Here is a 72,089-nt window from a genome sequence, read left to right as displayed (position 1 = left end):
AGGACATAACCCAAGAACGTACACTATGTGCATGGAAAGATCTGAGCTAACTCTGTGTCTGTGATTCCACAACACAAAGAAAAGTGGACAAGAAAACATTACTTGGTTGCATTGGTCAATAAGAACACCAATGTAGGTGGCAATAAAGGGGATGTTCTGGCCTACTCTCTGCATTCATTATATATATATATATATATATATATATATATATATGCATTTATATATGCATTTATATATGCATCATTCATAATATATATTCAAGATATATATTTTTATATGTATATATGTATTCTTTCATAATATATATATTCAATATATATACATTTGTATGTATGTATATATTATCCAAGTTAGCAATGAGTTTTGGGGGCCTTTCTTTTTTCAGTCGGTGGTCTGTGTTGATCTCAAACATCCCAGAATTACCAAATCCTCATGCAACTTTACACTCTGTAGCTATGGCCCACAAGTCCAGAATCAACAGAAAAGATTTATTCAGCATTGTGTCCTAGGATGACAGGCATTTTGTTTTCTTTTGTTGAACTACTTGAAGCGAGCTGAGAGTTAAACGCTGCATTTGCCCACTCAAAGGACATTTCCAGAGCGCCCGTGGCGTGGTCGCTGCTGTGATTATGTATGCTGCGGGGAGCAGCCTCCATCCCCAAGGAGATGGTAACCAAGTACCAGGTACTAGTGGGGTAATGGCTTCCTTAGACTTCTGCCAGGTTCTGTGGGAGTCGCCACGGGGATACCTCGCTCAACCTGAGGAAAACAGGGCCTGCCAGAGGAGCTAATGCTAGAGATGCCCCTTGAAAGAACATAGAAATTAGCTGCTTGCACAAGAGGTAAGCAGTTTTTCAACAGCACCTGCAAAAGCAGGAGCTGAGAAAGGTCTGGCGGGGCTGAAGTTCGTGGCCCATGTAGAGAAGGGGCTGTAACAGCTCTGGTCATTGTGTAGAGACAGGGACAGGTGTCTAGAACTTCCCTCACCCCTTTACCCTACTGCCATTGCCTTGTTTCAGGCTGTCATTGCCTCTCTCTGGAGATATTATAATTCCCTTCTAATGTCTCTCCCTCCTGCCAACCTTCCTTTCCACCTTCCAGTTCATCCCCCATACTACAAGAGAGTTAGCTTTCCAAAACACAAAGTGCAGCACATCAACAACTGACATTCCAGCTTCTTGCCTTTCTAAAAGAATCTCCCGCCTCCTCCTTCCTCATGATTCAAAATTCAGTAACAGGTAAGTACTCAGCATACTCTCCCACACCGTGCCCCACCTCCCCACTTCTGACCTTTGTGCATGCCTAGTATCTCCTCGGCCGAGAATGCCTTTCCGTGTAGTAACCTCCAGCTCACCTTTCAAGGTCCTCTTCAGTAAAGGCTTTCGCAACTTGCTCAGGACATTGTTCCTCTATTTTCCCATAGTCCTTTGGCATATATCTCTACCACACCAATTTGCACACTGTATTGAATCTTTTTCTATATAAGTTCCCTACCCGTGGGAGTAACCATATCTCAGTTTTCTTTGATTTACCATTACCCTTCAGAATTAGCCAATACCTGGGGCGCCTGGGTGGCTCAGTTGGTTAAGCAACTGCCTTCGGCTCAGGTCATGATCCCAGAGTTCCGGGATCAGGTCCCGGGATCGAGCGAGTCCTGCATCAGGTTCCCAGCTCCATGGGGAGTCTTCTCCTCCCTCTGATCTTCTCTCTCATGCTCTCTCTCACTGTCTCTCTCTCAAATAAATAAATAAAATCTTTAAAAAAAAAAAATCTGCCAATACTTGGAAAGCAAAAGGTCCTTAATGTTTGTTGAGTGAATATATGAGCCACTATTTCCTCATTAAAATTTAAAACATTAGTTTGACTTTTTGCTTAGATCTATCATCACCATATGTCTGAATGTGGAAAACACGTCTCATCTCTCCCCTTTGACTTACACCTGTGGCAGGCACTGCCCCACCTGTCACCTACCCATTTATTCCAAACTGCTAACTCGAAAAACAACAGACAAGCTTCCAGTGCTTTAAGGGCTTGCGAACCGAGGGAAATGCCCTCATAAAGAGTCACAAACACCGTTGTTGGAAAGAACCTGTATGTATTTTAAACATCAGATGAGATTAGAGTGTGAAAATGAAGGAGACTAATTTGACACATCATACAATGTTACCACAAATGCAAAAAGTGCCTCAAGACTGAGGCCTAAAAGTAAGTTCTTCCTCCCCTGGAATGAATTAACATGTGGAAAACAAAAACAAAAACAACCTGGAGGAGCCTTTACACTGTTATTCCCCAGAAGGAAGGGAAGGGGCCCTGTTCACTTTGTGGGGAATCAGCAAGAAGAGCTCAGACTGCAGCCTAGCTGGTCATTCCTGTTCCTTCCTGTGAACTGGCTTATAATCCTATCATTCAAAGAAGCACATTTACATGTGATTCCTGTCACAAAAGTTAATTCTAAAGTTCAGATCTTAATCTGCAGAATGTAGAAAAACCCACTGAAATGCTGAAGGGCCAAAAAAATGATGGTTTTTGTAAAAGGCAGAATCAATATTGTGGAAAAAAATATATATATATGTGTGTGTATATATATATATATATATATATATATATACACATAAGAAGTGAAAATTAATGTACTATTTGAAGGTAATCAGCCTTTCTACAATTATTTCGTGGTCATGGATTTTGTGTTGATACTGGCTAATTAGCCAAATATGAATTATATATGTATATTTTAAGTAAGCGTGTATGCATACTAAAGGCTTTCTTTCCCCTTTATTTCATTGTGAAGCAAATGATTTGATGTGGCTCTGCATAAAGCTCTAATACACATCAAAAAGCAATCAACAAACTCTTTGAGTACATCAAGCAGGATAATTTAGATGGTTTTTAATCATGATTATGAAAATATAATTAGGTGGTTTCATGTTTGTTGCTGAGTATATGTAGGGGAAAGTGATTCTCCAAATAGAAAATCTGGGCAATATTACACAGAAACCACAAGAGAACAGTAGGCACGAGGCACAAACGCACGCGCACGCAGGCACACACACAGAAAAACCACAGCTTTCTTTTTTCAACATCAGCAGCTCTTACGTTTAAAAAGAGTTTCACTTCTTTCGAGGTGCCAAAAGCCATCTTATTCAATAAACTGATTACATAGTGGTAGATTTGAAAAACGCCTTCCTTTAATGTCGTCACAAACTTCAGCCATTGCCTACAATTTAAAACAAATCCTCCCTTCCCCGGCCTCTACACAAAACGAGGCAGGAGGCCCATCAGTGCTCAAGCAACCCGTGTGTCATCAGTGACAGGTGGGAGTAGGTACAGTCACGGATCTGCACAGCTACAGAATTGGGCTCTCACGGCCTTTTCTGGTACACATGAAATAAACCTGATATTTATCCGGCTCCAACTGCCCAGTTCAGAAGTTGAAAGGATCTGTATGTCCTCATGCAGGAGGAGGCCTCACACATAAGCAAACCCCTGTCTCCTGCCAACCTATCCAGGCATCCCCATCTGGACAGGAGAGATGACAAGGGATTCTGCGCCCCTTTCCCAGATGGACTCCCTTCCCCAAGTTCCCCAGTTGGACTATCCCAAGCCGCATTTCATTTTCCCCCTCCCGTGCAGCCAGAGTTAATTACTGGCTCCATTAAAAAAAAAAAAAAAATCCTTCTCAGACCATTTCAAAAATCACGTACAAGGGCCTGGGGTTGCACTTGGAAGTAATTTGGTCACCAGCAAGCTGGCCCCTTTTGTTGAGAAATTCAAAGAGTCACATCACCACGACTTTAACGAAGCCACAATTAGAGTGGCTTTCTTCCAGCACCACGTGTAATCTGTTTCACCACGAAAAGGCGAAGTTGCTGTCTGTGCACACAATTTTAGCATTTCTGGTTTTTATGCCATCTTACTTACAAGAAACTCCCAGCTGTTATAATTTGTCTCATCCATCGCTCTCTTGTAGAACCAGCCTTTGTTCCTTTTTTTCAGTGCCAGGGACTTGCTGCGTTTCACCTGATGTGATTTGTCCAGGCATTAATAATGCATCTTCAAGATGCAAGATGCATGAATTCCTTTAGTAACAGATCTGCTGGCAGAGGGCTGTATTGTATTATACAGATTCGCTGCATAAAGGGAAGGCAAAGGGACAAAAGGAAGGTCATCAGCCTCAGGAGTGAGAAATAGTGGTTACTTCGGAACATCTTTCCAACCAGCTCATGGTAAGGGCATGCTGAGGACAATGAATATTAGACCAACAATTCTTTAAAAAAAAAAAAAAAAAAAACCTATTGGCGAATCTTCATTTTGTCCCCATAAAGGACACTGAGTAGCACACACACAGATGACAGCTCAGGAAGTGCAGGGTATCTGGCTGCTCTCATCTCTGACTTGGTATACATCAAGGGAGATTTCCTATTCAAAGGTCCTTACTCTCCCTTTGGACCTTAACTACTTTCTCAGTGGCCTGCATACAATTGTCATTACTGTTACTCATATGAATCTTTTATTATCTTGCATTTGTGAAGAGCTTGTATTTTCAAGCTGCTTGATAATCATTAATAAGTTATTTCTCACAATTATCCTGAAAAGTAGGACAGGATTCTTTTCTCAACTTTACAGTTAAGGGAAAAGTAGTGTAGGTGGGTTCCAGGCGAGGAGTTCCCGGGGTGGGGGGAGGGGTATGCTTTCCAGAGTTGAAATAAGGACACATTGAGAGATCCCACCCTGTCTCCTAAACAAAATAGCTACCTCTGGAATGGTAATGTGACCAACTGAAGGCAGAATTTAAGGGCCCAATGAGGACTAATGAGGTGCCTAGTGGACACAGCCATAAACTCTGCAGGAAAATAACCCTTCTCCAGATGATCAGATTTCAAACTCAAGACTAACAATACCACCTGGCTCGGCCGTCTCAGATTTTCTTAAGAAACGATGACTTTACGTAATGCTGAAATCAAAAAGTTCAGCCACGGCAACAGTAGCTCATGCAGACGGTCGTTTAACTTCCGGTGTCTATGAGGACTTCGGACAGGATTGTCAATATCCAACCAAACCGCCCTCCGTACAGTCACTGCAGTGAGTTCACCTGCCTCCTACACCCGTGCTTACCACTGCCAGCAACTACGCCCCCCCCCCAAAAAAATTTCATTTAATCAATAACATTTGCTTTCAGGGCAGCTCTCCTTTACTGCTGTTCCATCTCTGTCTGGGTTACCATAGCAACTATTCTCAGAGCAGTGTGATACCCAGTTTATACATTTCAGCCCCGTCACGTGACTGACTACCTGCTTCTACTTTAATCATTGCTGGAGGGAACGCTCAAAAAGTGGTCGCTTCCTGCTTCTTGTTGCAGGCCACCCAACTGCCGTCATGTTTTACATTTCCTCCCGCAACCTAGAAAACACGTGTTAATTGCGCTGCCTTCTGAAGCGAGAAAGGGGGACGGCTATGGTGGTGGGTGACGGAACCCAAACTGCTAGACTGAGCAGAGCTTTCCAGGCCCTCACAGCCAAATCTTCTTTCTCCCTCCAGAGATGCTCTCAGATGGAGCGGGCCCCCGTTTTAAGATCTTAATTGCAGAATAAAAGATGTTTCTGACCTCATCCCAGCCTGAGATCCATCATCCAGCAGCCCCGTGACCTCCGAACACGCATCCCCATTCACGGAGCCATTTCATGGGCCCCCTGCAAGGCAGCGCCTGGAACTTGGGACTCTCAGGAGCCTCCCTTGTTGCAGCTTTGAGGGGTCCGTTTAAATCACATTATAAACCTAATGAAACACAGCTAATGAAGCACAGATGTCCTATCAGATCTGGAGCTCTGACTCCCTATAAAGGCCCAGTAAAAATAAATGAAAGGAGCCTTGTATCCATGGAAATGGGCAGCTCACATGTTAATCTTTCCCCCTCACCCATTTATGAGTTCATTACCATCTCTAATTCCAGGGCTTCTCAAAGCATTTGTGGCTTCTGGGTCAGTCATTTCCTGTAAACTCACATCCCTGGCTTGGCCTCTTTGTTCGGAGACCTGGGAAAGTGAGGCGGTGCATATTGCTTATCACTTACACAAGCTCTGCTTACTTTCTTCTGTTCTGAGATGCTAAGATGAAGCTCGAGTTCCGTGTCCTCCCGGGACCTAGAAGCTAACATTTCACGGACCAGACTTCCATGTCAATTGAGGATAACACTAGGGACCCAGAGCAAGGATGATCTAAGACCAGAAATTTCTTCCACCATGGCATGGCTGATGCCCAATATTCGTTCCTCTTTTAGATTAAGTCAGGAATGTTCCCTCCTCTGAAGGAGACACTTTCAGCCATCATTAGAGTAGCTACTATGTTTTAGTAAGGTCATGAGGGAAAGTGGCAAAGTGGGGGAAATGTTTTGGGGAAATAAGGTTCACGAGCCCGGAGTTCAAGGCATTCCCCGGGATCACAGGTGTAGGCAGGACACTTGGCTGAGAGGAGAAGCACCATGCGGGTATCAGCTGCCCAGTGGCCGGGAGGTCCATGAGAAGAGACATTTTACTGAGAGAAGAAAAGGGCATGCAGAGCATCTTCAGAAACAAAAGTTGTTTCCCTCACAGATTCAGCTTGATGAGAATAACTAAGAGGCACACAGAACAAGGAATAATATCCTCTATCCACTGTAAGCCTTATTTCTTCTTTTAGCTTTTGGTTACTGGGTAGCATCCATTCTCTTTCCTAGGGATTATCTTAAAGAAAAAAAAACAGTTCATGTTGGAGCCAAGGTGGCTCTCTCGGGGACATCCTTTGGGGACAACTCTCTACATGCTCCATTTTTTTTTAGATTATAATTTTGAGTTCTTAAATTCTCAAAGGTCTTCTGAAGGAAAGAGTACATGTTCTTAAATTAAAAGTAGAAAGCTGAGAGTCAACAATACTTGGCATTAAAGTGTCTTCTTAGAAAGACAGATCTTTCATCTGTATCAATTGATCACTTGATCTGCCCCAGAAACGGGGGGTGAGAGATGTTATTAGATGGAGAAACTGAGGCTCAGCCAAATGAGAGGTCTTCCTGGGGCCATGCATTAGTATGAGCAATAGAACTGAAGATCCTTGACAATAAATTTCAGACCACAAGTAAGAAAGCATTACAAGCCCTAGACATTGTTTTCAGAACAATCAATTTCGTCCATCCTAATGGCTGAAAAATGAACACTTCCTAAAAATGGTTCAAGAAATTAAAGCTTAGGCTTGTGATTATTACAGTGATTTGTCAGTGGTGGTGCATGATTTTTGGAAGAGCACCAGCTGTATTAGCAAGAGGATAAGCGCACAGTTCATTTTTCATTTGCCTAATGTAGAGATCCTTGCTTCGCCAAAGAAAGGGCTAAAAAGAAGTGATAAAACATCGGTGATGCAGCAACATAAGCGACTTCAGAGAACATGATTTAAACCTTCCACTGCCCACGATCATGAGAGATTTTCACCACTGATTTATGTAAGATCTGTCTGAACTGTCAGAAACAGAAACAACCCCAAGCACGGGGAATAAAGGAGGAAAAGTTATGTGGGCAGCCAAGACCACTTACCTACTCCCCGCCATCTGACTCGGGAGCTCTAAGGGGTGAAACGTGCCACAGAAACTAAGCACAGTGCCCCGTACGTTGACAGGGAAGGTGTCAAAAGAGCGATGTGCCAATAATGACAAAATGTGAGCGTGTCTCATGGACCAACAACCTGTTGCCTCAGGACTTCTTTCTCCCAGTTAGACCGAGTGGCCAGATGGTGCCATGTTTCCTTTCTCCTCAACCATCTTCTCTTCTTCTTCGGCCTTTTATTCAACCCACCACTCCACTCTGCTCCCTCACGCCCCAACCCCATCACACATTTCAGAGGACATGAGCTCAAGTTCACAGAACATCTGAAAAATGTAAGATGCTTCAATTAGGTCCATTTTCCCTCAACAATTTCAAAAGAGGCCAAAAGAGTCAGAATTCTTTTTTAGGCTACTTGAAGTCATTGTTGACATGGTCAGTGGAGATATTTCCACTACCTGACAGAGATGCTTTGAATTGAAGGGGCTGAGGCTTTTTGGTTTTGGAGGTCAAAGTATGTACTCCAGCTGTGTCGAGGACGGCCCCAGCCAGAGGGCAGGTGTGTGACAAGGAGCAAATGGGCTACGAGCAGAAACCTGCAGCCCTAGGTTACTCCCCTTTCCCTCTCAACTCTCTTTCCAAAATTAACAACTGCAAAGCCTTATCTTTTGGGGAAAAGTCTATAAAGAAAGTAATACATGGCATTTGGGGGTTAAAGTTATACTGGGGGTTGGGGGTTAAAGGAATACATCTTAAGTTAATAGCTCTGCATCTTAACGTAAATACAGGAATGCGCTTCCATTCTATAGAGAAAGTGTGTTTCAAAACACTTTGACCTCTCTTTGTTCATGTGTGTCTTCATGACCTTATAGGGGTTAGAAAGCATTTCACAGATGAGCTCCCAGAGCTGAGCGGAGCCTGACAGCCCCACAGAAGCTGAGGGCAGATGTGGACTAGAATCCATTGCTTAATCCCTGTTCTCAACTCTGTGCTGCCCCTTATTTTCTGAAATTGTATACTCACGGGCGCCTGGGTGGGCCAGTTGATTAAGCGGCTGCCTTTGGCTCATGTCATGATCCTGAAGTCCCACGATCGAGTCTGCATCTGGCTCCCAGCTCAGCGGGCAGTCTGCTTCTCCCTCTAACTCTCCCTGATTCTCTTCCAAATAAGTAAATAAAATCTTTTTTAAATAAATAAAATAAAATAAATAAAATTGCATACTCAAATAATAAATCAGGTTTATACTTTGACTGGATGTCCGTACTTCTGAGAAACCACAGCTAATATATAATCAAGTGACTAAAATAACAAATCCTACATTCCATATCTTGAAAATATAGTACTTTATTCCTGAGTTAGAACTAAAACTACTTCTTGCTTTATTCAAAAGTTATAAATAATTTTACAATCGTATAATTTTAATAATTATGAATAATTTAACTCAGCTTACTGTATCACCACTAAAGTTCTAGACTGGAAGCTCTGATACTTAGTCCTGATTTTAGCACCGGGTGATCTCCAGGTATCAATTTTCTCCTTTGTAAAATAAGGATATTAAACCAATTTATTTATAAAGTACCTTTCTTAAAGTCTAGGTTTTATGAGCCTGAAATCTATCTTTTAGGATACTAGCTATGTTCAGAAATGCTACATGAATACTGATTCTGCCTCATTTTCTCCACTAAGAAAATAAGTAGTTGTTTCTCCCCTCCCCCATCTAAATGCTCCCATCTAAAACCTCAGAGAAGACAATATAGGAGGGACGTTAAGGTTTAAGCAGAAAATTGTGGGCGTGGCAATATCTACTGTGGTGACCCAGAGACTCCAGAGGGAGACCAGCCCCATAGAGCAGGAGTGGGGAGGAGCGCCCCTCACTCGGAGCTTCTCTGTGTCCTTCCCCAGCGGGGTCCCCTCCTGCCAGCAGCCGGGTGACTGCTGGCCTCTAGGCAAGGACGCTACTCCCTACTCCTTAGCGGGACAAAGGATTGTAAACAGAAAGAGGATCCTCTCAACTCTGCTCTGGGAGGAACAGCTTTCCGGACGCAGAGCCTAGAAGGAAATTATGCCCCAGCATCTGCCATTTTACAGAAACAAGGAGGGAAACCATGAGTTTGGCTTCAACGATTACAGGAGCTCCTCGACCTCAAGAAGTGCCAACCACTGGTGTAGTGGTGATGGCAGTGGTCCCGGTGTGCTTGTCTATGGCAATATCAATACACACCAACCAATGTTCATATAACTAGTCAATTAAGTGTTTTGCCAAGCAAAACTACTAAAATACATTTGGCAAAACCATTACTTCCACCCTTATGTTTGCCTTGAGAAATCCACTCCAAACTAACAACTTGAGACCATTCTTCAGGAAAATATATTTAAATGTGCGACCTTGTTCAGTTCTTTCGTGTATCGACTTATTCAACAAATAGAGGGATCACTATCGATACGCCAGGCACTGTGTTAAGACTGAAAGAAGGAGGGGCGCCTGGGGGGCTCAGTCAGTTAAGCATCTGCCTTCCATTTGGGTCATGATCCCAGAGTCCTGGGATAGAGCCCTGCATCCGGCACCCTGCTCAGCGTGAAGCGTGCTTCTCCCTCTCCCACTCTCCCTGCTTGTGTTCCCCCTCTTTTGCTGTCTCTCTCTCTCTCTGTCAAATAAAAAAATAAAATCTAAAAAAAAAAAGAAGGAAAACCAAAAAGACAGTGTCAGCCTCCAGAGGCCCTATGGTCCAAGAGAACAACTAACAACAACATCGGTCCATGTACCATGACGACAAAGACCCTACAAAGTACAGCAACAACCTCAGAGAAGACAATATTGTGAGAGACACATTTGAGAGAGGAAAAAACTAGCACCATTTAGAAAATGAACTCACTTAACCTGACTCCTAGCACATGGTTTCTAGGAAGAAGGAAATTACGGATTATGAGAAAAAGGACCACCAAAAATATTATGGACAGGAAAAAATTGGGGCATCCTTGTGTGACATTTTTAGAAGGGCAGGTGCACATAAGATACACTGTCATGTGGTACTGAGATCCGGGGGGGGGGGGGGAACTTGAGTTACCGTCCTTCTGATTTCACTTAAAAGGAAAATCCTTATCTTTCTATAAGGCACTTACCTGCGTGGTGAGAGCTGAAAATTGGCAGAACACTGAAAGCGTTCTGCGGTGTGTCCTATCACCTTTGAGTAGTCTGCTTCTGTGATAGACAGGTAGAGGGTGTGGACCAAATGGACTCTAGAAAGGAAAAAATGCTGATAACTCCAGGGCTGATTCCGTGGCTAACTCACACATCCGGTCTTAAGTACCAAGCTGACCCCACCACACCCAGACATCCACGCCTGATAATAACATTTGCTGGAAAGGTACTGATATTTCAGTGGGGTACTGTCATTGCTCAGACCAGCACAGGGTTGCCAGCACTGTCCTGGGAATGCTTTCCTACTAAGACTTTATCTATCCTTCCCCCATAGTCTTGATACATGAAGTTGTCCATCATCACCGTCCTCACCCAGGGCCTACCCTCCACTTTCCCTTCTTCCTGCCAAATATGTCCTTTCTTCCACCCAAAGGGCCAGTTGGCCAGCCTCCATTTTTAATGAGGTCTGGGAACATGCACCCTCTACCGCTTTCATCTTGTTTTGCTTTTATCTTTTTTTTTCAGATTTATTTATTTATTTATTTGAAAGAGAGAGAGGCAGAGGGGAGGGAGAGAGAACCCCAAGTGGACTCTGCACAGAGCATGGAGCCCACCGTGAGATCACGACCTGACCCAAAGCCAAGAGTCAGCCACTTAACCAACTGCACTGAGGCACCCTGCTTTCATTTCAGATGCAGTTAGATGCTAAGACAGTTTAAATATTGGTGAAGTGAAGTAATTCTGGGTTTTAACACACATATGTAGAAAATAAAAATAAAACCTTGGTCACGGAGTCCATGCAAGGATCAATTGTAGAAAGGAGTAAGAAAGGATGCCCTTCCTTTCCGGAGTCTTCTAAGGAGGGTATGCTTGCCAATTAAACATTTTCACACATCAGCAACCTTGGAAACTTCTCACGGCTGTAATCTCTTCATTTTACTTCTTAGTCCTTAACTTGGTGCTCATCTGCTGAGTGGGAACCCTTGTTACTACACATTGTTTTGTGTGGTTTTCCAAGGAAATCACTAAAAGCCTCTCTGAGATGAAAGTAGGCAGAAGAAAAGTTACTTGAATGGGCTCTCTAGTGTAGAAGTCTGCACAGCAAAAAAAGTTAAGACTGCTGGAGCCCATTCCCACTACTCACGGAATGATGGAGAGATCACAGGAGGACATGCAGAAACTCCTATCCAGGAATGAACTGGGGTGACCACATGGAACAAAGACAGAAGACCAAAGGGCTCTCTCAGGACACAGGAAAGCAAAGCTTCCAGCAATTTGGTATAATTTCAAGATTCTGGGAGGCAACAGCAGAAAACAGGCTTCTTGGGATGCGTGTGTGTATGTGTGTGTATGCATGTGTGTACATGCCTTGGCACACGTGTGATAATCAAAATTACAACTCATGTGGAGCAAATGTATTACACTTGAAAGCAGTAAAAAACTAACAATGGTTACTGCTACAAATTAAGGGGTTCGTGTTTATGGACAAATCACACAGATTTTTTTTTTCTTAGACACCCTGCCTATCAAAGATAGAAATTCTCTGAGTAATATGTTTGTAATAGTCGAAAGGACACTTCTGTTTGAAGGTCCCTTCATCACCTCAAGAGTGACTAATCCAACACTGAACGCACTGCTGTCTGCTTGCAAGTATTTTCTCCTCCCAGCCCTTCCTGCCGCAGATAGGGATACCTTCTTTTCCTCATCCCTCGGGCATGAGAATTTAAGATCATTCTTTACTCATTCCTCACCTCTGATGAGTCATCCCCCTCAAATCCTTTTTGGACATAGGTGAAGTATAAATCATACATAAGTAAAGATAACATTTAATGGGCCACCAAATAAAGTGTCAATAATTATGTCAATCCTTTCCTCTCTATTCGCTCCAAGTCACCCTCCCGGTCGAGGAATTTATCCCAGAAATATTTATCTGAAGCATTTCCTCAGGGGCCTCCTCCACCCACTGCCTATCACCTCAGACCAATCTTCCTGTGTTTCTCTAGCTGGTGAGCACAAACACAGCCACTTTGTCATCCCATGACCAAATCATGTTTCTGAGTCTCTTTTACGTTTGACTGGGGTTCAAAGGCAAGAAGCAGGGTCTTCACAAAGTACCACTCTTCCTACTTCTTTCTGATGTCTCAGGACCCTTAGATACATCCACATATGGGTCGCTCACTCCTGGGCCTACACAGTGTCTTCCTCTTGAATGGGAAGGTGGAGAAGACATCCTCCTCTGAGGGCCCTCCAATGTTGGGTGCCATCACGCTCAGTCTCAAGCACCGGTCTAGCTCCCTCTAACTGTCTTTCTTCCAAGGGGAGAGGTGGTCAAGCAGGTCTGAGAACGGACCATCTGTCCTCTGCAGCTCAAAGACAAAGCAGAATACAAAACCAAACAAAGCCATGCTCATTCACAGTGGGACAAGAATATCTCAGGCCCATGTTGTCCGTGTTCATGTAGCGAGTCCAAAGACTTTCTCTCAAGCCTAAGAGAGTAAGATGGGGTGGGGGTGGGGGGGTAAAGAAAGAAAATCAACAGTGTCCGGAAGCATAGCTCTGACTACCCTCAAAAACTTGCATTCCCAAATTAAATATTACTTTCACACTTATTTCTTCTCACAACAAATACTTTTCAAACACCTACTATGTGCCAGGCACTGACCAAAACAAAGAGGGGCACTGACCCCCAGGAGCTTAAGTTCTGGTTCTGGTGTTCTGGTGTGGCAAGTAGATAATAAAAAGTCAACAAAAGTTAGCAAAGGCACGTCAGGCAGTGACAAGTCTACACAGGAATAAAACGGGGTCCCAGGCTAGAGGGCCCAGGGGCCTCTTCAGATAAAGCAGCTCCGAGTAAGTGACATCTGAGCTGTGTTGGCAGAATGGGGAAGAGCTGGCCAAGGCTTTGCCTTCGAGTCAATGGTGGGCTGACAAGTTTTCCCAAATAAAAATGGAAGGACGTGTGTTTCACGTTTATATTGGTTTGCTAGGCCTGCCATATAAAGGACCACAGGCTGGGTGGCTTAAACAACAGAAATTTATCATCTTGCAGTTCTGAGGCCAGGAGTCTGAAATCAGGGTGTCAGAAGTGTCGAGGCTCCCTCCAAGGTTCTAAGTAAGGAGCCGTTCCTGGCCTTTTTCCCAGCTTCTGATAATCTCTTGGCCTGTGGCAATATAACTCCAATCCTCACATGACATTCTCCCTGTCTGTGTGTATCTTCGAATTTCCCCTTTTATAAGGACACTAGTCCTATCGGATTAGGAGCCCACTTGGTTCCCACATACCCTCATCTTAACTAATCACATGTGTGAAGGACTTTATTTCCAAATAAGGTCATATTTTGAGGTGCTGGTCATTGGAACTTCAACATCTGAATTTGGGGTATCACAGTTCGTCCTGTAACAGTGTTTCTGTGACGAAAGGGTCCATTCGGGTGGGTGTGGGGGACAAGATTTGCCCATAATGATCTGACCAATTCTTTGGGATCAGGGCTGTCACCCCATCACCTAGCCCAGCGCTTACTATCTGAATGAATACTTGTTGATGGTTGATTAATGGTACATTTTAGGCTAAAATTTAAACATGTATGTGTTGTTGTGTGGAGGTAGTCTGGGATTTGTTTGTGTGCCAGCAGATAGGAAAGGCTTAAATTGTTTCAGGGTCTGATATGATTAGTAACCGTTCCCAGAGACCATGTAGGAAAAAAATAGCCGGCATCTGACGTGGAGCCAGCCCCTTTGTCTCCAGGCCTGGCTCCCAGAGGCAGCGGAGCTGAGGAGCTCGGGCACGGCTGGCTGGCAGAGGTCATATTTGTGGAAGATCCTAGAAAAGATCACGGTGTAAGGACAGCGGCGAGGATGCATCCAGCCACGCCTCGAGGTAGCTCAGCCTCCTTGCCCGGCCTGGGGACACACAGCTGCCCTGTGCAACCTCAGAGGGGCGAATTCCCCCACATCAGAGAAGCAGCCCTGGGCTGCTGAGCAGAACCTGGCCAGCAAGGAAGCCGCTGGTCCTGGCAAACAAAAAACAACGCCCCAGGCAAAAACAAAGCAAGAGGGAGCTTGGAAAAGCTACATTCTGAGGAGCCACTGCCTCCCTCCACCAATTTTTCAGTCCAATATCAAATTCTAAGCCTATGCAGGGAAGACACCATGGCCAATTCCTTGAGCCTAAATTCTCTGTGATTTGACATTCCTAGAAAGCTTTTCCTCTCCTTTCCGACGATGTCCTCCCATTGCATATCCTACCCTGTGGCCAGCGAATCTGTTTTTCAGGATTCTTCAGAAGAGCAACACAGACAACCACAAGATTCTGTGTAATTTATGAGGATTTGTGTTACACAGACTTGCACTTTTAAGTGCCATTTGTTGTTTTTCCTATCTTTTTATCTCGGGAAATGAATTGCTTATGACAAGCTACCCTTCATTGTTGAAAATGACATTTTATGTAAACACAAAAATACAAAAATCTCTTGTGAAACATAGGTTTAACTCATTTTTTCATTTCCCACTGCCCAGGAACTCGTGGACCTGAAATCAGTTGTGCCTAATGAGCCTTCTGAACAGAACAGTAACTCTACAGACACAAACAGAACAAGGTCCGATGAAACTGTCAAGGAAAAAATCTAGTCAGAGTTAGGCCAGAGGGGCTAAACCAGAGATTTTGTCACTCTTACACTGACAATAATAATAGCTAGAATTGACACTGAGTTTTTTGCATGTGATAGGCTATGTGCTAAGTGTTTTTCACCTGCCTTATCTCAAATCCCTAAAAAATATTCGCTTCAAAACATTATGTAACTTGCCCATGCTCATGGTTAGCATCGGCAAGACTCTAGTTTGTCTTATCTCCAAATGCTATGCTTAGTCCAACATACTACAAAAATAAAAATAGGAAAAAAAACCCACAATTAGAACATTAGTCAAAGATTAAACACTATAGGAAAAATACCTCGAGCCTATTCCTTTAAAAAGTTAATTTATAAAAGGAACTTCTACAAAAGCCAGGAAGCAATGTTCCAGAAGGGAAACTGAGGCATAGGATTTGTAGCCACGGCTTCTTAGAACTCTCTTAGAAACACAAGTGCATCAAAAATACCGTGTTGCAATATTTTTGAAGGTAAGTTCTAGAAGCACTGGAGACTTATAATGATAAAAATTACATGATAACCTTTTATGCAACAGGCTTATTGAACACACCATTACGTTAGTGATGCCATTCTAAAAACAACTAGTCGTGCTGGGCTAAATTTTCCAAGAATGCAATTTAAGCCCACAGTAAGGTATATTATAAAATGAATGGAATACTGTGGTTCAAACACGGCCCTCAGAATGGTCCATCTGTGGACCTTATCTCACCGATTCTCATTAAACAGTGATTTCATTTCTCTACATCATCACACGCTCCACTCCTGGGCAGTCGTTCAGCTGCCTGGCTAGTCTCACAACACATGCAAATATGAATTAAAGGCGGCCGCACCACGAGACAGAGGAGAGTTTGCTGATACTCTTCCCAGTGTGAAGCATGGGGCCCCAGCCATCACAGATGGGAAAAAGAAATTGGTGGTCCCAGCAGGCCTTCTGCTTATTACCCTGAGGCCTCATTTGGAGCATGGCAGTCAGACATAGGCGCACATATACACGCGTGCACACGCGCACCTACACACATACAGTTGTAAACCACTCCACCTGCCCCCCTCCCTGTTCCAGGCACTGTAAGGTTAAAGATGTGTTTGGACTCTCTGAAAATAAAAATCCCAAAGCCTTTATGGCTACCTTGTCGCTGCCTCTCATTGCTCCCAGTAAGACACGTCAAAGAAGGTATGTTTTCCTCATTAGACTTCGGGCAAATTGGAGTGTGAAATGTAACCATTTGCCCAGAGCCGGGAGGAGAATCAGAGACAGAAAACAGAAGCAGACATTCTCTGTCCTCTGACCTCCTCCACTTTGCACCTTTCCTACAGCCTGACGCAGATTCTACAACATAGTCTGGTGATTTGTGAAGTCCTCTCTTCTCCTCTATGGGACAATCCGCTCCTTAGGCTGCAGGGTGACTTCCGGTTCGGTTTTGTGTTCTCCCCACAACATGGTTCCCTCCAGGGTCACTCCACGTGTGTGTCTGGGACTGGGATAAGAGGGTCGACAAGATACAAATAGAGATGTTGAATGGATCTGGGCAGCTCCGGCAAGAGAGGCTGTCAAGGAGAGGCTGTCAAAGAGAGGCTGACAAAGCCTCAACATGAGTGACTTTGCTTTATGGGGCACCAAGTCCTTCACATCTGTTTATTGCCAGTCATCAGGAAATGGAGAGCGGGGAGCATATGCTAGAATGAGAGAAAATACACTTGGTAGCGGCTGCTAAAGAAGCTAGTGAGAGCTGAAGTAATGGGTGAGGCAGGAGCCTGACATGAGAAGCACTGGTCTCCACCGGCCTCCTGGGAGCTGTGAGGTGGCTCCTGGAAGTACTCATTCTTTCAGTTCCTGGGAGCCCTGGGGCCCTAAACTCATGTCCGCCCACAGGAAACTTCATGGGGGTCCCATGTTCCACTGGCTGAGATTAGTCTGACCCTGGTCCAGGTAGAGGTCAGAACCAGTTGTGAACTGCCCCAGGAGGGGTCCAAGTCAGCAGGTGTTTATTATTCTGTGCTTAACAGCCTGGCCTGTGAGTGTCAGGGGCCAGCCACAGAAGAAGCCCTTGTGGACCTTCCAGCCCTGCCAAGCCATGGATGAATACAGCATGAGCCAACTTCAAGGGAGTAGTAGAACCTCCCAGGAGAAGAACAATCTCCCAGAAGAGCACAGAATTATAATAATAAAATGGCAGTCATTTTAAGCCAGAAGTTTTCAAGTGCTCTGTTAAACTAGAATGTACCAGAATACTGAGCGTGATGCCAAAACAAAACAAGATTTTGCAAGGCATGACAGGGGTAAGAGGGTGGTGAGTGTTTTGCATCAAGAGTGAGTGTATTCTGCATGTGAGAGGATATTAGCTACTGGAGGCAACATGTAGGTTAAGGTAACTACTCTTTAAAGATGCCCCCTCCCTGGTGAATAATACCCTAGGGACCTAGCACAGTCCCCTTCCCCAGTGAATGTGGGACCAGTACTAAACACGGCGGCAGTCACCTGGTGTGACTCCCAAAGTTGCTATGTTATGAGAAACCTTGTGGCTTTTGCTCTGGGAGAAGCCATCCACTGTAGAACACTGAGTGTGCCATGTTAAAGAGAAGTCCCATGGAAAGACAGAAAGTTGCCCAGCCAGCCCTTTACAGTGAGGTGGCAAATGAGAGAGAGAATAAGTCATTTGGATATTTGGTCCAATCAGGCCTCCAAATGACCCCAGCTTCAACTCTGTCTGTCTTCAATCACAGGAGACACCCCAGAAAGGAGCCTTCAGCTGAGCCTAGTCAACACACAGAACTTGGAAAGATGACATAAAATTATTTTTAAGCCAATAAGCCTTGGATTGTCTTGTTGTGCAGCAAGAGGTAACTGAAAAATTAGGTTTGTACAACATAAGGATCTCAGACCTTTTGGTTCCTTCATATATAGATAACATCTTCTGCTTAGAACAAATGCAAAGTCTGATATATCCTCCATATGACCAAAATGTCAAAAAAAAAAAAAATCATTCCTATAACAGGTCATAGGAAGAAAACAGAGTGGAAGAATGACATTGATCATCTATCAAAAGAATTTATGACATCGGTGAGCTATTTCTAGTACAGCAATGAAAATGGGACAACTAGATATTTGGGTCAAAGAACCAAGTGGTCCAAATTGACTTGGACTTGTGGGAAGCCTGAATTAGGTGAGGATGGAATCATCAGACCTTAGTTTCCAAGTGTCCATGGTGGCCCACTTATAAGAAATTTCCCCCAGATACCTTTCAGATTATAAACCCAGCAAATCATGCAACATCAAAGAAGTTCCTTGATGATGCAGAAGACCAGATCGTATTGCAGAGTTGAACTAAAGGAGCTGCTGTGGGAAAATAGTTCCTGGGTGGTTTTAGGTGGTTTGAGGAAAGGCAGTAAGCTTAGAAACCATGACTAGCTATGCAGGATAGGGGGCCATGGGCCTCCACACCATGGCAGATCTCCTTGTCCAGCCAAGCCTTGGGTCTGTCACCTATTGTCACTTGTCTCTCACTCAGGTGCTTCCATGTTCTTTCATCCCCACCCATCCCCAATTTTCTCAGACATTTCCAATATCAGAGGCACATATCCACTATAGTAAAGGTACTTTCTAGGTGATTTAATTCTATAACTTCATATAGAGGTGATTTAATTCTGTAACATCATATAGAGGCATCGTGTGATAGCTAGACGTTGGGCTCTGGAGTCAGGCTGACCTGAATTTGAAATCCTGCTCTACCACGTACTAGCTATGAGGACATGAATAAGTGATTTTACCTCTCTGAGCCTCAGTTTCCCCACTGGTAAGATGGGGATAATAATGTTGCCTACATAATGGGATTCCTGAGACTATTCAGTGCCCGGAAAATGCTTAGGCCACTGAACACACTCAAATATTAAGTATTACATTATTCTTGAAAAATCGTGTATTTTTTCCTTCCTCTTACCTCCTCCAAAGATTCGTACCTCCTAAACTAAAATGACTAAAGGAGAGGGAGAGAAGTTTGTCAGCCTAGTTCCCCCACAGCGTCATTAGCCTGGGTCCACAGAGGATTTCATTATTTTGCAGATACTTCAACCTGACTCTGGGAAGGGGCCTTTCACCTCCCCTCTCCTTCCACGTCCCCCTCGGCCTCCTGAGAGAGAGCAAGGAGACAGATACTGCAGAAGGACTGACCGCCAGCCTAGGAAGAAGTGAAACACTGGAGGTGACAAACCAAAGAGTAGAAGGGAAGGGGATGACAGAGAAGAAAGAGGGGGGTCCAATGAGGAAGAGCTTCCTGGGCCTACGACCAGAATGCTGGACCAGGGCCCAGCCCAGTGAGGCACACAGTTGGAAGCAAAAGCAATGGAGCAGAGCAGAAAAGCCACTCAAATCTCTAGCTCCTCTTGAGGGCTTCAAAATGATTTGGAATATATTATGAAAAATCCAAATATGAGAACTCAAAGGTCTTGCAGTGGATGCTTGGCTGGCTAATAGCAAGACCCGTTTGCAGCAAAGATAATACTGCCTATGCCCTCCACATGGGGATGGCCGGGGCACACTGTTGTTTTCTACAGAGTATGAAGCACACATTTAAGAAGGGGGGGGGGGTTATTTTTAGACTACAGATCAAAATTTGGAGAGGAAATGAGAAATAGACTCACTGACTTTATTTGCCCCAAAGGAATCAGACATTCCTGATAAACACTCTTCTCCAGCCTCGTGCTGTCTTGCTAAAAAGCCAGCAGTTCCGTCAGGAAGTGCCTTCTTGCTTCCATTCCAGCCTGGTGTTCTCAGTCATTTCCCAGCTTCCGGCCAGCTCTGCTCTGGGGAAATCCTGCCCACAAGAACGATGGAGTAGTTGGGGCTGGTCCCCTCAGCTGCTGGCGTCAGCTGGTCACTGTGACATGACTCAGCTTCTGCATAGCCTGTAGATTTCTGCTTTAAAAGCAGTATATTAGTCGGCTCATGCTTTCATAACAAAATACCATAGACTGGGGAGTTTGAGTAACAGAAATTTATTTTCTCACAGCTGTAGAGGCTGGAAGGTCCAGATCAGGGTGCCAGCCAATTCAGGTCCTGGGGAGGCCTCTCCAGCCTGCAGACAGTGCCTTCTCACTGTGTCCTCACGTGTCAGTTCTCTCTCTCTCTCCTTCGTCTTATAAAACCACAGTTCCACCAGCTCAGGGCTCCACTCTTATGACCTCAGTCCCTCCTGAGGACTCTATCGCCAGATATAGTCACCTTGGGTAAGCCAACATACGAATTCGGGGAGGACACAAACGTCCAGTCCCAGCACCCAGACTGGCTGCGTATCTATCAGCCTTTCTCTAGCTCTTTCTCCTGCCCATCATGGGCCCAGCACGCTTCCGCTGCGCAACTCTGCTTTCTCCTGCCCATCATGCTGCTCTCATGCATCCTTGCCTCTCTTTGGTGTTGGGTCCTTCACTATCAAAAGAACCAATGGAAAAGCTGAAGGGTATTTATCAACAAACTTCAATTCTCACATTGGGACAGTGGTGTGGCCTCCCCAGGGACTATCTCCTTTTGTTTCCATGGGATCCTCAACAGGTGATGTTAGCCTCATTTTCTAGATGAGGAAGCAAGGCCAAGGGATGTTAACTGGCTTGTACAAAGTTACACAGCCAGTGAATAGCAGAGCAGAGCTCAGGCGAGGTCTGCTGGAGACCAATATCCAGATAATCCACAAAACTCTTCACCCACCTTTCTGTCAATGCCGCCACTGCGGAGGTTCAGCACGTCCTCATCTCTCACTAGGAAACTGGCAGGACATCCTCACTCTTCCTCCTGGGTCCTGTGCTACTCGCTGTCAACTGTTTGCAGAGCACATTGTAATTAGACTGGTGGTATTGCTCAGCTTAAAAACTCTGAAGCTGTGACATGGCACCAACAAGCTCACCCAGGGGTCAGATAATGGTTTCTAAATACCATTCTTCAATAAAATAAATACCACTAAATAAATAGCATTATACCAAAATAAATGCCAACAAATACCATTCTTCAATAAAAGAAACCAAGCTTCTGTGAAGAAATGGCTGATTCTAGAGCTGAGCCAGGGTAAAAGATAAGGTAAGGTACAGCAGAGTTGGGAGCATCCTGTAAGCCAGAAAGTGTGGAAGTGCACAAAGCGCACACAGAAACACACACAAATGATGAGGCCATGTCAAAACAACAAAGGAGACTACCTGAAAGCCTTCCCAATGGCCAAAGCTAGAGTAATTTTTAAAAATTAAGTAAATAACAATAGCATTGGTTATGACCAAAAAATTACTGAAATAATATCCATATAAATATGTATATATTTATATATGTGTAATATATGTGTATATTATATGTGTATAATATATGTATATGCATATGTTTATATATTATACACATATATTTATATATGTATATTTATAAAATATACATATATGGTATATATGTGTATATTTATATAAATATAAATATATATATATGGCTGAATAAGTAAAAAGGGGTAGAAGGGACAAATAAATTTCCTGACAGAAGAATTTCCAAATAATAAATCTAAAAGAAATGAGCAAAATAGAAATCTCCACTAGAATACCACAGTAACTGTTGCTGCAGGCAAGATCCTCTGATGAACATTAAAATTAAAAGGTGAAACATTAAGGAGAAACAAGATTTTGTGTAACCTCAAATTATCTTCCCTATAATATTTATTAATTACTTTGGTGGTTTTAACATATGTGCATAAATTCTTTGGTACTCCTCTCTCCAGAAAGTGCAGTTTAGTTCCCCTCCCTATGAGTGTGGTCTGGACTTAGTCACTTCTAAAGAATGGTGTCTTAATCAGTTTGGGCTTCTAGAACAGAATATCACAGATAAGGTAGATTATAAACAAGAGGATCTTACTTCTCAACAATTCTAGAAGCCGGAAGTCTAAGATCAAAGCGCCAAGCAATTTTGGTGCCCGGTGGGAGCCCACTTCCTTGTCCATAGATGGCTGTGTTCTCACTATGTCCTCACATGACAGAATGGGCAAGAGAGCTCTCTGGGGTCTGTTTTTCAAGGACACAATTTCATTCATGGAGTCCCTAGCCTCTTGACCTAATCACCTCCTAAAGGTCCCATCTCCCAATACCACCACACTGTGGGTTAGGAGTTCAACATAATGAATTCTGGGGGACATGAACATTCATTCCATAACAAATGAAAAGGGAAAAACAGTACATTTCAATGGAGTCATCTAACAGATAGTGGTCAAGGTCATCATCACCAGTCATAAGTCATGCTGATCTCATGTATCCCCTGATGAGACGCACGGAGAGAGCACTTCACCTCTATGGTATTCTTCCCCAAATCCATAACCCCAGTCGAATCATGAGAAAACACCAGATGAACTCAAACCAAGGATATTCTGTAAAGACCTGACCCACACTATTTTCAAGAGTGTCAAGGTCATGAAGCACAAGGAAAAGACTAAGAAACTCTCACAGTTGGAGGATATAACAGCTAAATGCCGTGTTGAGTCCTGAACTCAATCCTCATACAGAAAAAGTATATTAGTGGAGCAACTGGTAAAATGTGAATAAAAATCTGTGATTTCGTTTTAAAAACAAGCAAAACACCTTGTAGTGTTTAAAGAGCATACGAAGTGCTGGAGCTGGGCCCAAGATGTAACTCAGACGCCCCTTTGCCTTCTCTTGCCACCTCCCATCCTGATCTCTACAACTCACCAAACTGGGGGAAGCCCCTGAGAAGGCTGAGCTAGTCAGACCTTCTCACCTTTTCTCTTACTGCAGCCTCCCTGGAATGCCTTCTCCCTCCTGCTCCACACAACTTCTCATCCATTTATCTGATCATTAGTTTTTAATTTTTTAATATTTTTATTTTTTAATATTTTATTTATTTATTTATTTGACAGAGAGGTGAGAGAAAGCATGAGTGTGGGGAGGATCAGAGGCAGAGGGAGACGAAGACGCCCCACTAAGCAAGGACCCCGATGTGGGACTCGACCCCAGGACTCCAGGATCACGACCTGAGCCAAAGGCAGATACTTAACCAACTGAACCACCCAGGGGCCCCTGATAATTACCATTTTTTAAAGTTCAGCCCGAGAATTTCTTCCTCACTGGACTTTTCTTCTGACTCTCCCCTCAATCCAGTAGGCAGTCTTTCTCTCCCTCCCTTTCTCTTTCATGGACACCAGGAATCCCATACCTACATTTATCAGCATGTATAATATTTTAGTGCATTTCCTTAAACGACTGTGTCTTCCTCTCCGAAGGTAAAGAATTCTTGAGGGAAGCATGATCTTATTCATCTCTTATAGCCTTGGAGTTTAGCATATGCATAATACATATTGGATGAATTAATGAATGAAAAAAATAAAATTATTAAGGAGTAATGAACAAACTCACCCTAGAAATCTTTTGACTAGAAATGATAGATGTGTAAATTCATCTTAGCTTTGCAGACAAGTTTGAACAAAATTTTCACTCTAAATCTCAAAATGCTTTATAGGAATACATACTAATCTGTGGTTCCTAGGTGGCTCAGTTGATTAAGCATCTGCCTTCGGCTCAAATAGTGATCCTGGGGTCATGGGATCAAGCCCTGCATCGGGCTCCTTACTCAGCGGTGAGTTGTTTCTCCCTCTCCCTGTGCCTCTCCCCTTCCCTCACCTCCTGCATGTGCTCTGTCTCCTTCTCTCTCTCTCTCATAATAAATAAATAAATCCTCTTTAAAAAAATGTTTAAAAAAACAAGAAAAAGGAATACCTACGTCCATTCTCAAAATCCATCCTTTTTTAAAGATTTTATTTATTTATTTGAGAGCAAGAGAGAGGGAACAAGTGAAGGAGAGGGGCAGAGGGAGAAGGAGGAATAGATCCCCCGCCAAGCAGGGAGCCCGATGCGGAGGCTCGATCCCAAGACCCTGAGATCACAACCCTAGCCGAAGATAAGCACTGACTGAGCTACCCAGGCACCCCCTCAAAGTACATCTTGAGGTCAGCAGACATCCTGGTGGAGAGTCAAGGCCTTCCACAAACAAGCCCACCTCATGGAGGACCCAGGCCCGGGAGCTCACCTCCGGACCTCCCCCATTTCCAGTTACTCAGTCAAGCTCAATTAAAACAGCCCCACACAGAGCACACTGGGCTTCCATTAAATACAGAGCCTTTAAATAAAGAATAGAATAGAATAGAATAGAACAGAATTAAAATAAAAGCAAAGACATTTTTCAGTCAAATCCATACCTTGAAGTTACAGACCTTTCCAGATTCTCCCAAGTCAACCAAATGGCTTTCTCACCTGCTCGCAGAGTCAAACTCCTTTTCCATGGCATCTTTCACCAAACTTCTCGTGTGAAGTTTTAGTGTACCGCCATCGACCTGGGCGTCCTCATGATCTGACAGTGAGACTACTTCAGTAACTACACAATGAAACGTCTCTATTAATTATCAGAATTTGCACTCTCATTGGAATGTCAATGACGTGGCTTTCTATGCTTTTGTTAGCACACTGCCTAAGAGGAAAAAAAGCCATAATAGAAGCTAGATAGTGTCTAAATTTAAGCAAAGTTTCCTTGAGGAAGGAGATGGTTAAGTATGGGTTGGACTGGAGAAAATATAAGATTCATGGATATAACTATAATCAGTAAATTTAACTTTAATTTTTAATTTAACCAAATGCATGCATATATACAAAGCATTGTGCTAAAATTGTAGTATATGTACAAAGGTTTAGCACTGGTTCTACCCTGAGAGAAAGAGAAATCTAGAGACCACCGATATCCCTTTAAAAAGTTGGCTGACACTGCAAAAAAAAAAAAAAAAATGCATAAAGTTCAACTTCAAAGATCCTCATCTCTCCCTTCTCAGGGGATGCTAGACAGTAATGTCAGGTCCCAGGGCATCATCTTGACATAACAGGGGAAACACTGACTGCAAGAGCCCAGGTCTGTGACCAAGGTTCAGAACTTAAAACATGTCCCTCAGGCCCAGTCTAGCTATCAAAGACCGGGCTTTACATTCTAGTTCTTTCCCACTGCCTCAGAAACAAGGAACTTGTCTCATATTGGCTAATTCTTTCCTTAGAATGTAGGTAGAGGGGAGGGTGACTAGTTACTATTTTCTTAAATACCTTATCTAACTTAGAAGGAAAAAGTTTGATAAATCAGAACAATCTTCCAGGTGGGCCCACTGGTCCAGTTGGGTCAGTCCTATTCACCATTACAAAACTATCTTTTGACTTATACGATCTTTTGAACCAACACACAATTCCTGTCTAAGTTTTCAATATTATGACTCTAACATCTGTCTTTTCCAAGTAGAGGGACAAAGTACCTCCAAAAAGGGAGCTATTCACATACAAGCATTCCTTTTCATCTCAGCCCTCAAGTTTCATTCGTGCAAAGAGAATTTTAAGAAAAATACTCTACACGTTGATTAAAAAAAAAAAAAAAGTGCTGTAGGACTTGAGAGAAGGGAAGTTTAAAGAGAAGTTGTGACTTCAGTTTAGCTTTGAAAAATAAGCAGATTTAAAACGGTGAAGAGAGGGAAAACAGATATTCTGAGCAGGGAGAGCAAAGGCATGGGCAGAAATGTACATGGCAGCCTTGATTCATTTCTAGACTCACTGAAGCAGACGCTGCGTGGAAGAGCAATGGGAGATGTGATTAGAGAGTCGGGCTGATGGCATATGGAGAAGGTTCGCAGCACCAAGAAAGAGATTTTCCTCTGTAAATGTGGGAATGGAAACCACGCATGATCTGTGTTCAGGGGAAGGACATGTTGGGAGCAATATCTTAGAAAGCAGAAATATGCTGCCTGGATTAGAGGAGCAGAACTTAGAGAGCAGAAGAAAGTAGTAGAGATTTTACCTTAATCGTCTGAACAGAAAGGAAGGGGTATGTGAGAAGGTGCTGTGAAGGAAAAATGAACAGGACTTATGCATAGAGAGGTTGTGGAGCAAAATAGGAGACAAGAAGGCCTCCCAAGGAACCACGAGAATAGCCACACAACCTAAAGAGAAGATTCAATAGTCTGGAGTCAACTTTCCCTTCTTCTGTCTCTCCCACGAGCTGTGTGACTTTAGGGAAATTACTTAGCTTGTCTGTGCTTTAGCTGCATCCTCTGCGAAATGAGGATGATAAGAATAGCTTCTTCATCAGGTCGTTGCGATATCAAATCAGCTAAAATATGCAAAACATCGAGAATAGTGCCTGGCACCCAGAAAACAGGAACAAGTTTCGATGCTGCTCTAGTGCTATTGTTGTTACAGAGAAATCAAGACTAAAAGCAGTAGGGATAAAAACAAATCCCTTCAGAAATTGCTCTGGTGAGAACAGGGAGATAAACTCGGAACTGGAATATATTACTGTAAGTCATTTTTACCATTGAATGGTAAGTCATATTCCCCATCAGGGTATGAAGCTCCCCTCTCCTCTCCCCTGCCCTCCTACTAATATCCCCCTAGCTACCCTCTTGGGTCCAGGCCTCGTAACAGATCCACCCTAAAATTTCCAACCCTAGTTTATTTAAATGGAAATGAAATTTCATTTGGGATACTTACTGGTTGGAAGGGAACTGTAAAATCATTTTTTAAGCAGAGAAACATCGCTTTAAATGCAGAAGCCTCCAAGGGAGACACATTCCAAAGGACATTGCTGCTCTGAATATTATATAATTGGGGCATCTAAGGATGAAAATAAATCCTAGGAACATTTGCCCCTTATCCTGCCTCCGACAAGGGCATTGCCAAAGCTCTCAGTCACCATTTTCCCAACCGCAAAGTTAAGCTAAGAATATAAATATTACTCTAATAGGAATTATATTTGAGAGAAAAGGAACAAGGGAAAGAGAGCGAATAAAGAAAAAAGAGAACGCATATTTAGAAACTATTACACATTATTAGATTGTGGGAAGGGAGGAATTGTGGCATCTAAATACTTCCTACAAGGAAGAAGTTGGGAATTGGGAACACTGACCTTTGTGTCTTCACAACTGAGCCACAATTTGACTTAAAACAACTTGCTTAATATTTCCATGACTTAGCTTACTCTAGATCTCGTGAGAGTTCCCTAATATCTGATCTCCTAGGTTCTTTAAGTGATAGGTGACTTGAGTAAAGGCATCATGTTCGTTCAGCTGCTTCTCATTTTAATATAATAATGATGAAGGCAGCAAGAATCAGCACTAATGGCCTATCCAAGGAGCTCAAGGTACACTACAAACACCATCATCACTCTCAATGCTTTTGCCACTTGCCGCTCTGCATTTTGCCACCATTGGTTGTGCCGGCGGACACTAATGTATTTACTGTCAAAAAACCTCCCTACTTTAGCCATAACCTTGCAGTTGATATTTTAAAGGGCTGCAAAGTGAAATCTTTCGAGAAATCTCCAAGAGCTGTAGAAAAAGAGAAGTCATGTTTGAGGCAGGCTGCCACATGATTTTTCTCTTAAATGGAGGCACCATAGTTCAAGGTAGACCCATCATTTGATAGATGACCAAACATGTCAAGCCCCTGTGGGTTCTTCCTAGAGTGTGTCGTTGTGTCTCTGGCCTCGGCCTCCCCAACCCTTCCCAGGAAGGCTAATAATGTCCTTCATTTCCACCCCGTTTCCTAAGCCAATTCCTCCTAAGGCTAAAAGTGTATCAACTGTCTTAGCATATCCTACTATTCCAGAATCACCTTGAATTAGCCATAGACTGTCAATAACTTCTGGGTTCACACATTCTCCCCAAATTCCTTGTTATTTGTTAGTCAAATCCCAGTCCTCAGATCCCCCAAAATGCCTTAAAGTCAGCTCTGTCTGAATTGTGACTCTACCATCAAGCCCCTAAGCCTACCTCACATGGCTACAATCCATAAATCCCAAGATTCTAACCAGCTATCTTGCCTAGTCGTCCAGATGAAAATGGACAATGGACGTCTCATCAGTAACTTCTGGAGACACATGACCAGCCTCCATAGGCTCCATAGCCTCCATAGTCTCTCTCTATGCCTACAATCTTGTCATGGCTCTAGAGAAGGGGGTGGGGGTAGCTCTGAAATAATTGAGATTGTTTCCTACTAGCCCAGTGAGATGGTAATTCTAATAAAATTACATAATTTTAGAAAATAAAATAATTTTACATATACCTCTAAGTTTGGGGCTGAGGTCCTTCCTTCCCCCCAACTGTCATCCCTGACACACACACCCTACTGCCAGCATCCTTTCTCCTGGGTCTGGCCTACATGTCTGCCAGCTGGCTGGCATTCTGCTCCAATAGACAGACCACTCAGATGACAAATGACTACCTATCTGACCCCCTGTTTGAATAGCCACCTGCAGTAGCTGCTGTCTATACTGCAAATTGTACCAAAGCACTTTCTCTGCCATGATTCCCATCTTGGTAAGGATAATCCAACCCCCTCTTGCTACTTCACTTTTCCTAAAACCCGGGGATAGTATTTCTTAACTGATGGATCCTCTCCCTAGGGGAAAAAAAAAAAAAAGCATATGTTCATATATACGGGAAAATATATTTCAGCCACAGGGGGTTCGCTGACCCACCAGAGGCCAAAGCATGGGCCTTAGATTAAGAAACCCTGCCTCCAAGTATGATTAGACACATGCTAAGTTCATCTTGCTCATCCAGCTGCTGAAAAGGGAAGAGGACACCTAGAGCTCCAAACCACAGATGGTAACATCAGTTGCTGCAAAGAAGCCATTCTGAAGAGCAGCACTTCCTTTCCTCTTCCTTTTTGGGTTTTTATGGCTAGGGAAGTGGTGAGGATAGGACTGAGATCGATGAGATTTTGCCTTCTTTCCATTCCTACCAATAATACCATACATTAGTAGTTATAGAACCAAAGCTAAGACTGGGGTGAAAATATATCATAAATATTACCACTTCTTTTTTACATACATAGAATCATAAAATCAGTGTTGGGAGATTATCTTTTAGAAATAAATCACCACTATTTCATAAGATCTAAGAATGATGACTCCCCAAGTTCTGAGCCAATATCTTATATCCCTGACATTCACTCATTGAACAAACATTTCTTAATATATCACATAGTGCATATATTGTCATATATCACATGTCAAGCCCTGTTCTAGACACCAGGGATACAACAGAGACCTGCAAAGACTTACTCTCAGGGAGTCACAATGAGCTAGAAAGGCTGACATTGAACAAATATAATTAATACCTATGAAGCAAGAGAAGTATGGGTGCCTCCTATAGTTGAACCCCATCTAGACAACAAGTTCTTCCTCATATCTGATCTCCATCTTGTATCATCCCAGCCCATTTTTCCTTGACATCCAGAAGCAATAATCTTTAGTGAAAATCTTTAGTGAAAATCTTCATAAAACAGTTACACTCATGAAATCATCCCTTATTCTTCTCTCCTCTTGATTAAACAGCTCCAGTTCCTTTAACATGGCCTCACAGGACGTATTTCCTTGCCTTTAATAATAACTTCCCTTGCACTGGTGCAGACCTTTCCATTTATAGGGCGCTTTGCAGTTTACAGAGTGCTTCCACATCATTATCCCACTTTGATCCTTCCAACAACCCCACAAGGAAGGTACTGCAGATATTTGCTGAGCGCCAAGTATGCCCAAGGCACTGTTCTAGGGCTGTGGGGGCACCTGTGCCACTTTACACTTGTCCCTGCTGAAATTTATCCCAGTTTTGAGGAGCCATTTTCTCAATGAGTCGAGGCCATTTTGAATTTTATTTCTGTCTTGCAGAGCAATAACCACCCCACCTAATTTAGTGCCAGCTGCAAATTTAATGAGCATAGTCTTAATTCCTTCATCCAGGCCATCAATATAGTTATTGAGTAGGATAGATCCTGACCCCAATACCTCTGGGACGGCACTCAATATGTCCCCCCAGATTGATACCAAGCCATTGATGACTAACCCCCCCCCCTCCGGGCTGAAGCCTTCCAGCCTCTAGCAAAAGTGAAGGCAGGAACCTACTTTTCTAACCTGCCCAAGACAATGCCTAATTTAAAAAATCAAAATCTTTACTAAAATTGAGATAGATCCCATCTATCGATTCCCCTGGTGTATGTAGCCTTTCACAATCATGGGAGGAAATTAAATTGGTCTGGCACTATTTGCTCTTTACAAAGCTTTGCTGATTGCTGCTTAGTATTTTATGTTCTTTCAGGTGCTATCCAATTGATTATTTGATGATTTATTCCAGGATCATCCCAGGTATTGATGTTGAGCTCACAGGTCTGAAATTTTCAGGGTCATCCTATCTTTCTCTCAGAGATGGGCACCTCATTTACCCTTTTGCTATCCTGAGGGGCTTTTCCAATCCTCTGTGATTTGGGGGGAAACACTGGCTAATAGTCCTAAGATGAAAGTTGAAAATTCATTCAGTATCCTACAGGGCAAGCCATCAGGTCCTGCTGACTCAAGCGTATTAGGTTTTTCTAAGTTTTCTAACTATGTCATCCCTTTGGTTTTCTAGCCTCCTATTACAACTGGGACTTGTCCTAGGCAGCAATTTACAGCTGATATTATCTTTCCCCTAGAAAACGGGAGTAAAGAGGACATAATAAAAAATAAAACAAATAACATAAAAAGCTCTACCTTTTCACATTCTCTTCTGCTTTAGCATGTCAGGCAGAGACAGTGCCATGCGTCTGAACCCCATGTCCTTTTCCTCTTGTTGGCCATACTGGAAGACTGCATTTCCCAGCCTCCTCTGCAGTTAAACTGGTGTCACAGGATTGGGACTGGACCAATCTAATGATGGAAGGAAGATGACTGCCATATTCTGGCCTGGACACAAAATTGTCTGCATGACCCTCTTTGCTTTCTCTTCCCCTTTGCTGACACCCATGGGCATGGCATGGCAATGAGGTAGCAACACAAAAGCAAAGACTGGACACCGGAATGACCACACAGGAGTGCCGCCAGGGAGAGCTGTTTTGGGTAACTGACACAAAGAGATGCATTCTGGTGCTGTGAAACCATTAACTACAGGAAGTCATGTCTATGTGCGTTCACACTTATGCAAAGTCTCCCTCCCTATAGTCTTCTCACACTGACCTGAGTTTTGCCTTTCTTTTTTTTTTTTTTTTAAGATTTTGTTTATTTGAAAGAGAGAGAGAAAAAATGAGAACCAGTGAGTGTGAGAGGGGGAAGGTCAGAGGGAGAAGCAGATCCCCTGCTGAGCAGGAAACCCAATGAGTTGAGTCCATCCCAGGACTCCAGGATCATGACCTGAGCTGAAGGCAGTTGTTCAACCAGCCGAGCCACCCAGGTGCCCCTGAGTTCTGCCTTTTGAGATCATACATACAAGGGATATTTCTTTGTCATTTAAACAACAAAATTTTGCCTGAATGTCCCCTTCGGACTACTGAAATATTTAAAGAATATCTTTTCTAATTTTCTATTATCTTTCCTAAGTGTGTGTGTGTGTGTCTGTGTATGTGTGTGTGTTTGTGTGTGTGTCTGTGTGTGTATATGTATATGTATATGTATATGTATATGTATATTTTTTTTATTTTATCCTTCTTAATCAGTCACACTATTTCGTATATTTGTGTGTATTGTTAATTCACTTGAGGAGACCTTGCCCAAGGACCTTCATCCATCAGGTGCTGCATAAAGAAGAAAATGACAAGATCAAAATTTTTGAGTTCTAGAGAATTATAGGGAGTTAGGTATATGTGTGTTCTAATTTGAAAAGGTTCTGTAACAGTGCTCAATAGAAATAGTAATATAACAAATAACCTTTTATCTGTCACCCAATATTTTTAAATGCACACACTCCATGATATATACAAGAAACAGACGTGATGGTCCATGGTGCAGGCCCCTCTGTTCTCCACTCTGCTCTCATTTCCTTTACTCACCTGTCTGAGGTGTCTACCCTTTTATAGTAGAGCCAGTCTACCCTTTTATACTTTAACTACATATATGTGTGTGTGTGTGTGTATAGATATAGACATAGATATAATATGTATGTGTGTGTGTGTTTGTGTGTGTGTGTGTATAAATCACAAAGACTACATTGTAGCTTACATGAATGACATTGTATGTATCTCTACATAACTTAATTGTTGGGATATGTTGGTATAGAATCCATGTGGGACATACAGATCTAGTTTAATCATCTATAATTGCTATGTTGTTTTAATCCATCGTATAAATACAACCAGAGTTTATTTATCCATTTTCCTATTCACAAGTGGACATTTTGGTTTTTCCAAATTATCTCTATTACTATACCACCAATTGCTCCCCAAAGTGGCTGGACCACTTTCCTTTCCCACAAGTTGTATATGCAAACTCCTATTTCGCTCTTCCTTCATCCAGACCTGGTGCTGTTAAGATAGTCTGATTTTTGCCAGTTCTTCTATATCTTACTGTTTAAGTTTGGAATTCCATTCCATTCAGTCTTCATTCATGTCCTTCAGTACTTTTTAAGATTTTTCCAAAAGGTGTTGCTTATATATTCATATGAATTCTAAAATGTTTTAGAGTTTTGTTGATCATATGAGTGAAACATCTAGTACTATTATATTATCTATTTGAAAGGTAGAAATACTGTTGCTGGTATTCAGAAATTCTACTGATTTTTGTGCAGTTAATAATTCTCCAAAAGGAAATAGGCTTTTCAACAAACAATCCAGAAAAACATCTAGTGAGGAAAACAGTTTCAAGTACTTTATGGTATTTTCATTTGCTAATACGGGGCTCAGCTTTCACTCATTCAACAAATATTATTTAACGTCTACTGGGTCTTAGGCAGTGTGTTTAACAATGGGACAACTCTGGTGAGAATAAGACAGGCAATGCCTGCAGCTCTTGGCCCATCAGACAATATAATGGCACACCATAAAACAAACAAACAAACGAAAAACAAACAAAAAAGCAAACAAACAAAAAGTGAAATGAGAAATGAGATCTCTTTTATATTTAGTGAGAATCCATTTTCTCTGACTGCACAAATTCTATAGCTCTTAAAAGTCCAACATTTCCTCTGAATTTTCCACACACAAGGATCTACATTTGCTTCTTTCTGCCATGGGATGTCACTCTAGGAAATCACACCTCCACTCTGTCCTAGATAATACTGGTTTATGTAACTGTCACACACTGCTTTTCACCAGACCAGCCCTCACATACCCACACCAGTCCATACCTCGCCAAGTACTAGGACTTGGGCTTTCTCTTCTACGTCAGCATTGCCTCTGGCTTACTGAAAAATAGGGGACAGGGAGACTATCCCATCAGGGCTACTCAAGTGCAAGTCACGAACTCTCTGGGCAGAGGTACACCTCCTTTTACTGGATGATCCAGAAGCAATGTGTGGGCAGCTGGCAGTGGACAACCCTCACCCGACAGACCCAAGGACTGCAAATCCTTTTCTTCCCAGTTGCCCTACTCAGGTCATTTGGCTGCACTTTCTTATATCCAACGAAACTTCTTATAAGATTGGCTCTATTCCAGAGGCTTTTCTGGTAATACCGCTGATGGTGCTCAACAGAATCTCAATAAACTCATAAATAAAATAAAATAAAAGTGGCCTTCCCCTCCTTTCCTTCAGGGTGTAAACCTATGCTGAGGTTTGGAACATTCTGTGAGGTCTGAGGAATGTTTTCTTGGGGGAAAGAAATCCAAGAGAGGAGAGAGAGAGAGAGAAAAGGAGAGAAAGAGAAAGAATCAGAAGACAAAACAAAAAGGAAATACTATTTAATTGGTGTCCTTGCCCTGCCCCCCACAATTCCTCCAAGGTGAACTGGTTTTCCCTGCACCCTTTATCCGATCTATTGTGATGCTATAAAATCTGTCCTCAGCTTTCCTCCTCTAGTGATTCTTAAGAAAGCCCATACGGAAAGTCAAAGAGACTATTAAGTCTGTCTTCTTCCATCACAATCCCCAATCTCCTCAAGGAGACAAAGCAGAGGATGAGTCAGAGATCATAAAATGTAGACGTAAAAACATAAAGATTAAAACTCAAAGGTATGATCACACCTACACAGTAAAAGCTGAGAGGCAAGAAAAACGTAGAGTTCTGGAGCCAGACTACCTGGATTTAAAATGCCGACTCTGCCATGTATTAAAAGGAAATTCTGGGCAAGTTACTCAACCTTGCTGTGCCTCTCTTCCCTTATCTGTAAAGTGGAGCTGATAATGATTGACCTCAAGTATTGTTATGGTAATTAAATAAAGTCGACACGTGGTAAGTACTCAGAATAATGCCGGACACGGAGCAAAAGCTGCAGTACTAGCCATTATGAAATAATTTAAAATAACCTGTGACTAGTTCGTATTCCCTTAATCACACAGCATCTACAGTCTGGAGCCTGTCTCACTACTCCCATGATCTGATCCTGCTTGAAGACTGGCTGATCCTCATCTTGGAGCTCCATATCCCCACTAAGCTGCCCTGCATTCAGCTGCCTACCTCTTTGATGCTTGGTTTCTAAGAAATGTATGGTCCAAATGTCTCTCTAGGCGATTTCACACTCTTATTACTGGTTTGCATTTCAAATAGAAACCCTTTCCAGTCTCCTGCCTTGGAAAGAGCCACATGGCTCACTGCCTCATTTTATTCAGGTCTCTGCTTAAATGTCCCTTACATGAAGAAGTTGTCTCAAAAAAACAAAAACAAAAACGAAAACCTGCTTACACTATTGTTTTTCCTCCATAGCCTCACCACTAGCTAACATTATCCATATACATTTCCTTCTTTGTTTACTGTCTCTCACACTCTACTAGAACTTTAAGACAGCACAGATGTTGTCGATTTTATTCACCACTGTATCCCCAGCACCTAATACAATGCCTGCCACATAGTAAATCCCAGTAAGTACTTGCTGAATAAATGAAGACCAGAACTGGCTTATGGCTAACCCTCAAAGACTCCCGTTGCCTTTCTCCTTGAAAACCAGAGACAGCAATTAGTTTCATGTTAATTTATTTGTAAAATGGATGCCCTGATCATCCATTTGTTACAGGATTTCATTTCCTTTAGTGCCTATGGTTCTTGATCAGTCCACTTTGAAGAATGAAGAGGTAGACCTGATCAGGAGTGGTAGGCAACAAAGCAAAGTTTATTGAGTGATAGTAAAACAAAGTTTATTGAGAGAGCCACGAGGAAGGGGACCCCAGAGTGTTGTTGATTTGGCCCTTAAAGGGGTTTTATGGGCTTGTAGGTGGGCTGTTTTAATCTGATTAACCCTCCATGTGCCTGTCATCCAATCAGGTTTTTGTCATCTACCTATCAAGTGACAAAGGGTGGAGGGCTCCTTCTAGGGTGGTATAAAATCATTTTAAGGGTGGTTTCCTCTTCGAGTGGGGGCCCCTTGCCCCAGCCTGCCTTTCTTCCAACTATCCTTCATTACATTTAGATTGGTTATGAGGCAGAAAACTACTATGACTGATGACCAATGGCTGCCAAAGGATTTGAAAGAGAAAGGATGACATAACCTCTAGGGATTTTCCATCCCTAGTCAAGACTAAGACAACCCCAGCCATTCCTTCTGTGCTGTTCCACTTCTAGACCTCACTTGGTTTTGCTTGTCCTTACCAGGGAAGGAGAAGTTACCTCCACAGCAGAAGGCATCCCAAGCTCTCTCTTACCATCCAACCACTAGGAAGGGAAGATAGTGTTCTTCTCTCCTAAGGTCCAGACATAAGATTGGCCCTGAGCCCATTACTTCTGACCCGAACACAACCTTCAGATTTATCTTTCTGGCTCCTCCTGTTCCAACTCTGCATGGCACTGAAACTGTGAACAACCTCCCTCCTCCTATAAAAATTATACTCCTACTATAGCAAATCACCATGTTTTCTTAGAGAATCTGTTTCCCCTGACTCCTATCCAAATTCTTCTCCCTGGAAATGGAATGAGATATATAGGAAAGGCTTTGACAACTCTTTTGTTCCTTACTTTTTTTTTTTTTTTTTTTTTTTTTTTTTGGTAAGGAGGGAAAGGATGACAGAATTCTCTGAGATCTGATATATAGACAATATATAGACATACACAACACTTTGCGTATGGTTAGAGGGATCATCAAGTCCATCACAACACTTTAAAATGCAGACCCCAAGGTCTCATCTCAGAAATTCTAAGTAGGTCTGGAATAGAGTCCAGGAATTTGCATTTTAAGGCAAAACCCAGCGTTATTGCATTGCAGATCATTTTTTAAAGATATTTTAATTTATCTATCTGCGAGAGAGAGCAGAGCATACGAGGGAGAATACAAGCTGGGGGAGAGGGACAGAGGAAGAAGGGAAGAAGATTCCCTGCTGAGTAGGGAGCATGACAAGGTGGGGTTCGATCCCAAGGCCCTGGGATCATGACCTAAGCCAAAGGCAGATGCTTAACAGACTGAGCCATGCAGGTGCCTATGCAGATCGTTTTTAAAACACTTGAGAAACATTGCCAAAGAGTTTCACAGACAACAGATTAAAAACCCAAGGCCATGGGAATGACAAATGGCTGTTTTTCAAGTAGCACTTTTTAATGAGGGGCACGGCTCTTCCCATCCTCATTCTGGTTTTCTGATCAAATGTCATCTGCTCACAGAAGACTTCCATGATCAACTCGTCACTCTCCTGTGCTGCTTTATCTCTTTACAATTGCTAACCCTCTGTAGTTATTATATATGTATTTATTCATTCAATTACAGTGGACCCTTGAACAATGCAGAGGTTAGAGGAACCAAAACTGCCCCTAATCCCACCATCACAGAGTCAAAAATCTGTGTGTAACTTTTGACTCTCTAAAAACTTAACTCCTAGTAGCTTAGTGCTGACTAGAAGCCTTATTGTACTATAGTCGATTAACACATATTTTGTGTTATATATATTATATACTGTATTCTTACAATAAAGTAGGCCAGAGACAATAAAATGTTATTAAGAAAATTGTAAGGAAGAGAATCCATTTATAGTACCATACTGTATTTACTGAAACAATCTGCATACAAATGGACTTGAGCACTTCAAACACGTTGTTCAAGGATCAACTGTACAGATGTAGGGTCTTCTCTCCAAGCAATGGAAGTCTTATGGGAGCAGGGGTTTGTTACCTTTCCATGGTTGTCTCCCCATAACCTAGGACACCACCATAGTAGATGCACAGTAAATGAATGATCAAAAAGTGAACACATTTGTGAATGAACAATTCTCTGAAGTTCATAAAATCATTCAGTTTTTTACCCAGAATCCTGCTTACTGAAAAAGTCTATTCACTAATAGAAAAAGTATTCACTAATAGAAGAAGTCTATTCACTTTTTCTATTTAAGAAGACCGAGTGGGGGAAAACGTGATACTGTTTTGTAACTGACAGATACAAGGCACGGATGTTGTCTGGGAACGTCACAATGTCTGCCATCACAGTGGCAGAATTACGAGGCTTAGAGAAGGCTCTGCCTTTGGTCAGTTTCATGGGCCCCAAGTAACTGAATTTGCTGAAGCTCTGTGCTAAAGGATACTAGCGGCAGCGGGCAGCTGCATCCCGACCTCAAAAGCCACCCGCTGATGCCCACCATGCCGTTTATGCGCCAGGAGACTCGCGACATTGATCATCGGAAATCACACTACTGCACGGAAAGGGGAAACATGCTTTTACTTTTTCTGGGTGACACCAATTAAACAGTATTTCCTTTTTTATTTTATCTTCTGATTCCCCTCCCCCTCTCTGTCTCTCTTAACTCATCTTTTGGATTTTTTTTTCCCCAGGAAAACTTCCTCAAAAACTCAAAACAAATGTTCCAAACCTCAGTGTAGGTTTACACCCTGAGAATTTGTTATTCATGAATCAGGCCTTTGAAGTCTGATTTCTCAGGATTGATGCTTTATCTTTAAACAGTGAACATGCATATGGGCTCAAAGGGCCCTGACAATCACTTAGGAATAGCTCAGACATTTGTGTCTGGGCAAGGTCTCCCCTACACAGGGAACCTTTTGTAAATATTAGTTACTAGAACCGTAACACTAATAGATGTAGTTAATAATTATCACAATGTGCCAAAACTGCACAGTTTGCTCCCTGATTACAATATTAAATTGCTATTGAGCTGTGGTATTCGCTTCAGGCAATACTAGTAAGAACCCCCCAAAGACCCGGGCTGGCCTCGCTGTACAGAAATGGAAAATGTTCCACAGCACACAATGCTCAGGCAGCAGTGGGCTTTGCCAGAAAACAAACACAAAACTCAGACAATAGAAGGAAAGTTTTATCAGAGCTGAAGTGTCCTTTCACTGGGGAACTGTCATCTCTCAAAAAGAAAAACACGCACACACCTGATAGCGGCTTCCAAGGCGAGCCATTACGACGGGCGCGGGGACTCGGGGCGCAGCTCCCAGGCTTGGTTTTATTTGTGTCTGATCGCATCTAGAGATAGGCTGAGCCAGCTCTGAAACGTCCGGGCCCCTCAGAATGCCGACAGGCTGCTCTCCCAGGGAGCGGGGAGGGATTTTCCTTTCTCACACACCCCCCTTCTCCCCACTCCCCCACAGGTCAAGTGGCCAGGACAATAGGGCAGAGTGAAGGAGAGCCAAACTGCAATTGAATTGAGAGGTGTCATTAGCTCCACCACCGCACAGTGAAAAGCAGACACAATGGGGGCCCCTGTCACAGGGGGCGCACACCCCCACCCCCACCCCCATACTCCATATTTGCAATTTCAGAGACCCACGGTGGGTACACGGGCACTTAGCAGTCGGTGTGCAAGTACAGCCACCCGGTGTGTGCGAAGAGGAGGCTGGTTTGCCCCCCGCCCTGGGACACAGAAGCATATTGGGGTACGCCTACCACTGAGGCTGAACTCGGTATGTGCTGCTTTTCAGGGATCAAGGCTCCTGAAGGCAGCACGGTGATGAGAAGAAGGAACGATGGCTAGGAAGCAATTAATTAAAAGAGAACCAGCAGGAAGGATGCCACTTGTGCCTTGACCCCATCAAACCAGGCAAACCTGGAAAGAATGAGCAAAATGCTTTTGTGCCAAGGAGGAGAGGTGACACTGAGCCATCTGCAGTCCCCTCGGCAGCAGTGGCGTCTCCAGCTCTGCAGGCAGACGCAGTAACGGATGTTCCCGCCACAGGGGACCCAGTGGACAGTCGCTCCCTCCCTTGCCTTCATGCAGCCAGGCTGCCTGCTCCAGATGACTAAGGTGTGTTGGGCTGGGGCCCCCCCATGGGCTAGGGAGGACAGTCTGGTGTGAGCCTGGAGCTCAATGGGCAATTCAAGCCACCACATCACCTGTAACACCAGGAATCCCCAGGAGAAATTGGGGGTGGGGGGCACGGCGTGGCGGTGGAAATGCTTATCATGCAGAGGCCAAGCAAGAAGCCCAAGCATGTTGACTCTTGGCAAACCTGATGGACAGTGAACATAAAGCGCTTGTTATTTTTTTTTTAAGTCTTTCGGTTCTCTTTCTTTCCAAAATACCTGTACACTGTGATTTTTTCCACATTAATCTATCCTTTAGGAATTCCTCAAGGATGAGTAAGGTCCTTACCTGTTTTCATGGTTCACAAAGCCCCATTTGACAGATGAAGGACGTGAGTCTCAAAGAGCTTCAGTAATCTATCCGCAGGGTACGTACTGGAGCTGGAATTACAATGCTGGTCGAACGCCTGAGTCTCTACTCTTCCTGCCTCTGTTAAATCATTTTGCTGAGATGTTATTAGCTTGAACTCGGGGATCTATTCTGAGATGAGACCTTCTATATAGATACCCAACCTTCTATCAATTTCTTTTCTTCTTGTAGAGCTTTGGGAGGAGTCACAAGTAGCACTGCTCATATGTATTCCCTCTGCCCCAAACCTCCATCCCCACATAGGCTTTCTTGAAAATCACCATCAGGGCTGCTTGGCATGGTTGTTCCCTTCAAATTCTCAGGCTTGTGAGGTTGGAAAAGAGACCAAAAAAAAAAAAAAAATCGAACTTCCCATTGCTTATTCTTTTTCAGAGGCTGTGCTTGATAGCTGACATTGACTTATAAGGTCCAGAATATAGCAGATGAAATAACGTGAGCAAGACCTTCTTATCTCCTGCCAACGGGAGAATGATGATTGGGACAGCAGATCAGGAGACCAAGCTGCCTACCACCAAAGACAGCCAGCCACTCGCTTGGTCGGTCAGTCAATCAGCTGGTCATGAACTGGTTCTAAGCATCTTCTGTGTATCAGACACTGTGTTAGATTCTAAGGATAAAAGATAAGAATGAATAAAAAACAGAGGCAGTAATAAGAACCACAGCAGCTAATATTTATTGGAGGCTTATTTTGTACCAAGCCCGTGTGCTAAGAGATTTCAGATGCATTAGTATTATCCCGACTTGATGCACAGCGTGGGTGTTCACTCGCCCAAAGTCACACAGCTTTGTAAATGGTGAAAACCAGTAAGGATCTTGTATTTATCTTTGAGGGATTTATAAAGAGTAGACTAATATGAAAAAAAAATCAATGAACAAGTATATTTTCGGAAATAGAGAATGGAGAGGCTTTTTAAAAATATATATATAAAGTCCCTTATGGTTAATAACCATTAGACTAGCCAAGCACCAGAGACTGGGTGGCTTCTATGGACCAGAAATTGATTTCTCACAGTTCTGGAAGCTGGAAGTCCTAGATCACAGTCCTGGCACATTCAAGTTCTGTCTGATAAGAGACCACTTCTGGGCTGCAGACTGCTTATTGACTTCTCACTGTATCCTCACATGGCTAGCTCTCCAGAACTTTTTTTACGAGGGCACTATTCCCAACCATGAAGGCTCTGCCCCTCATAATCCATTCACCTCACAAAGATCCCACTTAGTATCAGCCCCATGGGGGTTAGGATTTGAACACAAGAATTTGGGGGAGACACAAACATTCAGTCCCTAATGAATGGAGTAGGAAAAGGGAAAAATAGTAATACTGCAGTGGAGTCCTCTGACAGGCTCCACCATAATCAAGTGGTCAAGGTCAACATCACCAGGAGTAAGTCGTGCTGATCCCACGTATCCCTTAATATAGTGTGCTAAGGGTACTTTAATTCACTGGCACAGGGCTTGGGGGAAATTTAAATAAAAATATTCGTGTAGAGAACTTAGGACAGAGCCTCTCACACAGAAATTCTAATTGATCACTCTCTATACTGAGTTCTGAGCAAAGTGAGAAAAAGACTTGGACCTCCAAAATGCATTCAAACCTTAGTTTTGCAAATGGTGAAAGTGGCTGGGAGAAGCCTGCTTGAGTTGAGGTTGCTGTGGGTTTTCCATCCTCCTAGCTCCAAGCCACCTGACCCCTTGAGATCCACAAAGGGAGAATAACATCTACTACTTCAGGAACACACAAACGGACCTTTCTCCTCGTTCCATTAGCCATAGCGAGATAGGCTCCTAAAATGTTCCATTTCCCTTTGTTGTTCTGCTACTCACTGCATTTGGCATTCGAGCTGAGTCTTTCCAATCTTAACCTCCTTTTTAAACTGTGTGCATTCTTCCTCTCTTGTGTGTTTAAGGCTAAATCCCAGGGCCTTCCTTCCCTTTGTTTCCCCTTCTCTTTCCAGCCCAGACATTTATCTTTCTTACTGATTCTTGCATATTCTCTTGGAGCCCCCCATAAGGAAAGAAATAAAGTCAAGGATTTCTTGGTGGGTCTGAAAAAGGCATCCATTGCTCAAACGAGGCTCATCTACCCTCTATTCCCTAAACTGGATAATCCTGCAGCAGGAAATACCTCCCCACCAGACAACAATTAACCCGGGAATACACACAATCTGTTGTTTCTGTCCCTATTCCCAATTGGTGCGTCCATCTCCCCTCCCTATCTCTTATCTCCTTTCCTTCCATAAATTTCCCAGGAGCTTCCCATGGGAGGATAAACAACAGCTGTGTCCCCACCTCCAATCCCTGTGCTGCCCTGAAACTCATCTAATTCTGATTACATTTTTCAATGCTCATCTCTTTAGATTTCCTTTCTCAAATCTGTCCTAAAAGTCTATCCTTAAAATAAATAAATGAATAAGTCTATCATCGCCATGCCCATCTCCAAGCTTTTTTTTTTTTTTCCATTCCTCACCCATAGCACTAAGAAGACCCTCACATTAGGGGCTTCTTAAGTCCCTGGTGACCCTCTGAGATCTTGCGGTCCTTCTCTGTTGAATCTCTTTGTATCCTAGGAACTCCCCAGATTTAAGAGCTTTCCTAGATCCCCCTGTGACAAGCAAAATGCCTGGCCGTATTTCCTTTCCCTTTCCCACCAGTCTAGCAGAGGGGCTTATCAACCCCTTTGGAGCAAGATCGAACTGTACTTCTTCCAAAACAGTTCAGGAGGCAGACATTCCAGGACATGAAGAGACTCAGAGGCCACAGACCAGTCTTTACATTAACCATTGACTGACTCCAAGGTCACTCAAGTACATCGTTTCTCACCACCACTTTATCCTAGACTCTGCAAAGACTACTACTTAACATTTAGACATTATTCATGGGCCCTAAGCTTCTGCTTGTGAGATGCGTGCTTTCAAACACCCACACACCCTGGACTCCCTGTGCCTTGAAGGCAGCAGGCATGGAGGTCTGGTCTACAACTGAACCACTGCTGCCAAGGGTAGCAGCTGGTGGATGTGCCCTGGTCTTCTCTACAAATTTCCTGAGCTAGAAATGGTAGGTTTGAAATGATTAGAGATATCCAATCATGAGAGGTAAGTTTTATCAACTGACCTCAAAGATCAAGCTACCACAAGTTTTGAATACTTGGCAAGCACTGTATTAGCCATATGTTGTAATGAGATAAAATTTATCCTCTGGGAAAAATACATTCAAATTTTAAATGTGACTTAAGAACAGTAACTGTCCCAACATATTACTTCCTTCTTTCTCTGGAGAGAAGGCATGACTGAATCATCAAATATACAGTGGGATTTCACAGGGTGTCAGGCTTGCAGAGAATTTGACCAACAGCCTTCTAGAACACCTGGATTCCAGGATTTCAGCCTATGTCTTCCTTTCAAGATCCCTCTTATTCAGCCTCCAAGACCCAATCTTTCCTTACAATCTAATGGATCTCATTTTCCTTCCTATCTGTCTAGTTTTGGCAATTCAATCTCAAATTTTTCTCAAGAAAATTCTTCTCTTCCTTCAGTCTCATAAAAATGACTTTATTTTTCTTTCAATCTCCCACTGCTCCTGTACCTACTTTCTCAATGAAAGCCTGCTTTTTTAAATCTACCCAGTTACTCCTGGAGAGTCTTAACAAACCTGATTCCCAGATACCTACATAGGCTTTTTAATTTTCTTTTATTAAAAAGATGAGACTGCCATGATTCCATTTAGTTTTCCTTCCACCTAACTTAAGAGGATGACATCTATGTATTGCAAGGACTCATCCTTCTTTACAAATTCATTAACAAAATTCCACCTGTGTCTGAACTCCAGGTTGGTCCCTTGCAGTCCACAATCATGATAGCAGGTTGCATAATTAACAGGGGAAAGTCAACTTGAGACCATGGTGGGTAAGGGAGGACTCTGACTTCAATAGCCAATGAACAAACCACATGATACCAGGAGAACGGTATTGCCACTGGCTCCACTTTGACCACAGAACTGGTTACAAGTCAAAACAAGTTAAAGAACAGGATTTGAGGCTGCCAATCAGTAACTGCTACCAATCACTTTGCAATTTAAAGACTGGAACCCTGTACATCAATGTTCCTAAGTCTTGGCTTACAGAGAAACATGCAAAGAAAACGAATATGTTTTACCAATGCCAAAAAACCTGTACAACCAAAAGATGCTTTTATTTTATATCAGTGCACCTGCTAAGTTCAAAAACAGCAACCCCACTCTCATAGCCTGTGCTCAATAAAAATGGACGTGCACATAAAGCACATATTGCAATAAAGCAATAAAGATGTCACAAATAATGAAGGAAAAGCTGAGTGACCAACCCTTTGTAAAACCTTCTTCAAAACCACGCCAGCAGCACCTTAATTTCCTTGCATAATGTTTAGGTCCCCAAATGCATGTCCTGTGTCCAGTCCTGAGGGTTCCAGACTTTATATTATACAAAGGAGTTTGAGAAGGCTACTACATTTTCACATCCTCTCCATTCTAAGAGTCAAAGAATCTGGGTGCCTGGGTGGCTCAGTGGGTTAAGCCACTGCCTTCAGCTCAGGTCATGATCTCAGGGTCCTGGGATCGAGTCCCGCATCGGGCTCTCTGCTCAGCAGGGAGCCTGCTTCCTCCTCTCTCTGCCTGCCTCTCTGCCTACTTGTGATCTCTCTGTCAAATAAATAAATAAATAAAATCTTAAAAAAAAAAAAAAGAGTCAAAGAATCAATTTAAGAGTCAAAGATCAAAACACTGATTTTATCACCAACACAAAGAATGAGACATCTCAGTATCTACTGATAAGGAACAAACTCTAGTGCATAACTGTATGTGATCCATGTCATCTTTATGTATGTATGTATGCGTGCACATATGCATACATGACTGGACACGAGGGCAGCCTTTTTACATCAACCCATCAAGTCTGGATTTTAGCCTCTACACATGGGAAATTTGGAAAAACAGAGTAGATAACTAACTAGGCAGTCACTTTAAAAGATTACGTCTCAACTCCTCCCTGGCTGGGCACAGAGTACTAAGTAAAAAACAACATACACAGGTAGCCATGGATAAGCTATTAACCTCTCCCACTAGAGAAACAGTGGGAGAGGTTTCTTGCTAGCTCACCATTCACATATATCTCCCATTTCCATTGCAACCCACCAGTGAGAGGTGTGGAGAGCAGAGAAAGTTATTTTCCAATAATAGTATGTTCCTACATAGGGTAGCTTAACAGATGTGTAACAACAGACTGGAATTTTGTTGGTACAAACTGGTCCTTAATCCAAGTAGCCAGGTTATGGTTATCTCTGATCACGATGCACAGGACTTCAACCTATGCCTATCCATACGGCCTAACTCTGGGATCAGCAAACTTCTTAAAAGGTCAGATACCAAATATTTTAAACTCCGGGGGCCATATAGTCCTTGTCGCAATTAATCAACTCTCTTGTTGCAGGGAGAAAGCAGCCAGAGACAATACGTACATGGATGACTGTGGCTCCATTCCAATCGAACTTTATTTACAAAAACAGAAGACCATAATTTGCTGACCCATCGTCTAACCTGTTAACAGGACAACGTCCCTTCTTTATCTAAGTAATTTGGTGCAAATTGCAAGAAATATTTCCATGGCCTGGGACTTCAACATCCTTTACTCAGACCATCATAGTGAACTTCCAACTGATTTCCGGTAGAAGCTGCTTCCCACTGATTCATCTCCTGCACTCCACCATAGCTGTACCTCCACAATTCAGTCTTGATTCCCTAACTACCCTACATAAAAAACTTCCCATGTCTCCTAATTGTTTCAAGAAGGAAATCTAATCTCTTCATCATGGCTTACAGACCATTCTCTATCTGGTTCCAAATTACTCGTGAAGTCATTCCTTCATATACCAGCCTCCAGCTCAACTAAAGTGTCGAATATTTTCCAAATAGGCTATCCTCTTCTATGTCTTCAAATCTTTTCACATACTACATCAGTCAGAGTTATTAATGCCCACTGCCAAAAAAAACAAGCTTAACACAATAAACATCTATTTCTCTTTCGTGTGAAATATGATGCTGGTCAGAGGGCCTCTCCTCCATCTAGTGACTTAGAAATCCACATTCCCCCCATCTTGTGATTTATCCATTTCAAAATATTACTACCAAGTAGAGGCATACCTTGGACATAATGCAGGTTCAGTACCAAACCACACCAATGAGGCAAGTATCGCAATAAAGAGAGTCAGATGAATTTATGGTTTCCCAGTGCATACAAAAGTTATGTTTACACTGTACTATAGTGTAACAAGTGTACAATAGCATTAGGTCTAAAAAATGCAAATACCATAATTTAAAAGACTTTACTGCAAAAAATGCTAAGCATCATCTGAGCTTTCAGCGAGTCATAATCTTTTCACCGGTGGAGGGTCTTGCCTCCTTGTTGATGGCTGCTGACTGATTGGGGTGGTGGTTGCTGAAGGTTGGGGTGGCTGTGGCAATTTCCTAAAATAAGACAATGATGAGGGTTTTTTTCTGTAACATGTAGTGCTGTTTGATAGTATTTCACCCATAGAACTTCTTTCAATACAGGAGTCAACCCTCTCAAACTCTGCCTCTGCTTTATCAACCACATATATGGAATATTCTAAATCCTTTATTGCCATTTCAATAATCTTCACAGCATCTTCACCAGAAGTAGTTGATATCTCAAGAAACTATTTTCTCTGCTCATCCACAAGAAGCAAATCCTCATCCATTCAAGTTTTATCAGGAGATTGCAATTCGGTCCCTTCTTCAGGCTCCACTTCTAATTCTAGTTCTCACACTGTTCCCACCCCTGCAGTGACTTCCTCCATTGAAGTCTTGAATGCCTCAAAGACATCCATGAGGGCTGGGATCAACTTCTTCCAAATTCCTGTTAATGTTGACATTCTGACCTCTTCCCATGAATCACAGATGTTCTTAACGTCATCTAGAATGGTGAATCCTTTCTAGAAGGTTTTCCACAGTTTTTCAGGTTGCCCTGATCCATCAGAGGAATCACTACTATAGCAACTAAAGCCTTACAAAATAGTAAAACTTGAAATAATAAGATTTTCAAGTGCCATCATTAATAATATAATTACTTATTATTCAATAATTAATACTTAATTATTTAAATAATAAGACTTGAAAGTCAAAATTACTCTTGATTCATGGGCTGCAGAAAGGATGTTGTGTGGGCAGACATGAAAACAACATTCATCTCATTACACATCAGTACCCTTGGGTAAGCTGGGGCATTGTCAAGGAGCAGTAATATTTTGAAAGGAGTCTTTTTTTCTGAGCAATGGGTCTCAACAGTGAGCTTAAAATGTTCAGTAAACGACGCTGTAGACTGATGTGCTGTCATCAAGGCCCATTGTTCCATCTATAGAGCACAGGCCTTGTAAATACAGCAACATTAGAATTTTGAGGATGGCAAATGAGTATTGGTTTCAACTTAAAGTCACCAGCTGTATTAGTCCCTAACAAGAGAGTCTGCCTGTCCTCTGCAGCTTTAAAAGCAGGCATTGACTTCTCCTCTCTAACTGTGAAAGTCTTAGATGGTGTCTTCTTCCAAAAGGCAGCTGTTTTGTCTTTACAATGAAAATCTGTTTAGTGTAACCACCTTCATTAATTATCGTCTAGAGCTTCTGGGTCACTTGCTGCAGCTTCTCCATCAACACATGCTGCTTCACCTTGCACTGTGATGTCACAAAGGCAGCTTCTTCCCTTAAACCTCATGAACCACCGTCCCCCAGCTTCAGACTTCTCTCCTGCAGCTTCCTTACCTCTCTCAGCCTTCCCAGAACTGGAGAGAGTCAGGGCCTGGCTCTGGACTAGGCGCTGGTTTAAGGGAATGTTGTGGTTCATTTGATCTTCTATCCAGACCACTCAGACTTTCTCCATCTCAGCAGTAAGGCTATTTTGCTTTCCTGTCATTGGTGTGTTCACTGGAGTAGCACTTTTAACTTCCTTCAAGTACTGTTCCTTTACATTCACGACGTGGCTAACTGGTGCAAGAGGCCTCGTTCCTGGCTTCTCTCTGCCTTTGACAAGCTTTTCTCACTAAACTTAATCATTGTTAGCTTGTGATTTAAAATGAGGGATGTATAACTCTTCCTATCACTTGAATACTTAGAGGTCCCTGTAGACTTTAAATGACCTAACTTCAGTATCAGTTGTGTCTCAGAGAAAAGGGAGACCTGAGGAGAGGGAGAGAGAGAGATGGGGAATGGTCAGTTGGTCAGTGGAGCAGTCAGAACACACACAGCATTTACTGATTAAGTCTGCCATCTTATAAGGGCATGGTTCATGGTACCCTAAAACAATTATAGTATTAAAGATCGTTGATCAGATGGTCACTAATTGTGAGAAGCACTGAGTAATGTGTGGACTTTTCAAGTCACTGTGTCGTACACCTGAAGCTAATATAATGTTATACGTCAACTCTACTTCAATAATAAATATATATATACATACGATGTTTTGGCGCAATTGGGCAAATTGAAACTAGATTAGGAATTAGATAAACATTTTGCTGGTATCAAAAGGCAGAGATTGATAAATGAAAAAGTAGATTACAAAGCAACATGTGTAATATGATCTGATTTTAAATTAAAATGCACAAGCATTTTAACACACACATATATGTATGTTTAGGTGTATGCATATAAATATAATAATGCATAAAAAGATCTGTAAAAATACACAATGCTTAGTGTAAATGTGTTTTTATCATTCTTATGATATATATTTTCTAATTTTCTACAAGATTCTTTCAATAATTACTTTAATCAATTAATTTAATTAATAAATCTCTTTAGTAATGTGGTGCCTGGGTGGCTTAGTCTGTTAAGCATCTGCCTTCGGCTCTGGTCATGAACCCAGGGTCCTGGGATCAAGCTCTGGTCATGAACATCAGGCTCCCTGCTCGGTGGGAAGTCTGCTTTTCTTCCCATTTGCCTGCTTATGCTCTCTCTCTCAAATAAATAAATTTTTAAAAAAATAGAAAGAAAAAAGAAATCTTCTTAGTAATAATAGAATGACTTGACTGCTTTTGGTGACCTATCCAAGAGCTGTGAGAATTTTAATAAATGTGAGAATTTGATTATTTTTTTAAAAAGTCACTGATCACAGATCACCATACCAAACATAATAATGAAAAATCTCAAAATATTGCAAGAATTACCAAAATGCAACACAGAAACACGAAGTGAGCATAGATGCTATTGGAAAAATTGTGCCAATACATTTGTTTGATGCAGCGCTGCTACAGACCTTCAATTCATAAAAAAACACAGTATCTGCAAAGTGCAGTGAAGCAAATGCCATAAAATGAGGTACGCCTATATGTGGCAGCAGGAGAAGAGAGAAATGGGCAAGGCACACTAACATTTAAGTGACTGGGATACCAAGCAATCCCATCCACTAAGACTCAGTCACATAGATCATCCCAACTGCAAGAAACCTGAGAAATCGAGGGGTGCACTTGAACAATTAGTGAGTCCAAAATCTCTGCCACGTACACTGTGCTCCTTGCTTCTCTTTCCACTTATCCTCTTACCTGTCTACTTCCTTTCCTAGGGAACACCTTATCATCTTCCAGACTCTGATCAAATGTCACCTTCCTCACTTCTTAGATAGTATCTCCCCTCCTCTATGTTGCCTTAAGTTTTAACATAAATATCTACTGTCTACATATTATCCCCCTTTACAATAATTTGCCTGTACGCCTAACTCCCAATTCAGAACCCAAGAAGAATATCTTCCTCATCAGTGACTTCTCACCTCCCAGCACCATGCCTGGCTCCTATACGCACGGGTACATATCTGACACGTGAATGAAGGAAATGAGTTCACAAGCAAGCGTTATGAAGAATTTGCCCATGAAAGCAAAAAAACAAAGAGGATCGACTTTCTCGTGTGCCCTTATCACGGTTCTGAGCTATTAGTTAAGGATGAAACTACTTATGGTAAAGGAGCTCTCAGGAAATGATGATGCCTGGACTAAATATATTAAAGTGGAAAACATCTAAAAGAGCCACAGGATCAAAGGGTACCCCGAAAAGTTTAAAACGACATAATATTTTGATTCTGGAAGTGGAAGACTTGAAGAGTTTCCAGCTGGGAACACGCATTGTTGCTGAGATGTGCTGTCCGTGGGCTTTCCTCTGAGAAAATGGGAGATGTAGACAGTGGTGCAAATATTTCCAGGCGGCCGGCCAAGTTAGTAATCCCAGGTCTGTGTGTGTGTGTCGTGAGACTGACTGGCCTCTCTCGGGCTGACATTCAAGGCCCCTCCATGTCTGATCATGCCTGTCTTACAGCTTTAAAATAAAATGGCCAAATTCAGAAAAAGCCGGTGGAGTTCATCCTATTTCCAAAGCAGAGAAGCCTTGGGTACTGGAAAAGTCTCTACCTCGAATTTCTGGTGGCCTGCTGCATTCTGACTGAGGTTAGGTAACCATAACAAAAAGCAAAACGAATGACTTCAGTGAAAAGTTGGCCCGGGGCAAAGCCAAGAGGTATGATATTTCTTTTGGATTACAATCAACAGAAGCACTTAAACCGATGTCGTATTGTTCAGAATTCCGGAGATAAGTGTAACACATTTAAAGACTTCTAAAAAATTTTTTCAAGCTGTTGATTCTTCAGTTGAACGGTGTGGCTGCCTGGCTTTTATTCCCCCCTGACCAGAAGAATTCATTAAGGAGTCTTCGGAATCAGGGGCTAGTGTAAAACAGCTGCCTTTGCATTGATGCCCTGTGGTTTATACGCTCACCATCTTCCTGAGAGGATCTAGAATCGTATTCGCTGTGACTCTCCTAAACACATCTCTCAATGAAACCCTGCCATTAGCACCAAAAAATTCCAGCAGACTGACTAGCTGTGGGCAACATCTCATCTCGCTGACAAAATCTGCCATCGGCCTCGATTAGTCCGGAGAGCCTGTCTCATCAGGAAAGCTCCATGACAAATCTACTTCTGGCGTCAGTGTGAAAGCACCGCCATGAGGACCACAGTCAAAATACATTTGAGTTCTGGACCCGTGTGAAAACTTATCACTGAAGTAGACTCCTTGCTGAGGGACAGGAGCTGCCCTGCGCTGAGGGTGAAAATTGGTTCCGTGGGGGAAAGCTTCAAAGCCATTTCAGCCATTAAAATGTGACTGGACAGATCAGGAAAGCAGGAGGGGTTGAAGCTTCATGTGGGGACGCCGTGGGGAGCTGGCAAAGAACTCGCTCCAGAAAATGGCCGGGCGGCCGGGCATTCATTCTCGGGAGCAAAACCATCGGGGCCAGGGCCTCATTACCGTTCGGTTGTCTACCTTACCAATTACTGGTGTATTTACCCTGTTCGGACTCACTCCGTGTCAAAAATTAATAATGCCAATGTGGACTGCCAGTCTGAGGTGAGCTAAGGCTTGCTACCCCAGAAGGAAAATAACGATTCTATAGTCTTGAATCTGGAAAGCACTTTAAATGTCTCAGGATGAGAAACAAAAGCTGCTGGAAAGCTTCATGAAACAAGCATGCTCATGTTGCCACATGCGGTAAGAGGGGCTTGCCCCGGGGGGTGGTTCTCAAGGTGTGGTCAGGCCAGCAGCAGGCAGCCACATGCCCCATGGACGTGTTAGAAATGTAGAGTCGCGGGCCCCCACCGAGACCTCCTGACCCCGAAACTCTGGCCCGATGGCCCAGCAATCTGTGTTTGAGACTCTGGGTGATTCTGAAGCCGGCTCAAGTCAGCCAACCACTGCTCTGCGGGATAGGAGGGCTGTTCACAGACAGCTGCTAATTCAGCCCCTACTCAACTGGTGACCTCAGGGAAGCCTTGCCACCTCACTGTCCTTCCATCCTATTCCATCTAGAAAAGGGCTGTCATTTCAACCACTCTGGTCCCAATCCCGCTGCCTCGCCCATGCTCCTGCCCAGATAATCAGAACAACCTGTGCTGAGCACCCCGTTTCTTCTCCGTACTCCGACCTCATTTTATATAAATCTACATCCTACAGAGAACAGTTGTTTTGTTCTGTTTTGTTTTTTTGTTTATGTTTTCTTTTTTTTTTTTTTTTATCTTCAGCTCTCTCATTCGGTTTTGTTTTTTAATTTGCCCTGGGCTTGGGGGTGGACAAAAGTAGAAGGAATGACAGTGCATCTAGATCAGGGACTGGCCAAATCCAGCTGCCTGCCTGTTTTTGTAAATAAAGTTTTATTGGAGCACAGCCACGCCCACTCATTGCATACTATCTAAGGTCAACTTTCAAACTACACCAGCAAGGTCGAAGACTTGTGACAGAGACCCAGAGACCAGCAAAGCATCAAATATTTACTCTTTGGGGGCACCTGGGTGGCTCAGTGGGTTAAGTCGCTGCCTTCGGCTCAGGTCATGATCCCAGGGTCCTGGGATCGAGTCCCACATCGGGCTCTCTGCTCAGCAGGGAGCCTGCTTCCCTCTCACTCTCTTTGCCTGCTTCTCTGCCTACTTGTGATCTCTGTCCAATAAATAAATAAAATATATATTTTTTTAATTTACTCTTTGACCCTTTTCAGAAAACATTTTTGGACCCCTGACTAGATGCATAACCAGCCCACACTGAATAGGAGCTCAGAACAAGAGCCGGCAGGGAGGGGGTCCTGAGCTGGAAGGAGTGGGGACTTCATGGACGAGAGTGGAGGAGCCTCTGTGGGGAGAGCACAGTGTGCTGGTGCCCAGGAACCCCAGGTCTGAATTCAGGGACAGGTACAGGGCCCCCAAAGGACCATCTGACTTGTAGAAAGTCCTTCTGATGATTCTGCACGAACTAGTCCACGGACCACGCTTTGGGAAATGCGGAATGACCTGGCCATTCAGAAGTACAAAGATAGAAGCATACCCTGGTGTTCTTATAAAGCTCACCAAATGAAAATCTGGTCTAAAGCCCCACAATTGCAGCTGTGACTTTTCTGTACTTTCTAACAAATTTGGCCCAGGGGTGGGAGGATAAATGTAAACTTCCAGGCGAGTTCAATTACTTTAGCCGAGAATGTGTGTGATTTCTCATTTAACATACTTCTCTAAATTTACACTGCTAATATTCCAACTCCATAGTTGTAAAGATAATTTTAAATTTATAGAACCCAACTTCCAAAAGACCAGAAAGCTAAATGGAGTTTTAACTTATACCACTGCATAAAAAAAAAAAAAAAAAAATCTTTATTCCAAATGAAACCTTTAGGAATTTTGGAATTAGGAAGTTCTAATCTCTCAAAAATGCAGATGGGCAGATGGCTTGCACATGTCAAGGGAATTTTCAGGGTATATTGAAAAAAATGACTGATACCTCTATGGTAACAAAGGAAATTTCAAAAACTGTCAACTTTATAAACAAATGCAAAATCGTTTAGAATTCCAGAATTTGTCTAAAAAAGAACTTCTGTTCTAAAATGAAGGTATTTTTAATGTTTTCTTCTTATTGTAAAAGCCACATAACCATATTATAGAAAATACCCAAAACAGTAAAGAAAACCTACCCGTGATCCCATCATCCTAACACAATCACTGTTACTAAAAAGAAAAAACCAGGGGGCGCCTGGGTGGCTCAGCAGATTAAGCATCTGTCTTCAGCTCAGGTCATGATCCCAGGGTCCTGGGATCAAGTCCCGCTCCCAGCTCCTTGCTCAGCAAGTAGGCCTGCTTCTCCTTCTGCCTCTGCCTGCTCCTCCCCCTGCTTGTGTGTGTCCTCTCTCTCTTTCTCTCTTCCTCTCTCTTACTAACAAATAAATAAATAAAATCTTTAAAAAAATAATAAATTGTTGAAGAGCTAATAACACCTCAAAGGTCAGTGATAACAGGTAACCAAGACCCAACTAAGTATTAGTTCCTCCATAAAGCCCTCTCCTACCTCAGCCTTCAAGGTCCACTCCTAGCCCTTTCTTCTGTTCTATTCCTTCTCCCCAATTTCTCCTTCTGTCTTCCTTTCTTGATTGATAATAATATAATTACAATTGACATTTATTGAACCTTGTGCTAGGCACTTTACATGAATTATTTCATTTAGTTCCAAAAACTCTGTGTGTAGATACTATGATACCCTCATGTCACCAATAAGAATCTGGAGGTCATGTGACAAATTGTTGTTATGGTCCCAAATTTGGTCACAACTCCCTGTATGCCTGTCTGTTCAAGAAGTACAGTCTGCATCTCTCAATCTTCAATCTAGGCTTGGTCAGATGACTTGCTTATTCAATGAGACAGTATCAACTGTGATAGAGGTCAAGGTTTGAAAGATACTTTCTCGTCAGATCTTAACCTTCTCTTGCTGCTGGGAACTTTTGACCACTGTGTAAAGAAACTCAGAATAGTTTGTTAGGTGAAAAGAAATAACATGGGGGGTGGGGAGTGTCCCACCTAAGGCCCCAGATGTATGTGTGAGATTAGCCGATACTATGAAGAACAAAAATAAGTCATCCCAGCTCAACTCAGCTGAATTGTCAAGCCATCAAATCATGAACAAATGCATGGTGATTTTTTAAGCCACTAAATCTGGATATTTTGTCATACAGTCAAAGCTAAACAACACAAGCAGTTTGCCCAAAGTCACACAGGCAGGACTAAAAATCAAACCTAGGTCTTTACTCTAGAGCCCAAGTGCATAACCCCATGTTATACTGTGGAACTACCATGAATCTAGTCAGTACCATGGGCAGAGGCAGTGCTCAATAGTGATACAGTGTCCCCTTAAAGATAACAATAATAATGAATTATCTGTCAAGATGGGCCCATCCCACATGTTGCCATTAGTAGCTCATTTCTAAATTCAGACCAGAGGCACCTGGGAAATAATTAGCTGCAGTGTTGCTGTCCTCCCATAACAAATTTGAGGGCAACTCTTTATTTTTGCTAAAGTTAAACAGTTTGTGGCAACAAATGTTACTTATACTTTTCTAGGAATAGAAATGTATTTACTTTTAATCAGTTGGGGACTCATTAGTGAGGCTGTCTTTATCTCCCTGAGCCTTTGCCTTCTTAGCTTGGTTTTGGGGGTTTCTTTTTTTTTTTTTTTTTTGGGCCCTTTGTTAGTGTTTTGTTTGTTTTTGACAGAACTCCCTGAAATAAACTCTAATGGGTTGAACAAATCAGAAGAGAAACAATGTCAACTGCAACATAAGAGTCAACCCTATAACCTACTTCTCTTCACGATCTTTCCCTATGCTTAACAGAATGAATAACTGATTATTGAAAGTAAAAAGCCTATAACCCAAATAATCTCGAGCTGTTTGAAGCATTAATCTGGTGATGAACTACTAATAATGAGAAATTCTGGAAAAGACTATACACCAAAGCATTTCTCAGAAATACAAAGCCTTTAAAATATTTTTCCACAATATAATAGACTCTTAAAAGATCTGTAGATATAGGAACCAAGAAAATAAAATATTCTGCTGCATAATAAACAGAGGTCATATAGAAAAGCAAATTTAGAAGAGATCAGTTGTAGCTTTTTCCTCTTATTTTCCCCACCTATAAGATCAGTCTTGCAACCTCTCTTTGGTGGAATGAACAGCAGTAGTGTTTTCAGATAGTAGGTCTTAGAAAAAGTCTTTCTTTGAAATTCCAATGTTTCTTAAGCAATTATTAATTCAGGATGTGCCCAGAATTCTAACATCCACCCCGCACAACACACACACACACACACACACACACATTCAGCGGCATCTGTCACCTACAGACCAAGCTTGCCCTGGTCCCAGCCTGATTAGAGGAGCCAGTTCTGGCGGTGTAGTGGGAGGTCTTCCTCACCAGCAAATGAAGTGTAGCATAGTCAGTAGCTCTGGGCTCATTGTCCAGTGTACCTTGGAGATGGATTTAGGCAGCCAAGCACTTCTGGGAGCATCTGGTCAGGGATTCCCTGTTTATCCCCTGTGTATGCTCTCACTAGCCCTTTTCCCTGGTTTCTGGTGTCCAGTTTTTCCTCCAGCTCTCAGGGAGGAACTATAGTCTAATCCTGCATGCAGCACAGCTAGGAGGCTGAAGCCTGGCCCCTCACTGGGCTCTTGAGGCCTGGAGCTGGTCTTAACTTTACTCTTACACATTATCTCCGATTTACTTTTGCATGACCTAGGTGAGCTCCCATCAGATGGTAAGAGCTGCCATCTCCCAGAAGTCTTTCTTTTCCCATTATAGCCTCTCCCTGGCCTTGGATTTTTATGCACATCTGCCAAGACATAAGTATGTTTAGCCCACTGGGATCCAGGATGCTGGACAGTCAGTCCTTCCCTGGGAAGAAAGCTGGGACTGGCTCTATGGAAATTTCCCCTGGCTTCCTGCCTGTGCGGGTTCCAGCAATTCTAGACTCATCCACTTCTACATGGCCTAGAAGGGAAATGCTGCACCATTCCAGGGGGAAAAATCTATTTAGAAACCCTAAGGGCCATGAAGATAGCTTAAAGTGAGTGAACCACCCCAGAATGCCATTAAAAAGAAGAGTTTTATTTAGCCCTTGCTTCCTTATCCAGTTTTCTCTGTCAATTCCCAAGAAGGAAAGGCCATTAGGGCAAGGAAGAAACTGACTTTTTTCCTTCTGGATTTTGACTGAAAGTTTTTCTTCTGGGTCCTTTCCCATCACGTGCCTATTAGCCTCTCCAGAGCTCCTCCTGCAGCAGCGCACTCGAGAAAGTAACAGCTTCGTGTGGCATCTGCACCACGTTTCATTACAAAATTCCCTCCCTTGCATTACCTCCATCTCTCGTGTATATAAGGCCATAGCTTTCAAGGTTTTACTCATAAAATTTGTACCTCATAACCAGATTGCGTGGCTATTTTAAAAGGAGATCGTTGCATTGTTAGAGATGAATCCATTTTTCTTACCAAGTTTCCTACCTTTTCCTCAGTCTCCATTAGAGGAAGAAGATGAATGAGATCAGCTTGGCTGTTGAAATACCCAATTCCACTATGGCGGATTGCTTACACCTCAAAACCCAGAACCTGGTACCTTTTCCTCAATCATAAACCATAAAATACTCAAGAACCCGTGAGCATCATTGCTTTTCAGTGAAGTGTACCTTGGCACCGTCAGAAACTCTCTCTTAGAGACAAATTTTCTTTTAAGCTCGATTTACATGGAAGGAAGCGCCCTGGGCAAAGTGCTGTTGGAACCCATTCAGTACCATGTTTGCCTGCAAAAGGGCATTTACTCTTGACATTTTTGGAGATATTCATTTTACAACCCAATTTTCACACTCAAATAATCACCATCTGTGTTGTCCAGTTTAAAACCGTGGTGGAAGGCAAGTGCAAGTTATTTCTCCCCTTCGTTTTGTTTTCCTTCTTTTCATTTATTTTGTTTTAAGTGGCAGCAGCATAATTAAACTTACTCTTCCCTTTCTAAGTCCTGTTGTTTTCTACAAAAAGAGGCAGGGAGAGAGAAAGGGAGAGAAGAAGGATGCCTGATAAAGAGTAAAATCCATCCAAACCCCAGCAAGCTTTTTCTAGCAGAATATTATCATTATTATCATGACTTCAACATTATCATAATTTTGGTGTGGTGTTGTACCACTTTTGTTGCACATTTCACCCGAATCCGCCAAGTCAGGAAGGAACTTCACTCTTGATCCCAATCTCAGATTCTTTAATGTCTGAAAGGCAAGTTATTCTATGTATGATATTTGGTTTATAACTCAGTGCACTTTAAAAATACTGTACTCAAATGGCATGTAAATTTTGTAATATTCCTGGGTTCTCCTAATCTGAGGAATACATCTCCAAAGGAAGGAGCAACAGATACCCTAGAAGCCTCTAGAGTTCTGTACTCTTCCTTTTATAACGTATTAACAATGATTTGCTCTTACTTCCTGTTAAGTCCTATTATAACACATACCATGTCAGTTTTTATCTACTCCTAGAGGGACTGGGCCTCTTCACATTATGTTTGGCACTTTCAACCGGCCCCATAAGCCTTTATTAATTGAATTAAGTCAATGAATGAATGTTGACTTTTCTTCTTTTTCTTTCATAAAAGGGAATCTGAGCTCTGAGCCCATCATCCCATAAAAATCTCCATCACAAGAATTATTACCCCTCATAAACCAAAAAAAAAAAAAGAGAGAGAGAGAGAGAGACCACTCAAAATATATTTTGTATAAAAGTCAGGATGGAGGGAGATAAACTATAAGAGACTCTTAATCTCAACAACAAAACGAGGGTTGCCAGGGGGAGAGGGGTAGGGAGAGGGTGGTTGAGTTTTGGACATTGGGGAGGGTATGTGCTATGGTGAGTGCTATGAAGTGTGTAAACCTGGTGATTCACAGACCTGTTCCCCTGGGGCTAATAATACATTATATGTTAATTAAAAATTTAAAAAAAAAATTTAAATCAGAATGGGGAGTATCTGGGTGGATTGGTGGGTTAAGCCTCTGCGTTCAGCTCAGGTCATGATCTCAGGGTGCTGGGATCGAGCCCCACATCAGGCTCTCTGCTCAGTGGGGAGCCTCTTCTCCCCTCTCTCTGCCTGCTCTCTGCCTGCTTGTGATCCCTCTCTGTCAACTAAATAAAGCCTTTTTTAAAAAAAAAAAGTCAGAATGGTTCCTTGAAAAAATACATTTTTTATATTAGAGTTAATTTTGAGGAAAAAAAACTTAAGTGTGGAAAAATAGATATTCTAAGCAATTACCATAAAACTTTCCCATCTCAGCTGGTTTGACAATATATAAGGCTTGGTCTGGTCAAGAATATTTTTCAATGGATTTGTGTTCATTTTCAGATGGTGTTAACACAAGCTGAACAAAAAAGAGCAAATATAAAATTCAGTCTATTACCACTCCGCGTGAGGTGTTCCCAGGACTTGGGGACCATCACACAGTAAACAGGTATTACACCAAGGTGGGCAAGACGCAGATGGAAACCGTGTGAGCTGGGAACGGAATAACACAGTTTATCTCCACAGGTGAGAGCAAGTGCCAATGGGAGTAAATACCGCATGTCTCTAAATTTAAACCAAACACCTATTAAGAGCTCTGCTTTGATCTTTGTTGGAGGAAACACAAAGATGCCGGATAGCCAGAATAAGTAAGTACCTCTCTGTTCTCGGAGAGGCCAGTGTGTTTTAGACCACAGACTACTCCATTCTGACGGACCCCTGTGTGAGCACATCTGGAGAGGTAGAGCAGTTTAACATCTGTGCTCCTGAAAATTAGAGTTATTGTGGAAACCACATCAGTGACCACACATGGGTTTCTATTAGTAACCCACGTGACTTACTTACTTTAACTATAATTTTTACTGTCTTAGACCTAGGTTAGGATTTTCCTCACAAAAGCAAATTCCCGTGACAGATATCAGGCCTCTTCTGTAGATCCTGCCTAAACCCGGGAAGTGTACAAGATCCAGATTCACTGGAATTTGTAGCAGCCCTTCATTGGACACAAGCAAATGCCTCAGTTCATAAAGCTGAGACTCATGCTCTGCTCACTCTGGATGAACGTGCAGCGCATAGACTCACCACATTTACCTCTACCTCTACGACAAGACGAACATCAGAGAAGACACACTGGTGCTCTCAGATTTGAAAAAGCAGATTCATATCCCAAAGAGGGACTCCATTTGCCAATTTTTATACACCATTTTTTTAAATTTTTTATTTTTTATAAACATATTTTTATCCCCAGGGGTACAGGTCTGTGAATCACCAGGTTTACACACTTCACAGCACTCACCAAAGCACATACCCTCCCCAATGTCCATAATCCAACCCCCTTCTCCCAACCCCCCTCCCCCCAGCAACCCTCAGTTTGTTTTGTGAGATTAAGAGTCACTTATGGTTTGTCTCCCTCCCAATATGTCCATCAATAGATGAATGGATCAAGAAGATGTGGTATATATACACAATGTAATACTATGCAGCCATCAAAAGAAATGAAATCTTGCCATTTGCGACAACATGGATGGAACTAGAGTGTATCATGCTTAGGGAAATAAGTCAAGCGGAGAAAGACAACTGTCATATGATCTCCCTGATATGAGGAAGTGGTGATGCAACATGGGGGTTTAAGTGGGTAGAAGAAGAATTTATACGCCATTTTAATGGCAAGATGAGGCAAAGGTAAATCAGTACAAACATGAAAATGACCACAGGCCCTTGAATCATGCTCTGGTGGTCTCAGTGGCCATCTAGGAGGTTCTCGGCCATCTTGGGCCATGATTATTCATAGAAAAATATCTATGCTCTTTTCTCAGATGAATGATTAATTCATTTTAAAAACCAGGGGTGGCTGGATGGATCAGTCTTTTGGGCATCAGGCTCTTAATCTCAGCTCAGGGTCATGAATTCAAGCCCCGTGTTGGCCTCCATGCTGTGTGTGTGGAGTCCACTTAAAAAAAAAAAAAAAAAAAAGATATAAAACTCGGACACCATCCTATTAGTGTATTAGGAGGATGTTGGCCAAAATGATGAATAAGCCCCCAAATTTTAGTGGCTTGACACAGTAAACCTTATTTCCCACCCACCTAACAATCCGATGAGCATTTTCTTGGTCTTTCAGGGGTTTTCTTCCACGTAGGATTTAGGGATTCAGGTCCTTCATCTATCTTGCTACCATCCCCTAGGCCTTTGGAGGCCTCTGCTTCCAGCCAATGGAGGAAGAAAAGGTAATTGTGAAAACCTATCTACTTCGAAGTCTTAGCCTGAAGGAGACTCTACATATCTACATATATCTATATATAGATTCATATAGATATATCTACATATACATTGATCTACTCTTTACTATATATTTATATATCCCCTTTACTCATGTTTTATTAGAGAAAACAAGTCACACCACCCCTTGTGGAAGCCAGAAAAGCTGGACAGTGACATCTCCACATTATCAAAGGAGGTACATCAATATTATTTTGATAGACCATCTATGCTACTGGTTTCCTCATTAATTCCCAAGAGATTTAACTTTTGGCGGGGTCATTCGGGGGCAAAGAGGAAGTAGACTGTAGGCTTGGTACACCCTTCATTCCTCCACCCACAGAGTGTCTCGGAGACCAGATTCATTTGGAAACTGGTCGTCGAAGTAATGCCTCAAAAAGTAGTCAGATGTCCAAAGGTACCTTTACCAATTTCTGTTGGCTGCTCTTCAGAACTCTGGAGTAACTGCTGTAGCTACGGTTATGCATTTTACATTGTTCTATACCTGAGCTTGGACGCTCTTAAAATGAATGCATCCTGCAAATAAAAAAGGGATCCTTAGTTATTGGTTCAGGGTAGCTTATAAAGGAAAGGTACTTGCTTTTACTCATTTCCACAAAAGAGCTTCTCAAGCCCTAATGTCACTTGGCCCAATTAAACATATAAATGGCAAGGGGCCAAGTTAATTATAGCTCTAGGGACTTGGACTAGGCCAAGCTAGAAACAGAGCAACAAGAAGAATGGCCAAAGCTTACACTCTGCTTTGAATCCAAACAAAGCCTTTGCCTTCACTTGCCCTTAAGGGGAATATTCTGATCTGGATATAAGGTAGAAGCGTCCTGAAGAGCTTTGGCTCTTGATCCTTATTATGGAAAAACTGGATGAATATTAACCAAACCTGAAAAGAGGGCAAGCTGAAATAAGACTCATTATAGGGTTCTGAGAGGCAGATGCAAAATGTTAGCCATTCCAACTCTTTATGTCCCACAAGAAAGGTCACAAATAGTTTCCAAGCAATCCACTCTCCTAGGAAAATCTCCTAGGAAAAGTGCAATGATATATAAGGGATATTTGCATTTAAGCAAATGCTGATCCTTTCCATCTGGCTAGACACTCTTAGAAAGTGTCTTGGAAGTTCTGCCCCTCCCCCCTTCTGCTAATTAGGCTGCTCTATGCACCAAGAGCTCTGCCCTGGAGGAGTGTCAGCAAAGCAGTCAGTGCGTCCAGATGTGGACACTTCCTTAAAGGTGAAGTACAACAGGGGGAGAAGATTAATCTGCAATGCACTGAAGTCAGACTCCGGGTAACCCAGCGATGTGTTAAATGAAAAGGAAAAGATGCTGTTGAGTTTTATCTCCAAGTGGTGTCATTATTTCCAACTAACTTACTCCTTCAGGCAACCCAGATAGTTTGTTTTCCTGAAGCCGTTTTCTCGACGTTGCACACGCCCTCCTCTTGCTAGACCCTGGAGAGGAATGACAGCAGCTGAAAAAACATTCCATCCCGGGGAAAGGGAAAGAAGGGCTGGTGATTACGGAGCGGGTATGGCTGGCAGGTCGTCACACGAGGCGCAGGGCTCAGGCTGCATCCGGGGAAAGGGGCCCGAGGTTGGGGGCAAAGACCGAGTTCATGGTTCCGCGAGTCACAGAGGGTTAAAGTTCAGGGAGGTTTTCTCCGAAAAGCAGAAAATAAAATTCTGAATGCTATGTATCGTGTAGCTAGAATGTGGTATTTCCTTCCACTTGTTAAATTGGGATTTTTGTTTTATGTGCTTTGGATTTAGCTCCTGGGTGCTCTCTGCTTCGTTTAAAAGGGTTTCCATCTCCACATTGTCACACATGGAAAAAATATACCGAGGCAGTGCGCCGTACATCGTGACTTTTATTTTGCTGTCAGACTGCAAGTTACAATATACCTGTGTGCATTAAAGACTCGGGGGCTTTAAAAAGGGAAAGGATCCCTTCACACGCCATACAAAGAGAGCTACAGCCCAGGAGGGAAGAGCTGGAAACAACCACCGCCTTCCCACCTCCATGAACCACACATCCCAGATTTTGGCAACTGTTCAATTACCTGTCACTACATTCCTCTCCCCAGAAAAAGGCCACTTATTAAAAACACAACTAAGAAAGTTTTCATCCAACGGCATGGACTGATTTGGGGTGCATTCCAAAGACATACTCGTCACATTTAGTATTAGGTGTCTGTAAACTTTGAGCTGCTCTGTGTCCCCTTTCAGGACCACCACAGTCCATCCTCAGTGGGCTGGTTCCCCATGAAGCCAATGGCAGACTTGTCTGCCAGCCACAGAGACGGGTGCTACCCAACCCCAGACCAAAGCCCTAAAGCTCACCATGTGCTCACCACCTGAACGGGTCCACAGAAACGTGGCATGCCTGGGACTGGACCAGATGCGACCTGGGTCTGGACGGGTTTTGATTATTCCCAGCCTTACACTAGCGATATGGTTAGCTCCGGGGGGGGGGGGGGGGGTGCGGTGGGTGGGGTGCCGGGGACAAGAAACTCTGTGGAAGGCTGGAGATCACTGACCCCCAGAAACGTCATGGAAGCCAGAACCCACTCCTTCACCAGCAGTGTATGACCGGTCAGAGCTGGTGCCCAGCATGGACTGCCGGCAGCCTCTGGGTACCCTCAACCTTGGAGGTCTGTCAGAGATGTCAAGGATGGGGGATCGTGTGCACAAAGCAGGTCCTCCACCACTGTGTGGAGACACAGTGGCATTAAAATGAGGGGAGCTGGGCGAAATTAATTCAGTCGGAGTTTAAACAAAGAACTGGCCATCTGTCAGTCATCCAAGTTCATAAAGCTGACTTACAAGTAAGTAACCATCTTAGCCGGCAAGCTACAAGTTGCCGGTTTTTTCTGTTCTAGAATAAGGATTCCAAGGAAGATTTGAAAGGAGCGAGGGAGAGAACGAGAAAGAGAGAGAGACTGAGCACTTGGAAACAGAATGGGATAGTGGCAACAGGAGGAAAGGAAGACCCAGTTTTTAAAAGAAATCTTTATTTCCACGGAAAGAGACGGTTAAACTTAACTTTTTACACGTTCTCCTGGCTTTCGGACTGAAAGGTACCCAAAAGAGGGCAACACCTAAGGCACAGCAGAGAGTAGTTTTATTTACACCAGCAGGCTGTTTAGAACTCCCATTTTCTTCGTGGCAATTTGATTGTTTGGTCACGCCTCCTAATAAGTGAAATGTTACACTGGAGTCTTTGTTTAAACCTCGCAGCTCCAGATACAGTAAGTTGCTGAATGATGTTTGCTAATGGCACACATTCGATAATTCCTATAATGTGAAATCTCAGCCAGATTTAATGTTTAATTTCCCTGGGATTCACTCTGAAATTATTACAGACATTATGTATTCTGCTCCCTGGACTTGGAATTAATTTCAAAACAGAGTAAAAGTGCATCCATTTGGCTGCCTTGTGGGAGTTCAGATCAGTAACATTCCATTTCTCCTGAAGTTTCCGAAGTTTAAAATACCTTTTCCCTTTATTGTATTTGATCTGGGTTCACCACCTACATGCCACAGTCACCCCGAGCTGCATTTTTGTTTTGGTTTCTGATCTGGATGGCCCATTGCTTGATGAGTTCATACTCTTGAAAAGCTGTATTGCTATTCCAACGCTTTATTTGTATGACTCAGAAGTGACTTCGTGGGGGTTATCGTGATACAAAACTGTCGCCAACATGCAATGATCTGGCAAGAAAAGTCACTAAACAGCTACATCTATGGCTCCTTTTTTATGATTGTGTGCCACAGAAACAGAATTCACGACATGCATTGCTTTGATTAATCAATCAATACATTGGCTACACTTCCAATACCTGGCCTAAGTAGAAAGCTCAGAGGCTGGAAAACCTCCAAACATTATAGAATAAACCCACCAGACCCATGTTAGGTTGTGATCCAAAAATTCCCAGACAATAAATCTTTAATTTGCTACCCTGGCAACTCTCACCAAATCTGAATTAAAAGAATATTTTCCATGCAAAGCGTTGAAAGGACTTGCCTCCTGAACAGTTATAAAAGTTTAACCTTTAGCTGAGGCACGCTTCCTCTAGTCCAAAAGGAAACTGAGTGAAGAAAAAGACATCGAGGGATTAATTCACAAGTTTTACCCCAAAATGAATGACAGCTGTTTGGGAGTTCAATTGCACTGATGTCCCATTAGGTTCAAAACATCCTGAGTCTTGCAATTATCTCATAGATTTCATAAAACCTTGTTAGTAAAAACTTCACCTCCCCAGTCTGGTCTCAGCCACAGCACTCACACACGTAAACGCCCTCGAACTGCTTCACGTGAGCACCAGGGCAGCAATGGGGGTCACGTGTTTGGTTCTTCCCAGGATTTTTCATTTTTATCAGGTAGATCTTATTTTATCAGCTCCCCACCACCACCGCCCCATTGGTGGGGAGGAGGCTGGCTTGAGGTGGTGTCTACGGTTTTAGTTTCAAGTGAACAGAACAATGGCTTCAGGGTGGCCTGGAAGTTTGCTGGGAGCAGGAGTACACACGCTTTGAAAATTTATAGCTGCTCAGCAAGTTTAAACCTTAAAATGACGGAAGAATTTTAAAGCCTGAAGCCACTTAGAGATCACCCAGAGGTCTACTCCTATTTCTCAGCCAGGAAAATAGCAACCCAAGGAAGAAGCCATGGGCCCAAAGTCCTACAGCGTGGCCATGACGGTGGCCAGGTGGGCGAGCCCCCCCTGGTCTCCATCATTACCCCCACCCTGTTGCATGATCCTTATTTCTCTACTACCTCAAGCCTGAGCTCACAGGAAGCCAGAATGATGGCTCTCTTGCCTCTACCTTCAGCACACAGTTCAGGATTGGAAATGGAGATGTGCAGTAAAGATTTTTTTCTTTTTCTTTCCTCCCCCCAACAAAAATAGCTTTATCTTTTTCTTTTTATATTCAAACCTTATTCCCATACATTCTCATAGTTTAAAAAAAAAAAAAAAGTTTAAAGAACAAAAATCAGAACTGCCAGGAAGTTCACCAGCCACGTATGTCTACGGTTAGTGTTTCGAAGACTAGCTATGTCTAGCTATAATGCATATTCAATCAGGTGCCTAAATGGAATTTAACTCCTGTTTAGTCCCCTCCTTCTCCCCCTTAACAAGATGATGAGGAGGAGATCTTGCAGTGTTGGCGAGGAGAGAGTTATATCATTATTTTCAATCTCTTACGTGGAAACACCATAATGGATTTGTTCTTTTTTCTGGAGCTACCGATCATTTCCCTTTCTTCATTATCAGAAGTAATACTGTAGTAACTATCCTCATGCATGTAATTGTGAATTTTAAACATTTTGGTACATATTGCAAGATTACCTTTCAGAAATGTACCAATTTTCACTTCATACCAATTTACTAAAAACATGCATTATTTTCCCACACTCTTACCAACACTGGGAGTGTCTGTCATTACCTATTCCAATATTTTGGGGGAAAATACATTTCAACTTCCAGTTTGGGGATTATTAACGAGATTTTGCATTTGTAAGTATCTGAAAGCTTATCATTCCTCCGCCATCATGCGATGACCTAGGGCCATAAAAGCGTATAAAATAGATACATCCCTGTCCTTGTACAGTTTATTAATTCTGCTGAAGGCTCCAATGATTAAAAAATAAGTTAAGTAAATATGATTTGCCAAAAGGTCGATGAAGGAGAGTAACACTGTGTTGTGATGAAGTGTGGTGCTTCAGACAGTGTGAGTTACCAGAGTTCCGCCTTAGGAAATGACAGTGGAGTCAAAACATGACATCTAAGGAGCCAGTCAAGGGAAGAGAGGGCTGAGGGCCTTCCCGGCGGGGGTGGGGGGGTGGGGAGCAGGTGCAACACCCTTGCAGAACGAAGAGCAGCGCGTGGCGTGCCTGGGAAAGGACACAAGGCCATGCTGGTTAGCAAACAGTCAAAAGAAACAGGATGGCATGCAGTCCGATTCGAAAGGGGGCCAGGAGTCAGGTCACGAAGGGCCTAGAGGCTTGGCGGACTTTGAATTTTATGCAAGTGCAGTAGGAAGCCACTGAAGGTTCCCAGGCAGGGAAGCAGCATGACCTAATTTATGTGTTTAAAAGGTCACATGGAAAATGGACAGGAGGGGACATGGGGAGCAGTCGAAAGAGCCATTAAGCAATTGCTACAGTACAGCAGGTGCAAGCCCAGGGTTGGGTCTGTGGAGACAGGGAGGAGGGACAGGCTGATGATGTATTTTGGAGCTGGAACTAGTGAGAACTGGTGAGTTTAAAGTGATAACTCGGTTTACACTCAGTTTAAGTGATAAACTCAGTTTAGTGATGACTGGAGTTTAAAGAAGGGAAAGGATGTCTGGTGGGAGCTGCCAAATAAATGATGATCGTGTTTGCTCAGATATGGAAGTCTCAGTGTGGTGGTAAGCCATATCACCATTATTTCTAACAGTAAAATCAGAAACGAACTGAATATTCAGAAACTGTGATGGTCAAATAACTAATGGTATAAACATAAATTGTGCCCTCTGTGAAAATCCTGGTTTTGAAGAATAAGTATTATATAAGAAAATGTTCATGATGTTAAATGGGGAATAAACACGCTGTTGTTTATGATCTACACAAATACAGGTATAAATAGGGACACAGATTAGAGATAGAGATAGAAGGGAAAAGAGTGGAATGAAAGGCACTGAAATGCTCACAACTGTTATATCTCGATGGTGGGATTATAAGTGATTTTTATCGTCTCCTCTATACTTTTCTTTACATTTCAAAGTTCCTTGAACATCACACCAAGAAGTCATTAAAAACAATCAATTGATCTGCAGCAAGGCACCATCTAGATTTGGGTCAAGTCATGAATAAACCCCATAACCCAATGGAAATAGGTAGAGCACACAGTCTTGCTTTCATGCCTTGGCTGAAGGCCTTGAGGATTATCACTGCTTTTTTCACTTGTGGACACAAGTCTTGCCAAATAAAATATGTGTATGTTTCCAGGCTAATTCATGGAAGACTTAAGACTAGAATTCAAGCCTCCTGATTCACAGGCAAGCACTTTTCCCACGGGTACTGATTCCATCTCCACACAAGGCATGCTCCTCTGATCTCATCGCAAATGCTGAGACCAGCCAACAATTTCCAGAATCCCTCCAGGCCATCCTTGCTCACAGGTGGAGGAGGAGACCACCGATGCTGTATGATTTCAGGGACACTTAACATTTCCATCCATCCTCTGCCCTCTTCCACCTGTTTAGCTAATACTCAGGATTCTTTAGACAAGGATTGGTTTGTTTTATTCCACAATTAGAAATAAAGCTTAAAAAGCATATATCCCTGGGAGAGGTAATCCCTTGGTTTAAATTCACCGAAGGTGTACGATCTCTTATCAAACACTTTCCTGAGAAAGGGATTTGAAAGGGTCACCTGAAAGCTAGATACCTGCAAGTTAGGGATTTTTCAAAACAAGGGAATCCAGAGGGGTAGACTCGGGAGCAAGTCTTGAGAAAGACACAAATATTTCACTGACCACCGAGGTAGTGAGTTGCTATGTGTACACCATGTTGAATCCCACCACCCCAGCAAGGCAGGATTATTATTGCTAACTGCTATTATTATTCATTCATTCAGTTAGTCAGTAGTCAATGAACAAATGTTTATTGAGCATGTGCTATGTACCCTCGGCACTCTCATAGTTTCAGGAAATACTGCAAAAATCAACACAAGCAAGGTGCCTGCTCTTGTGGAGCTAATTCAGGATACGTGGGGAAGACTGACAACACGAATTTTAAAAAAATGAATACGTAGTACAGCAGATGGTGGTAAATACTAAAAAGAAAATTAAAGCTGAGAAAGGGGATAGCAGGTGAGAGGCAATAGAAAATATGTCAAGATCATTCAGCCAGCAAGAGCCCGAGCTCAGACTGAACTCGGGTCTGCTCTCCCCTCGTGCTGCTCCCCTGTGAGGTTCTGCCTCCCTAGAAGGCACACCCTCTCTGACAACCCTGCCCTGTGGTACTCTGCCAATGACCCCCAGATACCCCAACGGGTCAGCCTCTGGTAAGCCCTTGGTCAACAACTGGGAGTCTACTGGGAGTCAAGTAAAATCTGTTTACCAGCAATTGTTTAACGTGATTGGATTTTGCTTGTGTGTGAATTGAAAGGTTCTTCAATTGTGACGGCTGTCAAAAACAAAACCAAAAACCTCAGCCCATAAATGAACTGGAATAACAATCCCCTGAAATTTTGGGGACGCCAGACTCCACCAAGTACAGGCAACATCAATTTCCAATCTTGTAAAAGAGAAAACAAAATGTGAATACAATGTAGACCTCAGTCTCTTGAGACATCCCTCCTCCTTTCTTTTTTAGGAGTCTGTTAAAATATATTTTCCTTATGCCAAGGGCAAAAAAAAAATTCTAGTGCAAAGACTAGGGAGAAAAGAAATGAAGCAAAGGTTGGTATTTTGTTGTTCAATGCATCTTTACGTGTCTATAAAAACCCATCTTCAAAACATCTCACCTACTAAATATAAGGCATTCAAAATACATAGTTTAAAGCATAATACCACAGAAAGGTCAGCCCACCTGGAGTTTCCAGCTTCTTTGTGGACAAATATGGCCTGATCATGAGCTGGGTGACAGAATATAAGCCGCTACTGTGTCTTAGCAAAGAGAAGAACGGGGGCAAACAGAGCGAAAATTAATTTTCATCAAGAGAAAATCAAACTTGTCTAAGAACTTTATTGGCAGAAGTGAAATTAGTTTTCTATAGCAAATAGTTAGTGGAGTTGAGGGATTAGTCTATTGCCCAAGAAGGAAAGTAAACCCACTGGCGTTCAGAGGCATCTTTGTTCTCAATAATGCATTTAACTCTCAGAAACAAATAAGATTTTTCTCTGCACTTTCACTTTAAAAAAAAAAAATCTAAGACTAGATAATCTAAAACTCTCCCTTGCTAAAAGTCAAATTATTAAAGCAAGTTTCCTAAATTCATAAGGCTCAAGACAACTGTTAATATTTTTATTGAATGTAAAGTGCCAGCCAGGCCAAGTCTTCCTCGAGACAAACAAAATTCGTTGTCAACAGCAACAGGCACAGGACTTCTCAGTTGACGGACGGCGGCAATACTCGGTTACTTCCTACTGTAGACCGGGGCCCAGGACATACAGGTTATTTGGTATAGAGATACAAAATGCGATTACTGTATTATCTGGAAACTCTTAAGATTAAGACAGTAAAACTGCTGTTGCAGAATGCCATGGCTTTAGACCACCCTCTTAATATTCCTGCAAAAGACATCGTCCGGCTTTGGGTGACTGGAGTACCATGACAGTCAGGTAGAGAACAGCTTCAGTACTCTGGAAAGGGAAAGAAGATGGGAAACCTTGACTGCCGGATGTCTAGTTAAGACGTTCTGTGAATTTACTGAGGTGTCGCATGAACCAACCCTCCAGCCAATTAGAACGTACAATTGCTAGACCCATAATTACAAAATTATAAAAGCTCTGAACTTGTTCCACACTTTGAGTAGTTGCCATCGGAAAATCTGAGCTCTGTGGATTTCCTTTCTACATATGCCAACATCCGAGTGGATGAGTGGGTTTGGATGCAGGAAATGGTAGACCAGAGGATGAGCAAACAATGCAAGGCTAGGTCAAAGGAGGGCATCTGGCCAGGCAGAGTCTGATTCTGTGAAGGGCTTTGCCAGTTCCCTAGTGAAGAGACGTGGTTGGAGTCGATCCCATGGGCACTCTATTGTCATTTTCATCTGTGGTATATGTACTTAATTTTAAATTAACTATTAAGTAAATTGTAAATTACACACTCTAGAGGATAGGTTCTGCCGATCTCAACCAATCCTTTTGGCCCTTTTTCAAAGTTAGAGAACAGCTTCAGCTCCTGTTAAATCCCCAGGGGGCCATCAGTTTCCTAGGATCCTTGCAAGGTGCCGTAACATCTTTGTTTCCTGCCTGGGTGCAGCCTTAAGATAATGCATTGTGAAAGGCTGTTGTACACTCCACCAAGACTTAAAATAGCGGTGATGCTGTTGTTATTACTCCTGCTTCGCAATATCCTCAGTCCCAAATGTCACCCAATCTCCAGCAAGAGCTGCTCACAGTAAGGGGCCTTTCAAGCCCATCAGCTTCACCTTCTTGGACATCACCCCCAACCACAAGACTACATTCATACCTGTATCAACGGAATCTAGCCTGTCTGGGTAATATTCACTGGGGGTTTTAAAGTAATAACATACCCATCTGAGGTGATATTCATTTACCTTAAAGAACACGCACCTGTAGGCAGAGACAAACAAGTGCATACCTTTTTTCAAAAAGAAACTCCTAAGAATTTGAAAGCAGGCATTCACTATCTGGTGTTTCTTAAAAAAAAAAAAGAAGAAGAAGAAGAAGAAGAAGTCTTTATTTTTACCTGGTCTCCTGCTTTAATTGCCTCCAAAGCTGTTTTCCACTTTGATTGCACGGCTTTACCTAGCGAAGTTGTCCCAATAAATACAGCGGAAAGCCGTGGGCAGATGTAATGAGGATGGGAATTCCTCGTCTTATAACTAACTTCTGCTGCTCCGTTCTCGACGTTTGAGATGACAGAAGAGGCCCCCAAAACTACAGAGAATAAATCATTATGAATCAACATATTACTTTTGTTGGTATTTCTAGCGCTGTGATCTACCAGCTACCCATAGTGGGATTTTTTAAAGTTTCTTCCAAGAATTTCATTCTCCTTTGTCTCCGGAATAAATAAAGCGCAGTGCAGAATAAGTGCAAATGGGATTTTGAAATTCATCCCCAAACCACATGAACAGGAAGGCCTCCTTTTTTTTTTGCCTTTGGTAAACAACAGTCTTTCACATCAGAGCGACTTAAGGGTTGTGTGTGCATTTTTCCCCCTCTCACTTGAAATGTCATTTTAACTTGATCTCATTTGACAGGATGAAAAGAATAGTAATTTATGATGAGGTAGTCATTATATCACAGTAAGAACCTGTGCTACCGGGGTTACACCTGCTCTGGGACAGAACAGCTGATTAGTTTCCAGTTTGGACAGCAGAACAGCTTGCTGTTTTCACTGGTGTGACCTCCGACTCCTCTGACTCCCCAGATCATCTGTACCCCAACAAGGCAACAGGTTGGCATATAAACTACATATAGGTGGTAGAGTCTAGTTCCCTGGGATCCCATAGGGTCAGACTTAGGTGAAAGATCTTCTGTGTAACTGAAGAGAAAAGTACATAAATATATATGAAATTTAAATCTATTGCATATTATACATGCATGCACATGAGTGATTTTATTCTCCCCCTAATCTCAACTCCAAGGAAAAATTTTTCTTTCAAAATTCCAAAGCTTTGCTCTCTAGAGTTGATGTCCGTCAGCTCTCCTTTCCTCACCAAGAGGTCAAACACCCCAGCCTGGCACACAAGGCCTTCTGTGATTTGTCCCTAAGTTTCAATCCAACTCATCCAACCCTTGCCCTATAATTCCAGTCAAATTGCACTATTCAGGG

The 72,089-nt window shown here is 42.6% G+C and overlaps 1 long non-coding RNA gene across 1 annotated transcript; it reads left to right on the top strand.

Moving 5' to 3' along the window:
• Nucleotides 1–47,567: 47,567 nt before the first annotated feature.
• Nucleotides 47,568–59,988, top strand: LOC309847834. Its single transcript, XR_014302663.1, has 4 exons — nt 47,568–47,818; nt 58,646–58,751; nt 58,829–58,950; nt 59,734–59,988. It is a non-coding gene; the product is annotated as an uncharacterized lncRNA (long non-coding RNA).
• The last annotated feature ends 12,101 nt before the right edge of the window (nt 59,989–72,089 follow it).

The sequence above is a fragment of the Mustela nivalis genome, assembly GCF_964662115.1.
Source record: "Mustela nivalis genome assembly, chromosome: 14".
NCBI classification, from domain to species: Eukaryota; Metazoa; Chordata; class Mammalia; order Carnivora; family Mustelidae; genus Mustela; species Mustela nivalis.
The sequence above is the reverse complement of the archived record's forward strand: the minus strand, read 5'-3'. Positions and strand labels throughout refer to the sequence as shown.